The 71168-nt window shown below is 36.7% G+C and overlaps 7 protein-coding genes and 1 long non-coding RNA gene across 9 annotated transcripts in view; 3 read left to right on the top strand and 5 right to left on the bottom strand.

Moving 5' to 3' along the window:
• Nucleotides 1-4622, bottom strand: part of LOC113688935 (syntaxin-132-like) — an 11660-nt gene extending 7038 nt beyond the window's left edge. Inside the window, exons 1-7 of one of the 2 annotated variants that reach the window (XM_072050888.1) lie at nt 4305-4622; nt 3572-3682; nt 3364-3420; nt 749-797; nt 305-393; nt 141-214; nt 9-51 (exon numbers count right to left, since the gene is read on the bottom strand). In XM_072050888.1, coding sequence (XP_071906989.1) covers nt 9-51; nt 141-214; nt 305-393; nt 749-797; nt 3364-3420; nt 3572-3682; nt 4305-4322 — 441 coding nt within the window. In that variant the 5' untranslated portion in view covers nt 4323-4622. The remainder of the gene's footprint in view (nt 1-8; nt 52-140; nt 215-304; nt 394-748; nt 798-3363; nt 3421-3571; nt 3683-4304) is intronic. The other variant, XM_027206762.2, reaches the window with a different exon arrangement.
• Nucleotides 954-3356, bottom strand: LOC140007738 (uncharacterized). The gene is made up of 2 exons (XR_011815123.1): nt 2649-3356; nt 954-2547 (listed from the first exon to the last, which is right to left on the bottom strand). It is a non-coding gene; the product is annotated as an uncharacterized lncRNA (long non-coding RNA).
• A 4896-nt stretch (nt 4623-9518) lies between the features above and the next one.
• On the top strand, nt 9519-10094 carry LOC113689438 (uncharacterized). Its single transcript, XM_027207207.1, has one exon. The coding sequence runs from the start codon at nt 9519-9521 to the stop codon at nt 10092-10094; it is 576 nt and encodes a 191-aa protein (XP_027063008.1).
• A 9581-nt stretch (nt 10095-19675) lies between these two features.
• LOC113691061 (vascular-related unknown protein 1) lies at nt 19676-20835 on the bottom strand. The gene is made up of 3 exons (XM_027209247.2): nt 20377-20835; nt 20194-20259; nt 19676-20033 (listed from the first exon to the last, which is right to left on the bottom strand). The coding sequence occupies exons 1-3, from the start codon at nt 20686-20688 to the stop codon at nt 19887-19889; spliced, it is 525 nt and encodes a 174-aa protein (XP_027065048.1). The 5' UTR covers nt 20689-20835; the 3' UTR covers nt 19676-19886.
• Nucleotides 20836-33704: 12869 nt separating this feature from the next.
• LOC140007339 (uncharacterized) lies at nt 33705-34310 on the bottom strand. Its single transcript, XM_072050073.1, has one exon. The coding sequence runs from the start codon at nt 34308-34310 to the stop codon at nt 33705-33707; it is 606 nt and encodes a 201-aa protein (XP_071906174.1).
• Nucleotides 34311-36284: 1974 nt separating this feature from the next.
• Nucleotides 36285-37256, bottom strand: LOC113689435 (uncharacterized). Its single transcript, XM_027207205.2, has one exon. It carries the CDS (start codon nt 37254-37256, stop codon nt 36285-36287), a length of 972 nt encoding a protein of 323 aa, XP_027063006.2.
• A 1116-nt stretch (nt 37257-38372) lies between these two features.
• Nucleotides 38373-46035, top strand: LOC113689434 (homeobox-leucine zipper protein PROTODERMAL FACTOR 2-like). The gene is made up of 13 exons (XM_027207204.1): nt 38373-38447; nt 40631-40800; nt 40927-41044; nt 41180-41368; nt 41487-41936; nt 42054-42158; nt 42790-42964; nt 43136-43448; nt 43536-43765; nt 44097-44158; nt 44597-44686; nt 45591-45712; nt 45966-46035. The coding sequence occupies exons 1-13, from the start codon at nt 38373-38375 to the stop codon at nt 46033-46035; spliced, it is 2169 nt and encodes a 722-aa protein (XP_027063005.1).
• Nucleotides 46036-65024: 18989 nt separating this feature from the next.
• LOC113689433 (homeobox-leucine zipper protein PROTODERMAL FACTOR 2) lies at nt 65025-69063 on the top strand. The gene is made up of 10 exons (XM_072050887.1): nt 65025-65168; nt 65319-65507; nt 65605-66057; nt 66147-66251; nt 66403-66606; nt 66962-67142; nt 67294-67565; nt 67972-68061; nt 68229-68626; nt 68713-69063. Exons 1-9 carry the CDS (start codon nt 65163-65165, stop codon nt 68604-68606), a joined length of 1878 nt encoding a protein of 625 aa, XP_071906988.1. The 5' UTR covers nt 65025-65162; the 3' UTR covers nt 68607-68626; nt 68713-69063.
• Nucleotides 69064-71168: the final 2105 nt, after the last annotated feature.

Genomic DNA, 71168 nt, shown 5'->3' with positions numbered 1-71168 from the left:
AATTTTACCTGAAACTCTATCATTAAGTCCTTAAACTTCTTTGTCAGGGCACTGCATTCAGAAAAATATTTTACATTCATTCTAGCACAAAACTCAAAACCATTTGAATATGACAATTGAATTAAGCAAGCACAACAAACTTTGTCATATTTGTTCTTGATCTGTCAACACCAGTTCCCTTCCCACACCCAGGCTTCTGTCGATTTGCCAGGTTCTGGAGAGACAAAAAACGAGTTCACAGTCCTGTTACAATATGCATGCTGAAACCTGGTGGAGATCCAAAATAAGATGAATAGATGATTACGTCTCTGTTTAATGCTTCCAATTTTGCTTTTACTCCACGTGCAATCTTCCCCACTTCATCAACATCTTTCTCCATACGCTTCCTGATGGCTGGAAGAATAAACAAATTTTGAGGACAATAAAATAATTACTACCAGATGATTGATTGGATTCATTTTATATTCAACTTTTTTTCAAAAAGAGCTAAAAACTGCAAACAAATGATACAAAAGAGGCAAGCACACAGTTTCTCATTTACTTCAATCTGCACTAAGCTTTTTGACAATTTCTTTCATCATAGCTTGTATTACTAAATTGTGGTCGTATCAATATGCTGTGCTTGATTGGAATAATGAAGCCATATGCCCGTCAGATAGCTAGATGCCTCAAAGTGTCAATGTATTGTAGCACTCAGAATCTAAAAGATATGTGATCATTAGAAGGAAACGAGAAAAGACTATTCCACCTTTCATAGCCGAGGCCTTTGTAACTGACTTTGATTCCTCATTAGCCTCCTGCAAATGTAGGCACAGTTAATAAACTAAAACTTGTACTCCATGTCTTCATAGCGGAACCAGTAATGCCAGCATTGAGAGGCAAAGGTGGATCCCGTGCATATAGGCTCAAACATAATATAACTGTTGGTCACCTTCATTAACTTTTGTCATTCCTTTCCTTATAATGTGTACAATTAGAAGTTCAAAATTCATGGTTATTAATGGCTACACACTGATAAAGTACAGAATTTCTACAATGGCTGAATAAAGTACGACCAGGTAAGTTACTGCTCAACTACTAACATGCAGGATGCTGCATATAAAGCATTCAGCCCGAAAGCAAACATGAAAATTGGAGATGCGTCTCAATGAGGATGCTCCAAAATCTTGACTGGGAAATGGGTACGTGGACCCAGAGGAAGATAGTTAATGAGCAGACAACTACCAGAAGCCAAAAACCAATATTCTCCTTTTACACTGAGGCTTAAATTTGTGTTCTATGTTCTTAGACAGAGCACAAAGATGATGCAATTACAAACCCATTTTTGCATCTGTCACTTAAACCACCTCATTTTCAAGATAAAAAGCACATCAATCTATAACAAAGTCAACCATTTCCACTGAAAAAACATAAAATTACAACAATAGAACTCTAATGAACATTATTCAACAATCAGGACAATGCCAAGAAGTATAAACACACAAACATTTACTCATATCTATTGTTGTGTACACAAGGTTGGGCACATATTAAGTTTCTTGCGAACTTTACTTTCCAGGAAATATACATAAATGCAAATACAGAACGATACTCCACTCTTGTGGAAACAAGGAATCCACTATCGACCATTAAAACAAACATATTCTTGCACAGATATATTATGCATCTCTAGATGTTCATGCATTTTCATGGATATTAACTTTCCCAAGCATTCTGTGCCCCACATAAGGCAAGCATTTACTTGATGATGAAAATGATAATTACTCACATTCTTCTATAATTCTTCATTATAGTCTTCAATGTACCAGTATATATTTCCCCTTCCAATAAGATACCTTTCCTCATTCATGAGATGCCTCCTTATAGGAGAATGTTGCTCTATTAACTTTTGAGTCCCGCCACAAGGTAATACAGCAATGCGCTCAACCCATGCTTCAAATAACATAGCCAACCTTTTTATAGGAACACCGTGAAAAAAATAGCAATTCAAATGAGCATTCTTGACCCTAAATGACTCTAACCTGACTTCATATGACCGTAGAAGGTTCATCCTTCCGTAGTATTAAGCAAGAAATCTATGCCATTATATACCAAAGGCTCTTTCAAACATTTGATGTTTCTCAGTCATACCCTGTGAGTTTGACCAATTTGATCTTTAAAGTTAGTGTTCACACAGAAGACCCATTGGCAGTCAGGAGTATCAAATTGAGCATGGCAAGAAATTAATTGTTGGAAAATACACACAACATGCATTGAACCGCATCTTGTTGCTTAATTGTTCCTTTTTCTTTTTTTATACTAATCCTTTCATGCTGAATCAACTTTCTAGAACAATACCATGACTCCCAAGTCATTTATATCAAAAAGCTTTCTATTTTATCACTTCAATGTCCTTCAAATTAGCACTAATTCCAGTGAAACCCTGATATTCAAAATCATATAAAAGCTTGGAACCTTCCCTTGTCAGAGCATTCAATTCTCTTCCATCCTCTCTTACAAATGCCAGCATTGTTAGTCTTAGCATTTTCAGCTGTATTGCCTTCGTTTCTATGCAGCAAATTGCATAAATGACTATAAGTTTCACAAAATTTAATCAACTTTTATCTTCAACTTATATGTCCTACATGGAATGGTAGGCCAAAAGATACCTCTCCTGAAAGTCCTGAAAGAAGAACATATCCTTTCCCAAGCATATTCAATCTTGATACCTCAGCTCCTCACAGATAAGCAGAGGAAGAAAGGAAGGCAACAGAGGGAAGTTTTAAGGGAGGAGAAGACAACCCAAGTATCAAAGCTCATCCACATCCAAGCAAGAAATTTTAAGACGATGATAGATCAACACATATCTGGTATTATCTTAAGACAACCAATGATGGAAAGCCTGGGGGTTAAGAAGGGCAGTTGCCCCTGCAGCAAATTTTGAACTTCACTATTTTCCTCTGTAAACTAGGAATAACACAGATATCTATGCACCTTTGACTTGCAGGCTCTAATCTGACAAAACTCTTAAGGTGGAAAATCCTAATTTTTGCCAAAAATCTTTTAAAAAAAATTCTACTTTGTCAAATCAACAATTCTAAAATCGGTTTTCAAAGATTTAGATGTGCATGTCAATTTGTGAACCACACAATTCTGGAAACATAGTTATGCCACAGATTTAAAATCAGAGTCCAAAACTAAGACAGATCCTAGTAAAAGAACAGAAATTTTTAGCAACATCATTTCAGTAAATTGTCTCATGCCAAGGAATTTCGAATTCACCTCAAATACAAAAAGGATAGAACCCTTTGATTAAACAAATAAAATTACTTGTACACACTGAATGTTTAGCAGAATAGTTACTTGCTGAGAAAAGTCACATACCTTGAGTTTCTTCAGTAGCTCAGAGAGTTTGTCCACCTGTTTATCAACCTCTTGTATCTAGAACAAGAATGAAAAGGCCAATCATCAAAACTGAAAGAACACAAATGGGACAGAAAACCTCCCAGTTTTAATAGCCACTATGAACAACTACTACTACTACTACAAAAAAAAAAAAAAAAAAAAAAAAAAATAGGCCTAAATTTCATGCCTGTTTATTAAAAGCTTCCATTCCCAAGTCTGAATTATTCCTTGTAAGCCGAGTGCCCATCTCAATGTCCGGTCCTCTGGTTGGATGCTGCTCATCGCTAACAAACGAATCCTGAAACAGGCCAGAAGAAGAGGAAAATGTGATTTCTTTGCATCCTATGTGCACCACGGAATTATATACATATACATCACTTCATCTGCGAAAGCCATATAGAACTCAAGCTCAAACAGATTGACATGAGCTACCAATAAAGTTTCAGTCTTTTCACCTTCTCCCTTCACATTCATCTTTATTACACAAACAAGGAAAGTTTATTAACCACTTTTGCAGTTAACACTTATCATTCAGCACCAAAAAATGTTCTCTACATCTATCAGACTCTACTTTTGCGGGTTGGGATCCAAACAAAACACATATCTGACTTAACTTGCCAGATCAGTAACAGCACAAACAATTTACATTAAAAATTATGTCTTTTCCATCTACCCCTCAGCAATCTAATCACAAATAAACAAATTAAACCTTTTCTTCCACATGGGTTCTCCCTAATATGTTGATATCATAAATTGGAAAGATAAGAGGTTTAAAAAAAAACCATTAAATTAAGTATCCTTCCTCATGATATCAATAAATCAACAATCAAGATAATGAATGGTAACTCAAGATCAATCTTTATGATATAGGAAAAAATCAACACATTCAAATTCTAGCCAAGAAATCACAATCAACTTACACTAAGAAGGTCATTCATGACGTAGAGCCCTTGAATTCAACTGAGCAGAAGCGGAAAGAAAGAGGGCCGAGGTGAAGATTTGAAAAAGATGAATCAATAGAAGAAGAAAGATGATGTAATGAAGACAACAATGGATGTGAGCTGTGCTTAGTGAAAAGAATATGCAGTGTGATCTTAATTTTTAGTGCAGGAAATAAAACTGTTGTTATCTTATTTTGGTCCTCCATATTGATCCAAAATCTAAATTTGGTGATTTAGATTTCTATAGTAGCAAAACATTCTTAATTGGTCTTCCAAATTAGCAGAATATTTAATATGGTCCCTAACACTGAAATTCCGGTCCTTCAAACTTAAAAAAGGTTCCAATTTCGTCTACCAAATCCATTTTATTAACAGTTTTTTAAAATTTTTTTATAACATGGGAGGAGGAGAGATTTAGAAAGAGAGGGAGTGGAATTAGAAGTATTTAGAACCCAAAAACTATTACATTCTAGAATTTCAACCTTAACCACTAAATCAAGATCTCCTTAATTCCATTTTATTGTTAACAGTTAAATAACTATAACAACAAAAACTAAGTAAGGTTGTTTCATTTTTCTACTAAGTGCTCTTCCCTCAATGACTTTAGTTAAACATGTACATTTTTTTTTGTTGAATTAAATTAGTGCATACCAGTTTTTTGTTTAATGAACCTCCAAATCTCTCTATGTTAAAATCATAAGTAACCTGCAAAAAGATCCCATTCTTAAAATAAAAAATCTAATGGCAAAGAACTTATTGTAGACAAATAAAAATAGTTGTGGTTATGTTTATCCTTTTGCTAATAAACCCTTGTACAACAAGTAAATATTTAATACTTTCAATTAGTGGCAGAACTAGAATCATCTTTGAGTAGGGCAAAGAGCAAATTCTTCTTCGTTTTCTAAACATAACTTACAAATTAATAACATTCATAGAACATAATAAGTAGTTGTTACACATATATGTATAGATATATGTACATATCTATATGTATGTATAAAGTAGTATATTTGTATGTATTTCTTACAATTAATGGGAGCATATATAATAGTGTTCAAAAAATTCATAGTTCTAATACGTAGTTTCTTTTGAATTAGTTGGGGCATATTTTCTCCTATTTGGGAAGGTGTAGCTTTGCCCCTCTCTTTTGCAAAGAGGCTTAGAAGACCAATTTGGAATGGACCTCTTAGTTTGAAAGACAAATTTGAAATCTTTTCACTTTGATGAATAAAAGTGAGATTTTTTTCTTTTTTGTGGACCAAATGAAGCCTTTTCAACTTGAGTGACCATATTGAGATGTTTTGCAACTTTGGAGGATAAAAAAGAAACTCTCCCAATTTAAGGGATCAAAATAATTTTTAGGCTAGTTATGAGTACTAAAATGAAATTAACCCAAAATACTAGGTGACTAGGTGCCATTTTGGGCAGGCCGGCAAGAAAAGAAGAAATACAAGAGACAATAAATACAGAGATTATATGTGGTGTCAGTAACGATAATATTTTGTTGGCGTTACATTCTAAAGAAAGCACATATGAGGTTGACATATTGTATATTTTGCTGCCTAGTCAACAAGCCAAGCTGAGATGCAAGATGGCTTCCTTTTAGTTTTGTTCTTTCTGGTTTTTAGCGGGATCAAGCCCTAGAATTTCACGAAAACAAAGTATAATTTCAAAAACTATGTAGTTCTTTTTGGAGGGATCAAGCCCAAAAGTTTCACGAAAACAAAGTAAAATTTGAATAAGTATAGGTCAAATAATACTAACATAACTCACACATACTTTTTATTATGAACAGCATTATGTTTTCATTTTGTTGTTATAAAGTTATACAACTTGTGTATAGTGAATTATAACTTGTTATTGAAGTTTACATTGTTTAGAAAAGATTATCAGTTTTCGCCCAGAGTTTCTATCTATATTTTAGTAAGCTTATTAGATAGAGGGTGGAGGGGAGGAGTGGAGAGAAAGCCAATATATCACATTTATTAAAGCATAATTTTGTAAATTTTCTATCTATTCGAGATAAAATATTGTGATTTAGAAATTTTTTTAGAAGGTCTAGAAGAAGAGGGAAAAGAAAAGAAGCTTTCAGTAATTTCAATCGAAAAGAATATAGAAAACAATAAAAATGGTTCCATAATTAATATTTGTCAATACCAATCTTTATTGCAAAAAAAAAAAAAAAAAATTCTTGAGTAGCTATAGTTACAAAGTTAATTCAAAGAATCGTGTATCATACTTAGTGTATAGTCAAGTGCAGGACCATTACCATAACTTGCATTTCTTTAACTCGTGTTGTAGCAAAGATAAGTTTAGCATCTTCAACAGCTTATCAAACATGCATGCCATAATATGATTTGTGTAATTTTTTGGGATATATTTTACTTTAACTTTTTTAATTCTACAAAATTTGAACATAAACACAAATTTGTTTCGTGGCACCTAATAGGTTTCAAATTTCAATGACAATATTCAGAAGTCACTTTATGAAGAATTAAGAAACAAAAAATCTTCTCAACATCTCAATCTATGTAAATCACTATTCAATCTTTATTTTGATAATTCTTGCTTAGATTTGAAAACCATCTTCTTCCTTTCAAGAAAGCACAATACTTTCTGTTGAAATTGTTTTGTCATTCTTCCATCAAGTCTAATCAAACACGACAATGTTAATACTGAGTCAAATTTCAGGTTCAAGAGATCCATCATGAATCGGTCTGTAAAGATTCCAAACCTATTTCTCTTAAATACCCTTCAAAATATTGTTTGTTTTCTCTCCAACCAACAAAGATAAAGCTAATTCTAACGTTATTGTTTTCCTTATAAACATGATGAAGAATTTTAACTGCCAATATCACTCTGCGATGATAAACCTTGGGACTGTATTTTTCATTGTGATCAAATTTAAAGAGTTCGAGCAAAGCGCAATAAAAGTGCTAACATTGCATGTTAAGTTATGATTCTTCACATATTTCATATTAAATTCCTTCCAAAAAAATTTAATATTTCAGTTTTTTAGATGTGTATATTTCTCTTTCTGATAGTTGTATATTTTTTTTGGAGGATCTATTGTTATATTATTTGTTTTAAGGATTAATCTTTTCTATATTGACAGTTTATACATCGTCAACGTTGGATGAATGATAATTATATAAAATTTAAATTTAAAATTCAATATTTATACATATATTATGCAACAACGATAATAGTCTATATGGTGCGGCTCTCCTGGGCTTGATCTGGTGGTTGAGGTTGTTGAAATGGAACCTTAGGTCCTTGGTTCGAACCTTGCTGCCAGCAAGTTGTGGAGGGTGGGAAATAGTCTGCAGGGATCCATTCCCTGCGGGACACCTAAAAAAAAAATAATAGTCTATATTATTTTGAGTTTGGGATTATAGATTTTAGTTTGGGCTCAGTTAAGGTAGCCCAGCAAAGGATGCAAATGGGTTTTCTTGAGTGAATTTTGGGCTGCTATATTTCAATCCAAACAAACCCAATTGGCCAATTTGCATCTTGACATTCACGTTCAAGAAGGAGCAGTCTTAAATCCTAATGAGTTTAATTATCATCAGATTCGATGTGACGTGCAGCAAATATAATTCCTGTGTGAGGCTTCGTTCAGGATTGCAGTGCGTCTATAAAAAAAAAAAAAAAAAACTTTTAAACATTAAAAGTATTTTTAAAGCATTTGATAATTAATTTTTCATATTTTAAGTAGGTCAACTTTTGGTAACTTAAAAGCGCTCGTGTTAAAAGTGCTTTTTTACAAGTCACTGTAATTTCAAACGGGGCCTAAATTTGAAAAAACACATGATTTGTTTGCTATTAGGAATAACTGTTTTCTAGAATAATTTAACTTGGTAGTTTTAATGTTTAATATGTTCTACACGTGTAAAAATTTCTAGTAGATGAGAATTTCATATTGAATAAAAGTAACGTGTCATGCACTTAGTTCTGCTAGTATAAACAGATCTTTATAGTCAAGCAAAAGAAATTATAGAATTCTTTTCTAACGCTTTCATCTCCTTTCTCCTCAAAATAAAGATAAAAATACGTATATGGTTATTGAATATGGTTTCTTCACTTCAATTTTCCTAAGTTTCACATTACCCTTTTTGCTTCAAGTACTGTGTAAGAAGCCTGAAAAGTTGCTACCTCTAAAAACAAAGAGCCAAATCTGATCTTTTTGGCGTTTGTATCTCACCCAAAAGACACAAACTACAAAGCGTTGCAAACTTTGGAGTGATTGAGTAATGTAATAAAAGGAAGATATTTATGCTGGCTTAAAATTCTATACTAAAATCCTTCCTAGCTAGTTCCTGAAATAGACTGTTTCTACTAATCAAAAGAAACGAAAAGTGAAAAAAAAAAGAAAAGAAAGTTGCATTCCTTAGTGAATGAGACAAATGAAAAGTGGTGTCTGTTGATTTTATGAAGTCATGGCTATTGGCTAAGAAAACAAATTGCTTATGCAAAGTCTTCCCTATATATATGCTGGTATGATTTCTTTTGCTTTTAGAGTATGAATACATGAAAGTTAAAGTAAAGAATGGTTATCAAAGACAAGTAATTTGACAGAAGGCCTTGATTTTTCTGTTTATGAGAGAGGTATTCCATTTCTTTTTCTCTGTTTAAATTTTTTTGATTGCCTTCTGTTTATGTATTTATTTATTTGCTAAAAAACCAAAACCAAATTTATTAATATCTCCTAAAATCATTCCTCCTTGTATTCTGTTTAATTAGCTTTTTGGTTACTATTTTTTTTTCTATATCAGAACAAATATGCTTACAAAAAACAAAAAAAATTAGAGCAACTTTTGAAGTTTAACAATTCAAAGGAAAAGATAAATATATATTCTTGTGTTATAAAGTTGAAAGTTTATATTGAACTGACAATTGTTCATATTTTGGAGGGTTAATCATCTATGTTAACACATCGTTTTCCCGCACGTCTCGTTATGTGGACGACTGCGTAAGGCAAAGGACACCAACCTTGTCAACATAACCAAACAGTTAACTCAAGCTGAAAAATCCCTACTTTATTACAAAAAATGAGTCGTGCACTAAGAATTTCTTATTGTCCACATCAATCAATTGAACTGGTATATAAATCACGCTTGTAATATTTCAACCATTCTTCAACAACTCATCAGAAGATTAATTGTGCAGATTGCATTTTCAAGCTGAGATAACATGGCTCTACCAAGAAGATCAAAGAGAAACCTCAAAATTTGCTGTGGTGCTTCAGCAGTAGGCCTCATCATTCTTGTAGTTGTTTCTGTCACACTTGTTTTTACTGTTTTCAAGCCTAAAGATCCCTTGATCAAACCGTTACCAGCAAAGCTAGAAAATGTTCAATTTCAATTGTTTCCAACCCTAAGCCTAAATGCAACAATGGGAATAAACGCCACCATTTACAATCGAAATTATGGAGGATTTCAGTTCAAGAACTCCACAACTTTTGTTGATTACCGTGGGATGAATATCGCTGCAATCCCGCTTGAAGAAGGAAGTGTTCCAGCAAGGGGAAAGCTTAATATTAGCACCATTGCTAACATTACTGCAGAAAAGCTGGTTACAAGTCCATATTTTTGGCAAGATTTTGGTTCTGGCCGTTTGAACTTTACATCAACTGCAAATTTGCATGGTAAAGCGGTTGTGCTGAACGTTTTCAAGTTTGATGCAAAGGTCTTTAGCACTTGTGACATTTCTGTTCAAGTTCTCAGTCAAGAAGTTGATGTCGATTGCACTGCCAAACTCAAGCTATAATTAACAGCGTATCAAATCACGTACTTTTTCTGTAATTATATGTAGTTTCTTTCCTTTTTAGCACTAAAATCATATCATTTAGGATATGGGATGAGAAATGTTGAACCACCAACCTTAATGCTTATGTTTTTCAATGTGAAATGTACAGATTGTCAAAGAAGTGGTTAACTAATACGTGTGCACTTGTAGACATGGCTTATATCATAATGCACATTTAAAGTGTCCCCAAATAATATATCTGGGCTAAGAACTAAGGAAATATTATTTTTTTTTTGGTGGAATCATAATAGAATAATCACTTCTGTTTTCTTATTATGCCGGCAAAGTATTCAATTTATTGGCAATTTTTAGTGCACCGATCCTTCCTTCTAGCAATAACTAAACATGATTAGCATATACCTATAATTGTTTGTATCCAAAGATGCGAGATCTGTTTACAAGATTTTGTTCTCGTCTAAGGATTTGAATACATCAATAAGCGTCTACTTTAAGGCAGGGTTTGCTGAAGTTTGTTTCATTAAGATGCAATTATTGTCAAACCAACATGCTTAGGACTGGAAAACTATCTTGTTTTATTGACGGGACCAAAAGGGAGAAAATAAATCTAGTGCAAACTGCGAAAGCACTCATATCTTTGCAAAGAGGGTTTTTAGTTTGACCTTAAGAACGAACTCTATTAAATATAAATATAAACTCCTCAAGACTCGATCATTTCATTGTTTGGAAACAGATGCATGACAGAGATATAAAAACTTAGAGAATGGTAAGTTTGACTAGTTGTCAAAAAGGTAAATAGGAATATTATAGAAGAAATAAATCTTATATATATAATATTTTAAATGTTTTCACCTCTAATCTTTAGATATTCTTGTGAATCTTTAAAATTTCAAACGATACAAATTACCCGATTAGAATAATATTTGTAGCTTTCACGGTATGTGATGTTGGTCATGTTGGTATAATCTATATCAGAAATATGCATATGTTTAGCCATCGGTAGTGTATTCAATTCTTGATGTGCAAAAACTATGATTGTTTATTCCGAAGTTGTAGTTTTCATGCTTATTCAGCACAATTATTAACCGTACTGCTACTATAGAAGAATGGTTTGTGTATTACTGTTCTTACGAAGGCTAGACTTGACCAACCAACAACTTCGTCTAGGCTATACTGCGCATATCTGTGATCAATAAGATTTTGAAACCTTGGAAGAAAAGCATTTGATTACGGCAAGTTTCAAAGAAAATCAGTATAACAAGTCGTCAATTTGTCCTCATTGCAGATGGAAAATTTAAGTAAGACAACATGCTGCGTCTCTCCCTCTCTCTCTCTGGGCTTTTTGGAGATCATTTCTAGTAGAAAGTCGACTGAAGTCAACAAGGATTAACCACCTAGCAGCTAGAATCATTGAATCAGACATGTAAGAACAAAATGTTGGAATAATCTTTAGCTAAAATGGCGATGGTCATCTACTTTGTTGGAAGCCATTCACGAGAAATGGGGAGGTCAATATCAATAAATATCACGTAAAATCATTGAAATTTGCTTTGTAGTTTATTCCTATGATTCAACAGTCATGTCTGCTACGCAAAGGACATTCTTCTCTCAAGTGTCAAATGCACTTTTTCAACTCTTGAATATTCTTTGCTACAACTTAAAATTAGAGTTTGATTAGTAGCCGGCAATGTAATAATATGACTGATTCTTGGGAAAACTGTAAAATTGTTAATCCATATTGGATCTGTCATCTATTACATATTGTCTTCCATGAATTAATTTTGTTTATGCCTTCAAAATTGGAAACATTGTGATCAAGTTTTCCATATGTCATTTTCCCACATTTGGATCATTTAAGACTAAAAACCTTGCTGCGTCTGATTTGAGAAGAATTGGTGACTTGCAAACTTGTATACGTCTATCATTAGTCATTTCTATCTTGTATTAAGAGGTTTGGCAAATATATTTACTTGGTTTATTCATGTTGTCAATATTATTACATTTTCAAAGGGCATAACCAATATTGTGCTTAATTTATTTTCTGATAGAAGTAAGAAAATTGTGTTCCATCATGGTTTTGGAGTTGATTTGGCAAGAACCACATTGCTTTCATAGTATTCTTAATTGCGGACAGAGTAGAAAATTCCTTAAGTTAAAATTGATATATAAGAGTAAATGAGGACTTATGCAAGATATAGAAGCTTAAATGCATCAAATGTAACATAAGAATAATCATCTTTTTCATAGAACAAACCCATGAGATGCTCTCCCATTTTTTTTTTTATAAACAAACTCATGAAATGGAGTTGTAATGTTGATTTCTATGTTCCGGCCAAACCTTGGTTCATGAATATGAAGTTCAATAATGCCTATCCTCCAAGATTTTGAGTCATCTGACTCTATTGCATTTTCTTTGCATTTATACATCTTTCATCCCTCAACCTTATCCTGTTCATTTATAACAATTGACTATGATGCTGATAATACGTAAAGGACTAAACTTACCAAAATACAAAGAACTAAGTTGGCATAGATTCAGATTACAGAGGACAAAACAGATTACAAGTCAAGAATTGGTAATTGAACTAGTTGAGATCCAAAGAATCTAAGTACCAAATTAGTGGCCTTGGCATTTATTTTTGCGTTTATAGTTCCTTTATCAGTTTATGAGATATTAATGTTGGCATCCTTAAGCAAACAGGCAGATTAACAGGCAGATTAAGCAAGCAAACAGGCAGATTAAGCACCTGGCAAGTGGCAGTCTGGGATAATTTTAAAGCAGATAAGTATAGAGGCCAGCAAATGTAATTGATTAGTTGGCTGTGATGTACAAGACTCAAAGCTTAATTGAGTCCAAAAAGATAGAGTCCGCTATTGATCTTCTAATACAGATTGTTATACCATCATGGCTGTCAATCAAATAATAACCAAACATTGGGAACTCCTCTTTTTTTTTTTAATTAAAAGGTTTTGAACTCAGAATCTAGACCTTCCACTTATATTTCCTTCAATTCAACCCTCCCCTCCCCAAACTTGGGAAACTTGTGGTGGCTAGGCTATGCATTTAACTTGTAATAGCTAGCTAAGCTTGCAATTTTAAGTGTACCACAGTCAGATCAAGTAAACAAGACGGATGATAAGGAACGAAAAAATGCAGTCCATGATTAATAAAATATAATTCTTGGTGACAGCTAAAGTGTTAGAGAAAGATTAGGACGAAGTCCAATCAAAACAAAGTGTAGCATATGGAGATTTGCAATGCGTTTCATCAAGCAATATAAGGAACTTTTGGAGTTCTTAGTGCTCGTAACTTAGGGTACTTGTGTTTGTTCAAGACAGTATAACTGCTTCCCAAAGGCATACAGTACGTTCTCCAGTTCGCAAGAAAGAAATGTTTATCTCTTCAATGGTCTAAATCTATTAGGTTTTACAAAACAATGTTGTTCTAATTATATTCTTTAAAAGTTTCAAATCTATCTTTCAGTTTGTAAAGTTTGGGGTTTTTCTTGAACTAAAAATTTTTTGGCCTGTCGAATAAAAAAAAAATTCAAGTCTATCCGAGAGATAACATGATATATTCAGAAAAATGATCAGTTTCATCCCTCACATTTTATAAAAATATTCTTTGAGTCACTTATATTTAAAATGAAGAAAATTCATTTTTGGCATTTAAAAACTGAAGCAAATTCGTCCCTAAAATCAACTTTCAATCTGAATCTAAGTACCCAACAATCCAATTTTAAATTTCAAAGATATAATTAGTAGATCACTTGATTAACTTGATGTGTCACGTTTGATATATTTTTATGCTCTTCTATCACTATGATTTTATGCATGTTTTATCTTTAAAAGTGCTATTTAGTTGTGGTTTTATGGTTGGATAGTGTTAAAGGCATTTGTGGTAAAAATAAAGCAAAAAGAGATTAATTAATAGGAAAATGTGACCTCAAGTGGTCAGTAGGCCTGTCAACGGTCCGGGTCTAGACCCGGACCCGGCTCGGATCCGTGAAATTATTGCGGGTATGGGTAGGGATTTAATTCCGTTACTCGGATCCGGATCCGTTTTGTCAAACAAAAAAATAGGTTGGATACGGAATATAGTATTCCGACCCGTATTAGACCCGGATCCGGATATAAATGGATTAATAATTTAAAATATGTATATTTATCAATATAATTTGATTAGGGTGATGTATTTGAGTAAAGTCAATTTGATTTATTTTCTTATTTTGTTTTTTTTTGTATTAGTTAGAAATTAGTGTACAAATTTATTTTTTTCTCATTTTTATTAGAAATTGTAAATTTTCATAATTTTTTTCGGATAGACCCGGACCCGGATCCGAGACCCGTTGGATCCGGATCCGAAACATAGAGTAGAAGACCCGTCGGGTAAACGGGTCGAATCCGGATCTAATTTGGTATGCCGGATCTGGGTCCGGGTCCGGAATTCATTATTTCGGCCCGGACCTGACCCATTGACAGGCCTAGTGGTCAGTAGCTGATAGGTGATAGGATCGATGGGGGCCAAACAGAAGACCCATTTGAGCTTGACGTTGAATTCAATCAAATTAACAGTCTAGCTATGATGGGTGCCCGTCTTACAACCCGACGTAAGACTCGATATGCTCTGGACAAATGACTCCTAATTTAAGTGGGTTTTTTTATTCTATCCTAGAAACCAGAGAATCTGTGAATTACTACCGACGTTCGAGGTAATTTAGGTCAAATGATTTCAGGTTCGACCTGGACTCCCACTACTACATGTTTGGGTTTTTAGTAATTAATCTTTGACACTCGCGACAAGTGATCATAATTCAACTTCATATTCACGTGAAATTTAATGAACCCAAAAAGGAAAAATAAAAAATTATGACATAAAAAAGAAGAAATAATCTTTCCTACATTGTTATTATATACACTGATAGGTCTAGATACTTGACATATCATTTCAATGCAAATTTAAACACCAAACTTTGTATGTATGATATGCATCTAGACTTGCAAGTGTATATACTAACGGTGCATGAAAAGATTTATCAAAAAAAAAAACCTTACTATTCCAAAACAAAGAATGGTCTTTTATGTTATAACTTTTAATTGTTTTTCTTTTTCGGTTTAATAAATATCATGTGAATGTAATGGAGTTGATCGAGTGATCTATCAATTATATCCCCAAATTTATTATTGAGTTATTGGATGGTTTGATTCAAATTGAAAGTTGGGTTCAGAGATGTAATAGATTCAAATTTTAAATGTAAGGGACGAATTTACTTTGTTTTAAAAGTGAGTGATGAAAAGAATATTTTTGCCAAACATAAGGGATGAAACATGTAATTTTTCCCTTTCGTTCCCCTTACAAGAGATATATAGTAGGAGATTAATTGTGCTTTTCTAGTGTTTTTTAGGGCTTCTCCATCCAAGTTGGCATGTACAATCCAATAAGATACTTTAATCATTAGCTTTATTTTGTCTATATACTTCGATTATCGTAAATCATTGATTAAAGGTCTTATCATGCACATTGAATGTTTGGTATTATTGACGTGTAAGCCATAGAGTTTAGCTCTAGCCTATTGGTTTCTGTATCATTTCAACAGCCTATCGTATGAGCCAGACCATTTATCTACCACCCAAAAGTCCAGAACTCCATGTTACCTTATTAAAGCTTGTTAACCATATTACTGACCGATAAAGTTCAATTTATTATCAATTTCAATCATTTCGAACAGAAAAGAATATCTTGGGTTCAAATGTTCGTGATTATCCAACCTTAAGAGGCAAGTTTATCTTTTGGGTCCGACCCAACTATGACATTAGTGACTACTTTATGCTGCATATGTTTGCTAACCCTTTAATTTACCACCCAATTTCAATTCTCAATGATCAGATTCTGGTTAATTACTATGTCACGGACCACTAAGTTGAATTATTTTGGTCAAATTGAATGATTAAAAAACAACCTTTTTTGGCTCACATGCTGATCATTATCCAACCTAGGAGGGGTGGTTTAACTTTAATCTCTAATTGGACAAATGAAAATTCTCATGTCATGACTGTCTTTCTGACTTAAATGCACAGATGTACATGGAGTGCGGTCATTTCCTTTCGTATCAGATCATTCATCATGAAACTGACCTTGGACTTGGACTTAACGGACTCAATCCAAGGATTTATGCGCTCATATTATCAAAACCATGTTGTTAGGGTATTAATTACCCCATCCTTCATTTCCATAATCCTATAAGGGTCCTGGTTTGGAGATGAGTGCTACAATCATTCATTTCGTTGGCCTATCAAAATAAGAGCAATTTTCATGTCTTTGTTTATATGTCTAATTCATGGAAACTTTATGCAAGCGTTTAAGAACTTAAAGAAAATACGTCAAACTTTTTTGTTCAAGAAAATGTGAAGAAAAACTTGAAAATTTTATTTTTGCTCACATATATTTAGTAGGGGTGGGCACGGGTCGGGTACCTGCCCCTAACATGATTTGGCTGACCCGACCCTAATATATCGGATCAGCCATTTTGCGACCCTAACCCGCTCCTAATATTTTCGGGTATCCGAATAGCGGGTACCCGAAAAAAAGGGGCGGGTCATAGGGTACCCGCCCCTAAAAAAAACTATTTTTCAATAAAAAAAATTTATTTTTTACTTAATATCAACATGTTTTTCAATAAAAAAAAACATGTTTTTCCAATTAATATTGATAGAGATATTGTAATTAAAGTCCATACATCACCATTCTCACACATTTCATCCAATAATCAAATCGATCTCATAAATTTAGTACATATTAGAATATCTAATAGACAAAACGAAGTTTCATAATAATTTTGAGTACATCACCATTTTCACACATTTCATACTTTTACAACACAACAAACACAAGGATAATAAGTATTTGGTAACTTCCCCAAGGATAATATGGTACAAGATCGCGTCTCAAATAAGTCAATTGTGAAATCAAGTTCGGAAAAGAATTGAATAGAACTAATTATTTTTGAAAAAAATATAACCAAAATAATGTTAAAAATCTTCCCCAACTTCTTTACATCTTTGGAATAGACCTTATGGTATTAAGGTGATGAAAAAGAAAAATAAATTTCTTACTCTAAATAAAAGAGACAAATTAAAGAGATATAATTGCAAATGAATGACACAAATATTTTAATTATCTAGCTAACAGAAAATTGAAACTCCAAACAAAAATCTTTGATTGAATTGATGCAAGATTTGCAGGAAAGATCGATGGAGGTAGAATAAAAATAAAAAAGATGAAAGGGATGAACAATTTTTATAACAGAGTTTCACAAATTTTTTTTTCATTTTGTTCATGTTTCACCGAGAATATTCGTTTTCTTCAAAAAAAATGAGAAGAGTAGATCATATAGGATTAGAATATGAGGCTGCGAGCCACTTCACTTGCACTTAGAATTAAAAATTACAAAATTATAAAATGATCCCTACTTTTTTAATATTTATAAAATATACCCTGCGGGTCGGGTACCCGCGGGTTTTTATTTTTCTGATCCGTATCCGTACCCGATTTTTCGGGTACCCGACCCTCATCTGCCCCGCTAAGAAAAATCGGATCGGGTATCCTATTTTTCGGATCGGATCGGATCGGGTTCATCGGATTTTCGGATCGGCGGGTTTTTTTGCCCACCCCTAATATTTAGAGCTATGCCTTTAAAGAAATTCAAATCACACATTTATTATTTACCAAGCACCTTTCTCTCTACCTTTTCAACTATCAAGTTAAACAGAGACACAAAGACGTGTTTTCAACTATCAGGTTTCAAGATTTTATTTCTCATTGATGCATTTAAATATGCTTTCAAGAAAATTAACGATTTAAAGCGTCAAAATAATCATGAAAACTAAATGTAACTCTTCACTATTACGCATAATGTATGTTAAAATGGCTCAAACATCAATTCTTAATTAGTTCAGCTATTGGCCAATGTTCTGTCTTTCTTGCCACTTGCCTGTCGCATTTTAATTTAATCATCATTATCATCGTCATCATCTTTGTTACTTCGTTTATTTCGAAGATTTATAGATTGAGAGATTTATGAGTTTTATCTAGAAGAAATTAACGGAAAGTCAACCAAAAGAGTATATGCTAGGACAGTTGTGGACTTTACCTGCCGTAACGTTTTTGCACATGGAGGGGTCTTGAATTTGCCGTACCTTTGAATATTTTGATTAATGATTGTCAAACTAATAATTAATAGTTCCATTATTTACTATGTATTTTACTAGGAAATTGTATCCTTTTGGATTCTGTGGAAGAATATTTGGCTTCCAATCCCATTTAAAAAATTGTATGAAGTAGTTGACACATTCATCACCATATTCTTTATATTATTCTTCAGTTTCTTGTTTGGTGGGAAATGTGATATATGCATCCAAATTCTGCCAGATATAGAATCACCATACCTAAAACCAGGGAAACATTTTTATTTGTGTGTTAAACATTTTGAGCATATAACCTAAAGGTTTTTATAAAACTAGCAGTGTTTGTCAGTGGTAAAACTTCCATTTATTGGAACAAAATTGCTAATGGCTTCATGTAAAAATTCTGTTGGTGTGTCCTCGCCCATGGTTTTAGCCCACAACTTAATAGTTTTTGCTAATTTGGTTAGAGACCAGAACTGAAGCGTTGCATTTGATCAACTGTTCCTTTTCTAACAATTCTAGTTAGGTGATGTGACAATTGAATATGATGAATTAGCCAATAGAAAGTCCTTGGTACTAATGTTATTAGCACTACTTGTCAAATGATGGACCTCCCTATACCAATATTATCTCTCTCTTTAGGACCTTATACATGTTTCTAGATGGTGTCCTCCTTATTTGTTTCTTTTTGCTCTATCTTTCTCCCATTTTTAAAAATACATATTGATCCTAACATTCTTCAATTTTCTTCTAAAAGTAGTGTTAGTTTTTCAACTTCTTACCGCACAAAGACACACACATCCATTTTTCAAGGGGATAATTTTCAGAAACACGTCTAGTTTAAAATTTTCAAATATATTTTCAATCACCATTTTATCTCTCTATCACATTCACAAAGACACGTACTAAAAAAGAATTTCCCTAAAAGTATTCAAAAAACCAACCATATAAGTGGATTTCTAGTTTTCCTCTATCATCATGTCAAGTTAGACCTTTTTCTAGATAAAATGAGATTGAAATAACTATCTGGAGTGACGGTTAACATAAGCCAGTCATCAAAAGCTACTATTACATTCTAATGCCCTCAAATCATCAGTTTTGCAGTTTGCACCATTATAAGGACTTCCATCAGCGACTGTGGATGATGTAAAGGCATAATTTCTTGCAAATTAAGCTTTTTTAATGTGAAAATGATAGAAGGCTTTGAGTCATTATTGGCCACATTAAGCCTAGTGGTTCCCAAACCTCTACTCAAGGTAAAGGAAGAACAAAAGAAAGTCTGGCGGTTCATCTGTCAATTATCCACAAGAAAGCTTAATAGAGTATTTAAAATCCTAAACAATTTTCAGCTAGCTGTCACTGCTTAAGATATGTAGTGACGAATTAAACTCTTAAAACGCTTTTGTCGCTAATTCCTTTCCTTCATTCTCAATCAATAATCCATACAAAAAAAAAAAAAAAATACAACCACTAAAATTTGTGTACTCAAATTTATGCCAACATAAGATGGCAGATTGTGTGGATATATATGAACAAGATTACCAGTAATTCCACTATACATATAATAGTTTAATGATGCTTAATCACATAACGTCAGCTAATACTTGTCAGCTAGCCCAGGTAGTGGAGAACCATGGAGAATGGCATCAGGCAAAGCCCTTTCTTCTTCAACTCCACATAGCCATTATTCTTTCCATCAAAGTTTATGCTGCTTCTTTCATCTGATTGATGTAAAGCAACTGGTCTGGATTCCTTTCCCTGGAGAATTATCAACAGAAAAAAGAAAATAAAAGAAAATTTTTTTGATATGGTATGTAAGATTTTCTCGCTTTAAATAGATTTGTTGCAAAAGTTTTCAAAGAGTTGAGAAAAGGCAAAAGGAATTATTTTGATTGTAGTTTGCATCGATCATTCTTACCAGAAAATTGCCGATACTTTCATCTGTTTTTCTGTAAGTCGAATCCATCGGCTTCAAACTACTAACCTAATATTCATCATTACATATGATCTTAAAACATAAAACTTTGCTTAAATAGAATGATGAGAAGAAAAATAACTTTAAGGGAAAAAAAGAAGAAGTGCTGAATTCTTGTTGTCAGACCTTGGGGCTATTGACAGGTGAAGAAGCAGTGTCTTCCAGATCATCACAAGAATATTTCTTGGTTCTTTGTTTCTTGACATTCAATCTCCTGGGGACCTGCTGGTCAGAAAATGCAGAACATGGACCGCTTTCCTTTTTGTTGGGAGAAGCTGCATCAGAAACCAAAGAAGGGCTACCATTTGAATATGATGAGCTATCATGTTCCTTCTGATCTGATGAAAAATCGTCAAAATATTGAGTCCATCCAGATTCCTCAGCTGTAGATTGTGCTGTTCCTCGAGAACCTATAAATTTGTTGATAGAAGAACTCATGATAGGACCTTTCTTGAATCTAAGAGAAAAGATATATGAAGAAAAATATGTATGTGGATGGTATTTGTTTGGAGGTGGTTAAAGACTTTGTAGTTTGATCAGCTGTTGCAATTGCTGGCCTTTGATCAATGTGGTGTCGAATCATTATGTAAGGTTGCTACCTTTATATATAGTTTAATAAACATTAGAGTGAATAGAAAATGCCAAAAAGGTTGATGTCAGCAAGGGAGAAAAATGGAGCCCATGATGTGGAATCTTGGTTTAGGGGAAAAGAATTTATTTAGTTAAGGATCAGCAGTTTCAACAAGAAAATTTAAGGGGAAAATGAAAGAACGTGCAAAAAGGAAGAGAAAATTGAGGCTAAATGTCTATGGGGTTTGACGTTTGTAGTAAAAACAGAAGTTGCACTGAATGTAGGATCCATCTCATTATGGTTCTGTGACTCATCTTTTCTCTATTTTATGCAACCATTATTTTTTTTATTCAAGTATGCGGATTCTGTTTTAGTTATTATATAATCGATTCATTCCAGTATTGAAAGAGACTAGAAGCTTGAAACTACTAGCAAAAGTTCTTCAGAAAAATAAAAAAAACCTAGCAAAAGTAAATGATGTCAATTTTGTGGCCACAAAATTTCTTCAGTTAGGCTTGGAAGTTGAACAAGGTAACCAAATTGGTTGCCACAGCTTGTGCAACCATGTTCTTCACGATATTGAATAGTTTCCTCTTATTGTCTTGGGGCCAATGAAAGGAACAACCAACAGATTCATTTTATGGCATGCGTAAGTTTCTTCTGTTTCATTTTCATTTAATTTCCTGTTTGGGGAGCAGGTTATGGAATAAACAGTACTTGATCCAACTAGTTGGTGGTTATTGAGCTGAATATTTGGATAGCAGTTTAAAACATCCTTGTGAAACAGGACACTGATATGGAAAACATGAAAATACAATAGGCAAATTAAAATTAGTTGTTAATAGGGGTGGCAAAAGTACTAGCTAACCTGAAAAGTCGCCATATTCAATTTGAAAATTAGGATATCTGATCTGTATTATTTGATGGGGTCAAAAAAGGGTCGGGTACCTACTTGGTTGTGGGGTGGGTTAAGATCACCTAATTAAAAATCCACGGGTATCTAACATGCCTTGCATATATATTTTTTATTTTTATATGCATACTATAACATAATATTTTTAGAGTTAAATAAGTAATTTTATTGAATAAATTGCATTACAAATATGGAAGACTATAGTTTATTTACAAGATTCATATGTAGAGGTCATGATCTTATGTTTTTTTTAAAAAAAAAGTTTAATTAATTTGGAATATATAATTAAAACAAGTGCTACTTATTTCAAATTTTTATTGATTTTGAATTTTTATAATTTTTCATTTTCTTGTATTCTCTTCGCATGTTTATTTCTTGGTGGGAGACTTTGTTTGAGAAAAAATATTTATTAAATTTTAGATGAATATATAAAATACAAAATTAAATTAGTATAAATCATTTTTTAAAAAAATTAAATGATAAGTGGAGCGAGACGGGTACTCGTTGATCCAATCATATCTCAGTGGGTATCTGATAACTAGGCAGTCACCGAAATGCAGGGTGAATAGGGATCAAAAAATAGTTGACCCACAAGGTACGGGTTGAATCAGCCTAATAGTACACATGGTGGGTACCCGACCCTGCCCACCCCTAGTTGTTAATGCTAGTTTGGCCATCCAAAGTAGTTAAAAATCTCGATTTGGTCCTCCAAACCGGAAAAGATTTCCAATCTAGTGCTTCCATTCAATTCAACCAAAGTTCTAAAATTTGATTACTCAACAAGAGAGCTAGTACATGCATTCTTGGGCAGGGCTCTGCAAGTCAAGAGATGAATTAGTCTGGCTAAACTAGAATACCTTCTTCTATTGAAAAAAAAAAAGAAAAAAGCAAAAGAACTACTTAACAAGGGAGCTAGTGCATGTTGAATCATACAATGGGGTACTACTACTACTATTATTATTAGATTTTTAACGTAAAATTGGTATCTTATTGAATAAGAAAAGAACACAAAAAAGTGGGAAAAAAGAGGAAACAATTGCAAAAACTGAACTGTTACCTAGAGGGTTGATGAGGAAACAAATAAGCTAATTTTCACACCAATCGAGCTAGTAAATGCTCATCAATGGCATAAAACAGCGACTGCAAATTAGTAAAGTCACTCCTCTCAGCACATTTTAGCAACATAACTGACTCCCAAGCAAACAAACCTATCTTTCCTTCTATAATTTTTATTTCCACAAAATTTTCACTGTTTAATATTTTTTCACCTTTTCTTGTTCTTCCCTACAAAGAACAACAACAGCAGCAGCCACTTTCTTTTTACCAGTTTTGTGTTATTACAAAACGCTTAACCAATGTGTTCCGGATGCTCCATTTTGGTTTGTCGTTTTGACCTTATGTCAATGCAGTTTTTTTTTTTTTTTTTGGCTAGAATTATATTTTACTTGAAAAAAAAATCAAATTTAGGAGTTTTTTTTTTGGTTATAAATCATCACCAGTGCCACAAGGTCATTGCCAGCCTGTATACCAACAGCCGCAATGGTGGCTGTTATTCTTCTTAGGATTAAAAAAAAGTAAAAATGAAAAAGGCAAAAAAAGTGGAAATATTATGAAAAAACCAATATATTTGCTAGATTCTCTATTAGATCTTTTACTGAGTAGTCAAATGTTAGGGATATAATTGAAGTTGGATGGAAGGACCCCATATAAACACTTTGAAGGGCCAAATTGAGAATTGAACCTTCTTTGGTAGGGCCAAATTGGCATTGACCTTAAGATATAACTCTCAATTCCCAAGTTCACTAATCATAAAGTTCGAATTCTTCACCCTTTCTAGAGAAGAACATCGAATCTTAGACATCTGCACTCAAATAAGTAATAATGTTTAGAAAAAGCTTAAGGGATAAAAAAGATAACGTGGTAGACGAGCATAGAAAAAGGAAATAAATGCAGTATGCTAATGTAGACTTAGCTAATCGCAGAGGGATACATCATATTATCTGGTTGGTTCATTCAAATGCAAAATAGGTTAGGTCACTAAGCCTAATTTCCCTGCTTAGAATAACTGAATAGATAAAATCAAAGAAACAAACAAGAACTTAAGAAATTAATGGTCAAGCATTGATGTTATTTTGTTGGGCTCCATCATAAATTTGAATTCTATAAGACTCGCATGATAATTAGAAGTGCAACGTTTTGGGATTTTTGACAAACTTATTAGGTTTTTGTAATGAATCAAGGTAAGCGTTTTTTTTTATCCCTACTAAGTCTATTTGATAACAAAATTTTCTCTGTCAAAATACATTAAGCACCATTTAATGTGGACACATATTTACGTGAATTGCTAAATTTTTTATGAGTAAATTTTATATACACTGACAGTGTATATACTATTACCATTAGATTCATGATATGTGTACAAAAGTTAAATTTCAAATTCAAATTTTGCATAGTTGTCATTCATCCAATACGGATGGTGTATACACTGTAAGTGTAGGAAAAATTAATCTATTTTCTATTAGTACTCTTTTGTATTCACTCAAATCCTTATTATTTTATATATACTCTTATATTTTCTCTGTAACGGACACACTTTCACACGTATACACGTTCTCTCTCTCACACACACAGAGACACGTGCACACACTCATGATCATATAGAATCTTTTCTCTCACACACAATATAATTTTTTCTAGGGATAATTTCAGAAACCTCCCTTGAGGTTTCTGACAATTTCATTCGGCTCCTCTCAAGTTTAAAAAATTATACTTACCTTCTTTGATGTAGTAAAATACCTATAATACCCTCCATTTAGTAGACAATTTTAAATTTAAGGTAATAAATTTACAAAATCTAAAAAAAAATCTATTTTTCTATCTCTTGTATATTTTCTAGTTAATGTAACCTCTTTTTATTATCTTTAGTTTTGTGAATATTAGCAAATTGAAATTACAAAATCTACAAGAGAGTAGATCATGTGTTAAATTAGAAGGAAATGAAGAGACTCACAGTGATAGAAAAATAAATAATGAAATTGATGATTGAAATAGGAAGAAGAACCAAAGATGTGAAATTTGTCATATTTTGTTTATTGTTAAGAAAAACTTTTATAAAATATCAATAATTACATAATGATTTCTTTCATTGGATTAGAAATTTTTTATTATGATCTTATTGTGGAGATAGAATTTATTATCTACTTTTGAGATGTTAATATTTTTAAGGCCATAAGAGAGTTGTAATGGTGGTTCTAGATCAATTTAGTTTATATTGAAAAGGTATTTTAGTATTGATATTTAATTTGGGGGTATAAAATTGGTTGTCAATGGGGTTTTTGTGTGTGTGTGTGTGTATTTTTTATTGTGGCAAGTATTGATACTGTATATGTAATTTGGTATCTTTTGAATGGTTACTTGATTTATAACTTATACTTGGATGGTTGTTAGGAATTTGGCTTGTTGATTTATACAAAGTGTGAAAGAAAATGATTGACTATACTATAAATTTCTTTCTTAATTTTGTACAAAAGGGCAATTTAGGATTTTTGAAAGAAAATCTAAATTCAAAGACCTACATTGTTACTAAATAGTAAAAGTAGGGGAGGTACATATAATCTTTAAAACCTGAGGGGATCTCTTTGCAATTGTGAGAAACCTCAGGGGAGGTTTGTGAAATTATCCCTTTTTTCTATAACACATATTAAAACTAATCTCTCACTCACATCCTCTGATACAAGCACAGTTTTTATCTTCTATCAGATACACAGTCACATATAGACACATATTCTCTCTATCGCCCTCTCAAACATTCTTTTTCTACTTTAGATAAACGTATTCTTATTGATATAACAAAAGAAATATACGCAGTCTAGCATAACACTAGAAATCTAACGCCCAAACAGGGTAAAACAAACACAAAAGGAGGACCTCGAAACCAACTAGTAAAAAGGGAAAAGCCTAAAGAAATTTGCTTTGCCATGGCAAGCTAAGCTCCCAACTGTCTCAACTCATGCTCACGTGCTTCTAACTTAATTAGTATGGTTGCCTGAAAATCTGAAATGATTCTACACACAAGAACTTCAACAATCCATAGGTTCTTATTGAAAACTACTTGATTTCTCTAGTTCCACACATGATATATATTTGCTGCAAGTGTCAACTTACATACTTGAACCTTGGAAATACTATGCATAGAATATAAACAGTAACAAGACAACTCCATCGACCATGGATCTGGCTCCCTGTAACACTAAATTTGCTTCTAGACTTGATAGGTCATACCATACTGAAAGAACAAATGCTCGCAATTATGATTTAGCTTTGTAGATACAAAGCTCAAAATTTTTTTTTTAAAAAAAAATCTTCCGTAGTCATCCTCCTCTTGAATCTAACATTTGTACTAAGCCTATATCTACACAATAGCCAAAAGCCCAAAAGCAAACTGGGGAACAAAGGTTTCCTGCACACCAGCTATGCCAGCTTACCTCTACCCTCGGTTGATGCAAAGCTATAACTGTATCTTTAACTACAAACTTTCCAAGCCTACTTTGCAAGTAATCCGTCATTTTTGTCCCTAGAAAATTTCTAACTAGGTGGACCAATTGAGACATATATAAAGTGGATGACCTAGTTCAACTAACAGGGATATTAGCCAAGCAACTACTGATGCTAAAAATAAGTTGGTCCCAAAATAGTTTTGAGTTCTTATTCAAGCAGTAAATTTGTAACTGTTAAATTCTTCAATTAGATTTGAGTGGTATTATCTAGGCACTTTGAAAGTACAGAATACAAAAACAGAAATATTCAAAAGGATCCTTCTCTTATACAGTATTTTGACTAATGCACGAGTAATGTCTACCCGATTGACTAGTGGTGTCCTTGATAAGTGAAATAACTATGGTTGAAGCATTTAATTTTCTCAAATAAGTTTTTGCTTACTGTTTTTCTCATTTTGGTTAGTGGTATTCAACGTCTTATGAATCTTTTTCATTTTGCCAACACATTGTTTGCATGCATTTATCTAAAGTGATTTTCTTGTAATTTTTTCTCATCCTTATACGTAATTTTTATGTGATAGTTGGATATATATATATACCAATATGAGAGAGTTGACTGATTTTGTCGTCCTCTATGTAAACGTTTGTTTTTTTATGTTAACTCAAAGAGGAGATGTCCAACAGTAGTGAGAATTGGAAAGAAAAATTTAAGAGTGAAGTTTCTGTTCTTTGGCATGAATGCCGACTGGCAATTGTTGTTTTTCTCTTTAGCACCACTTTTTAAACCTTTTTTTTTTTTTTTTTGGTTTCCTTAGATGTTTCATTGCAGCTTTATGGCATTTTGATAGTGCACATCCAGTTTTGCTTTCTGCTAACTTTTCTTGGATGAGGGGCAGGAGCAGTCATCAGATGGACTGCTCTTGAGTTGTTCATGGTCACGATTTGGTCCAAAAAAATTATACGGTCCAAGTAATCTCTTGTACCTCGTTTTTAATAATGTTTATAGGGCCCACAAAAATTTGTTCTAAAGTTACACGTTGTGTAAACAAAGTTACGTCGTGTGTAAACAAAGTTACGTGATGTGTAAAATGCACAAAATCGCTAGGAACGGTTGCAGCAACCGGCAACCGTTCTTGCTCGTGGTCCACTTTTCTTCAAATTGGGGCAATTTCATAGGAAAAGAAAAAAGTGTCAAAAAAATTAAATAACTGTCCGAAAAAACATTTAAAATTTTCTACTCGAAATTTTAGCTTTATCATTATCAGTGACCTATTGGAATTACCAGCTTCTGCATTAAACAATCTTACAACCTTTTCTTTTTCAACTTTTAGTATTAGAGACTCGAAAATGATATGGCAACGTATAATAGAATTAGTTATAAACTGGAATGCTAATGTAAATTAGAGACTCGAAAATGATATATCAACGTATGTAAATGCCATCGTTCATTGTCTTTGCCAATCAAAAATCAATGGTAGACAAATAATAAGTGATCTTAAAAAAATCATTAAATAGAATATTAACCTCATCTTTCTTTGTGATTTCTCTTGCATAATGTGACTTGGTAACTAGGGGTCAACATAAATGTATAATTGTTCAGAGCTGAAGAAGCGCTGAGGTTCCCCGGACCGAGCTGATCGGATGAGCTCGGCGTGCTGATGGACGAGCTGGTTCCAAACCTGCGAGACAAACAAGAGTAAACTAACAAAGGGGGGTCCCGAGGTTGTCCCCGAGGGCACTCCGACGGTCAAGTTAGTTTTCCGGTGAGTCAAGTTCACGGGAGTAAACAGTTGAGAGTCGTTCTTGCCAATAGTGAGCGTACCCTTCTCCCCTTGGTGTGAGGTACCTTTCATACCTGCTGAGCGAGTCCGACCTCCGTACGTTCCGGGACCTGCCCAAAATAGTCCATATCCCGCACTCAGGGGGATTTCCCTCGACCTCTGCGGGATGGCCCCCAGGTCCTTCTGGAGCCCTAGTGGTGGCGCGGCCCTAGGCAGCTGCCAGGGGCCTGAGGTCGAGGCCCAGCTTGGTCACACCTGGGCTTCCACGTGTCCCGGCCCAGGATGGGGCCTCTGCACTAGCCCCCTAGATTAGGTAGGGCTGTCAGATAGACCTAATCTACCCCTGCCACGTGAGAGGCCAGCGCCGCGCACTGCTCTGCCCTTCCGGTACAGTGCGGTTTGCAGAAAAGCCGCGCCCACGTCCTTTCAGTTGTCGCATCTCTTCGGTCCCCGTACCATCATTAATGCGTTCACATGGGACGGTTCGATTTCAAGCAACCGTTTTCCCTCCATTTTTCCCCTATAAATAGGGGTCACCAGATTTCCATCCGCTCCATTTGCCACTTTCTCTTCCCTTTTGCATTTGCATTTTCCAGCAACTTCCGGCCTCCCGTGCCCAGATTCCGGCGATTCTTCCTTCCTCCCCTTGCCTTGATCATCAGTAAGTCCCTTTGTGATTCCTTTTCCTTTTTCCCTCCCTTCACAGTGTCTCTTCCCCCTTCTGCCACCTCCTGCTTTTTATGTCGGGTCATTCCGATGTTATTTCCACCGCGTCCCAAAGTCCGGCCCGTCGTAGAGTCACCAGAATTTTCATTTCTTTTTCATCCTCGTCCTCATCTTCGCCTTCACCTTCCCCTCCTCCTCCTTCTTCCTCCTCTGCTTCTAACCCTGACCTGCTTGACCCCATAGACATTATGAGTTCTTCTTCCGACCGTTCTCCTTCTGCCCATTCCCCTTCAGCCCGGGAGTTGGAGGAGGTGGCCGTGCTCGATGCCTACCTCGAGCGACGGGCCGGCTCCACCCCTTCCCCCAGGTCTCCCCATGACTCCCCTGGCGGGGCCCAGGGAGGAGCTGGAAAGGATAAGTACTCCTCCGAGGGGACCCCTGACCCTAAGGAGGGGGATGATCCCGAATTTAGCTACGGCTACCCCGACCACCAGGAGGTCACCATCTCGCCCAAGGCGGTGGCCGAGCTGGTCAAGTCCTACTCTATCCCCCCGACATTCGAGCCAAGGGCTGCCGGACCCGACGACCGAGCCAGCCGACCTCCCCTCGGTTTTGTAGCCGTCTACAAGGAACAGCTGATCGGGGGGCTCCGCCTACCGATCCCTTCGGCCCTGGCCGAGATCCTGAGCTATTGGGGGCTCAGGATCACCCAAATCCACCCCAACTCGATCAGGATCATCATAGGATTTCTGATCTAATGCAAACTCTGCTCCATTCCTTACTCTCTTTCCCTCTTCCGAGCTGCTTTCATCCTCAAGGCAGCCCTTATTGGGTGGTACTACTTCTCCCGCCGGACCGGGAACCCAGGTCGGGGGGACAAGGGCTGCCAGGACTTGTTCTATAAATTCCCCTCTTCCGTCAAGAACTGGAAAGGGGGCTTCTTCTTTGTCAAATCCACCGATTTTGACGCCACCGTGTGAAAGGTCGGGGAGGTCAAGACTGACCCTTACCCAGAGGACCTGGACTCTGAAACCCTCATCCAGCTGTTGAGTTCTAAGATGAAACTCTTTGCCACCAAGTTCTCCAGCAAGCAGATCTCTGCGGCCGGGCTGATGGGGACGTTGTCCGGGTCCCCTGGCGAGGTGGTGGCCTCCCCTATCGACCTCGACACCTGTAACGCTGACCCTGACCCTGTAGTTCATTGCATTTGCATACATGTATATTTTCTTACCGTCCTGTTTTGGCTGATCCAACGATGTTTTTTACAGTGAGGAGGCTTTCCAAACTGCTAGGCGCACCCACTGAGGAGGCTACCCCCACTCCTCAGCCAGAGGCTGCCAAGGAGGCCCCTGGGGCGGCCTCGACCCCGGGGGGCGGCCCAGCTCCCCAGAAGGAAGCACTGGACACCTCCTCCCCCTCCAAGAAGGCCGCCAACAACAAGAAGAAGGCGGCCGGGCAGAAGAGAGGCCGAACGGATGAGCCCTCCCAACCCGGGAAGAAGCTCGCGCTGGTCCCTGCTCAGCCCCTTCCCTCACACTGACATCAGGGGAGCCAGTCCACCTGGGCGTTGGCTCCGCTGAAAAGCATGCTCAGGAGTCGTCTCCCCCGAGTTTGTGGCACTTTCGCCATATAGCCCCCCTGAAGCCGGGCCAAACCCCCACCATGCACGACCCTCGCAGTTTCTGTCCGTCCTGGGGGCTTTCCATCAACGATCGAGCCCAGTTTTCCGAGTTGGCTCGCGAGCTGATCACGGGCGCGGTCCTCCCACGCGACAAGAGGTGGATGGAACTGGCCAACCCCCCCGATCTCCTGGACGCGTATTACACCGCTCAGGTTCAAGTAAGTTTTCTAACCTTTGGGCCAGTCGCGCCTCTGTGTTCTGCTCGGGTGGCGTGACGTGCTAACTTGCTTTCTACCCTCCTCGGGCCAACGCCGCTGGGGCTGCCCTGGCGATTCGCTTCTCCGAACTGTCTCCCGATTTGGAGAAAATGCGCAAGCAGAATCGAGAGACGGAGCAGAGGCTTGCCCAGGTCCTTAAGGAGGCGGACTCCCTTAAGGCCAAACTGGGCAAGGCCGAGAAAGAGTTGGAAACAGCTCAGGTCCAACTCGCCTCCACTAGGTCGGAGCTCGACCAGGAGAAGGCTGGCGTGGCCAAACTGAGGGAGAACCATGCCATTGAGCTCTCCGGCACCGTTAGCCGGAAGCGGAAGAAGGCTATTCAGGAGTTCATCTCCTCCGAACAGTTCGCCAAAGACATCGCCCTTCTCAACGGGCCCATCCTCCAGGTCGGCTTCACGCGAGCCCTAGATAGGGTCAAGGAGCTCGGCCTGCCTGGCTTCGATTTGGCTGCTTTCAAGGAGTACAACCCTAATGTCGAGGAGAAGGTAGACTGGCTCTTCGACGGGTACTGCAAGGGGCATGCCCTGGAGGAGCTGGCGGGCAGGAAGGATGTGGGAGCCGCTCTGGTGGAGGTCTCGCTGGAGGAAGGGGAGGCTTCCGGCAGGGCTCCCGGGAAGGAGCCGATAGCCTAGGGCGGCGACCACTCCAGAAACCCTTTCCATTTTCTTATAAGGATGTGACCATGCCCCAATTGAAAATGCTCTTGAAGGTCCATTTGAGATGGGAAGGTTCCCCTACTTCTGGGTTCAAGGCCTCCATAGCTGCTCTCCTGAACAGCCTTCACCATACGCCTCTCAGCATGCTTAAGGTGTACCTTCAGCTCCTGCTCCAAGCGGGTCACTAGCACAAGGATGTCTTTCTTTTGTAGCTCGGTAGGTTTTGTAATAGATAGGTTGGAAACTTTGTAATAGATAGGCTTTAAATGCATATACAAAATTCAAAGGAAATTTCCTTGCAACTTTTTCCTGCACCCCACTGCAACAACCAAAGCCAGGCGCCGACCTCCTGGGTCGAGCACCAAATGCATACCCCCGTTAATCTAACAACTAAATCATTAGAGACAACCAGATTGTTGAGACCCTGTGCCGATCTCCCGGGTTGAGCACCACTTCAAAGTTTTAACCCTTGCCGACCTCCTGGGGTCGGGCACTTCACGTTAGAGGTATCCACGCCGACCTATTGGGTCGAGCGTCGAACTTTCAGACTTCCAAGTTCCCGGCCATGCCGAGCTCTTGGGGTTGAGCATCCGCTTGGAAGTCTTAAGGCGTACCGACCTCTCGGGGTCGAGCATCGCCCTCCGCAAAGGCGTCCAACTCATCACTTAAAGGCGTCCGTCGACCTCCTGGGTCGAGCGTTTGAACCTTCCGACTTCCAAGTTCTCGGCCGTGCCGACCTCTTGGGGTCGAGCATCCGCTTGGAAGTCTTAAGGCGTACCGACCTCTTGGGGTCGAGCATCGCCCTCCGCAAAGGCGTCCAACTCATCACTTAAAAGCGTCCGCCGACCTCCTGGGTCGAGCGTTTGAACATTCCGACTTCCAAGTTCTCGGCCGTGCCGACCTCTTGGGGTCGAGTATCCACTTGAAAGTTTTTACCCGTGCCGACCTCTTGGGGTCGAGCATCACCTAACTTCACAAAGGCGTCCAACCCCCCAGCCCTCCACTAGGATACTTAGCGTGGGGGCGCTGAGTGTGCTAGTGTATGAGTTGAACTTAAAAGGCAAACAATCACAATGAATTTAAAGTTGACGAACATTTATTGAGTTATACAATTGAAATTCAGATTTTGAAGAACAGACAGTCAAACACCCTGATCTAACCTACCTTACGAATAGTCGCAGATTCGGGAAGTGCCAAGTGCGGGGTACCTCTGTTCCATCTAGTTTCGCAAGCTTGCAGTAACCGGCTCGGCTTGCCTCTAGGACCTTGTAAGGTTCCTCCCAATTCGGATCGAGCTTGTTGGAGCTATGAGCACGGCTGACCGAGTTCTTCCTTAGGACCAGGTCTCCCCGCCGATACTGCACGTTCCTTACTTTTGCGTTGTGATAGCGAGCGAGCTGGCTTTTATACTTTAGCCATCCGTATCGCCGCTTCCTCACGCTTAGCCTCCAGCATGTCCAAGCTATACCTCAGCTTTTCCTCGTTGGATGACGCAACGAAGTTTTGTGTCCGAGGCGAGGGGAGGCCGATCTCCGCAGGTACCACCGCCTCTACCCCGTAAGTCAGAGAGAACAGGGTCTCCTGGGTGGCCGTCCTGGGCGTAGTACGGTAAGCCCAGAGGACATTAAGGAGTTCTTCTAGCCAGTTAAACTGGGCCAATTCCAGCCTAGTCTTCAGTCCTTGGAGAATGGTTCGGTTTGCATTTCCCACCTGGCCGTTGGCCTGGGGATGGCCGACCGATGTGATGTGCTGATTGATCCCGAGCTCGGCGTACCAGCTCTTGAAGGTGTTTTCTGCGAACTGGCGCCCGTTGTCGGATATTAAAACGTGCGGAATCCCGAAGCGGCAGACTATGCTCCTCCAGAAGAATTTTTGGATTGCTCTCCCAGAGATAGTGGTCAGAGGCTCTGCTTCCATCCACTTCGTGAAATAGTCGATGGCTACCACGAGGTGCTCATACCTTCCCGGGGCTAGTGAAAGGACCCAGGAGATCTATCCCCCACTGAGCGAAGGGCCAGGGGTTGTGGATGGGGACCATTTCCCGAGCTGGCTGATGGCGTAATGGGGCGTGCACCTGGCAGGTTCGGCATCTCTGAACCAGGGCCATGGCGTCTTGGAACATCGTGGGCCAGTAGTTGCCTAGAAGGAGGCACATTTTGGCCAGTACCCGAGACCCCACGTGTGCTGCGCATAGACTCTCGTGAACTTCTCGGAGGACATAGTCGCTCTCTTCTGGAGTCACGCACTTTAGCCAGGGAGATAAGTATGACCTCCTGTAGAGTGTTCCCTCAGCGTAGGCGTACTTGGCAGCTCCGAGCTAGATCCGGCGAGTCTCGGTTTTGTTCTCAGGGAGTGCACCCGAACTGAGGAAGTTTACTAGGGGAGTCATTCAGGTGGCCGAGCTGTCTATAGCCAGGATCTGGACCTAGTCAATACTTTTCTGCTTGATCACCTCTACCAAAACTTCCTTCTTCAAGTGCGCAAACGAGGAGGATGCCAGTTTTGACAGGGCGCTGCACGCTTGTTTTGCGATCTTGGCACCCGCTCGATTTCAAAGGTATCAAACAGGGCTATTGCCTCCTGCACCTTGATCAGATATTTCTTCATGATCTCCTCCTTGGTCTCGTATTCCCCGCGAACTTGGAGGACGACGAGTTGAGAGTCGCTCCGAACTTTGATTGCGGTTATACCCATCTGGTGGGCTATCTGCAACCCCATCAATAGGGTCTCATACTCAGCCTCATTGTTAGATGCGGGGAAGTCAAACCGGAGAGCATAGGTCAGCTCTTCCCCAGTTGGCGAGATGAGCAGCAGACCTGCTCCGCTTCCTTCCTTGCTGGAGGCCCCGTCTACGAACAGTGCCCATGGCTCCTTCGGCCGTCCATCCTCGCGCAGAGGGTTTAGCTCGGTTAGGGTCAAGCTGGCCCCCTCAGCAAGGAAGTCTGCCAAGGCTTGGGCCTTGATGGCTGTGCGAGACTGATAGCCGATGTCATATTCGGCCAGTTCGACGGCCCATTTGGTCATTCTGCCCGAAACCTCGGGATTGGTGAGTATCTGCCGTAGGGGCTGGTCGGTCATGACAACGATACTGTGGGCCTGGAAATAAGGTCAGAGTTTTCGGGCAGCGTGCACCAAAGCCAGGACCAGTTTTTCAGCCGGCGTGTACCGCGTCTCCGGTCCTTGTAGAGCACGGCTGACATAATATATCGGTCTCTGAACCCCCCTGTCCTCCCGCACCAAGACCGCGCTAACGGTTTCATTGCAAGCAGACAGGTATAGGAACAGGGTCTCCCCCTGCTCCGGGACGGTTAGAGTGAGTAGGTCTGCTAAGTATGTCTTCAGGTCGGCGAAGGCTTTCTGGCACTTCTCGGTCCATTGGAAGTCTTTAGGCGCTTTTAGGATGCAGAAGAAGGGCAGCCCCAGGACCGCGGACCACGAGAGGAATCTGTTCAGGGCGGCCATCCTTCCTGTGAGCCGCTGGACCTCCTTCACGCTCCTTGGGGGAGGTATGTCCATGATAATTTGGAGCTTATCCGGGTTGGCCCGGATCCCGTCCCGAGACACCAGGAATCCCAGGAACCTTCCCGACCTGACCCCGAAAGTACATTTCTTCGGATTCAGCCGCATCCGGCTCTCCCACAGGATGCCCAAGATTTTCTTCAGGTCGGGGACGAGCTGCTGATCAGTTCGGCTCTTGACGATCATATCATCCACGTAGACCTCCATGCTTCTGCCGATCTGATTCTGGAACAGTTTGTTGACCAAGTGCTGGTAAGTAGCTCCTGCGTTCTTCAAGCCAAATGGCATAATCCGGTAGCAGTAGGTTCCTTCCTCTGTGATGAAGAAGGTCATTTCCCGGTCCTACTCAGCCATCTCTATCTGGTGGTACCCCTTAAAGGCATCCAGAAAGCACAAAATAACAAATCCCACAGTAGAATCTACTAACCTGTCGATTCTCGGTAGAGGAAAGCAGTCATTTGGGCAAACTTTGTTGAGATCCGTGAAATCCACGCATATCCTCCAGGTCTGGTCCTCCTTCTTTACCAGCACCGGATTGGCTAACCAGGTCGGGTAGTAGACCTCTAGGATGATCTGGGACTCCAGCAGTTTCCCGACCTCCTTCTTGATCACCTCATTCTTTTCTGGGGCGAAACTCCTCTTTTTCTGCTTCACTGGCTTGAAGCGGGGATCCACTTTGAGGTGGTGGACTGCAAGGTCGGTCGGGATCTCGGGCATGTCCTCAACTGACCAGGCGAAGACCTGGGAGTATTCCCTCAATAGGGCCTTCAAATCCTTCTTCTTCTCAGGGGGCAGCAGCTTGCTGATGCGGATTACCTGGTCAGGCCGATCTTCCCTCAGAGGGAACTCCTAGACCTCGTCCTGGGTGCCCAGCTGCCGAGCCTCCTCCCCTGGGATGTAGGGCTCCAAGCAGGCCGTTTGGGCGACCAGCTTCTCCTGCCCCCGAAACATGGCCAAGTAACACACTCTGGCTACCTCAGGATCACCGCGCACCTCGGCTATCCCTCCCGGGGTGGGAAATTTGACGCTAAGGTGGAGCGTGGAGGGTATAGCTCGGAGGGCGTTCAAGGCAGGCCGACCCAAGAACACATTGTACTGGGATGGCTGCTTGACTACCACGAAATTAACTGGGATGGTCCGGCATTTGGGGGCCTGCCCTACCGTGACCATCAAGGTGATCATGCCTTCCGGGTTGATAGGCGGTCCGGTAAAGCCCATCAGGGGTGTTCGAACCGGGGTCAGCTGCCTGTCCTCCAAGCCGAGCTCCTTGAACACCCGATAGAACATAATATCAACTGCATTTCCTTGGTCGACGTACACCTTTTTCACCCGATAGTTGTTAGTGATAATGTCTATCACGATGGCCTCGTGGTTCCCGGACGCTAGGGGTACAGCGTCCCTGGGTCCGAATGTGATCTCCTCATCCATGCGCAGACGCTTCAGGGAGTCATCCCCCTCGAAGGGAGGTCGACTGTTCTTCCGAGTTGTGTGGCTGTCTCCCCCGGTGGGACCCCCGACGATGGTGTTTATCACTCAAACTAGATTTTGGGTGTTCTGGTCGGGGGAGTGGCCCCCGGGCGCGTCACGCAGCTCGGGGCGGTCGCGCCGCTGGCATTCACCCCGATCTCCGCGATAGGTGCGCCCGTGCTCCTGGCCGGGGCGACCTTGCTGCACGAACCGTCCCAGGAAACTGTGTTGGATCAGATTTTCGATCTCCTTCCGCAGTGCCCAGCATCCTTCCGTGTCGTGTCCCACGTCGCGGTGAAAGGCGCAGTACCGGTCCTGGTTTCTTTTGTTCCGAGGCGTCCCCATCTTGGGTGGCCGATCTCCCATGCCTTCCGCCTCCATAACAGCCAAGATTTGGACTCTAGGCCGTGTCAGGGGGGTGTAGCCCTTCTCCGGGAGGGGTGGCGGAGCAGGGGCCTTTTCCCTCATGAGCCGGTCAAACACGTTCTTCTTTGCCGGGCCATCCTTGTTCTCGGGGGGGTTTTCTTGTCCCCTCCGATATCCGAACCCCCGATCTGATTTTTTTTTCAGGCGGGCCACCTCCTCGACATTGGCGGCCGCCTGCGCCCGGATTAAGAACTCTTCCAGATTTGCGGGAGGCTGCTCGGCCAACTTGTAGAAGAGGTCTTCCACCCTGAGCCCGTTCACAAAGGCAGCCATGACCACTTTTTCGTCCTTGTCCCTGATCTGCAAGCTTTCCGTGTTGAAACGGGTCATGAAGTTCCTTAGTGACTCATCGGACCTCTGCCTAATTGCCATCAGGTGGGTCGCGTTCTTTGCATAGGTTTTGGAAGAGATGAACTGAGCGACAAACTGCCTGGCCAGCTCGGGAAAACTCCGGATGGTCCCCGGAGCCAGGCCCTGGAACCAAATCCGAGCTTTCCCCTTCAAGAACATGGGGAAAGTTTTGCAGCGGATCTCGTCCGCCGCGGTTTGTAGGCGCATGTGCGTCAGGAAGACCGAGAGATGGTCCTCCGGGTCGGTCGAGGCATCATACATCTCAATGGTCGGGATCTTGAACCTCCGGGGTAGCGGGTAGTTCTCTATTTTTTGATAAAAGGCGAGGTCATGTAATTGTCATCGTACAGTTGCGGCCGCAGGATCTGTTCGAGTTCATCTCGGACAGGTTTCCACTGAGGGGAGTCACGCGGCCGGCTTCAAACAGATCGAGCGGGAGAACGCTCGAACCCGTTCCGCGTAGGTTTTCTTGGGGAAGGGTCTCTTGGGCTGCTCCCCGCGGTCCGGTCGCGGGAGTATCTCTCGTTGTCTCCGACCACCGGCCCATGGACGAGGGGGAGTCCGCGGCCGTTTTCTTCTGGGAGGCCGGTCCCGCGACTCATCCTCCGAGGGGTCGGGGGGTGATTTCTTCTCCTTCCTCTTCGCCTTGGAGGTCTGCGCGCCTCCAGCCCCTTCTCTCTCCTTCGCCTGCCGAATTATGTCTTCCAGCATGGGGAGGTTCTCCGTCACGAATTGGAAGATCTGCTGCCTCCGCTCCCCTGAGAGAGCTGAGCCTCCGGCGCTCCGAGCTGCCTCGGCCCCCATTCGCTGGGATCCTTCGCCGGCTCCAGGGTCGGTGTTCTCTATTGTTCGCTTGGACCGTGTTCTCGCCATCACCACAATCTAGATTACCTTCGATTCCCACAGACGGCGCCAACTGAAGAAGCGCTGAGCTTCCCCGGACCGAGCTGATCGGATGAGTTCGGCGTGCTGATGGACGAGCTGGTTCCAAACCTGCGAGACAAACAAGAGTAAACTAACAAAGGGGGGCCCCGAGATTGTCCCCGAGGGCACTCCGACGGTCAAATTAGTTTTCCGGTGAGTCAAGTTCACGGGAGTAAACAGTCGAGAGTCGTTCTTGCCAATAGTGAGCGTACCCTTCTCCCCTTGGTGTGAGTTACCTTTCATACCTGCTGAAGGAGTCCGACCTCCGTACGTTCCGGGACCTGCCCAGAATAGTCCATATCTCGCACTCAGGGGGATTTCCCCCGACCTCTGCGGGATGGCCCCCAGGTCCTTTTGGAGCTCTAGTGGTGGCGCAGCCCTGGGCGGCTGCCAGGGGCCTGACGTCGAGGCCCAACTCGGTCACACCTGCGCTTCCACGTGTCCCGATCCAGGATGGGGCCTCTGCAAGAGCTAAAATATAAAAGGAGAAAGAAATTAAGCAGGGTAAATAAGGTGAAGAAAGGAAAGGTAGTCGAGGTGAAACAAGAAAAGTTTGCAAATCTAAACAAAAGATGTTTAACTTATTCACTTATCCATTAATTACTAGATAATATCATAGAGAATTTCTATTTAAGATTAGCTTATTTACCAAATAGGACTTAATAAGCTTTATGGTCCTTGGCTTGTACAAACATTGGATGATTTGGCGTGTCCATTACATATATTTCATAGTTATCTTCTGGGCACGTAAATCCTGTATCCTTCTTGACTTTCCTCTTTCCTTTTGTTTGTTGGGATTGTTGTAATTTCAATTTATTTATTATCCATTCATCCGTTCTACACACTCACCTATTTGACTTGTCTTTTTACTTCAGTTTGTTTGGGTTATAGTAATTTCACTTTATGTACTGTCCTTGGCACCCTCTCTCTAGACGCTCACAATTTCAGCTAGCCAGCTAAGGTCTGATCCGTGCTCAACTTCCACCTTGCTTTTTTCTTCCCTTCAGGTCTGATCCGTGCTCTATACTACAATTCTTTCTTTGTTTAAATTCTTATGTATTGTAATCTCCCTCTAGCATCACTCTTTGCATAAAAGAATTGTGAAATTTTTGTCCAAAAAGCAGCTATTCTTAAGCAATTTTTTTTAGCACTGACAAAAAAGGGGATTAGAGACACTCTATCCTTCTAGATTTGATAGTTCCTTGAAAGAGACATTTTTGTGGTTGTATATCAAAATCCATTTATACCTTAATATAGTGAAGAGAAAACTACCTTACTCATAGGGATGGAGATCTTTGATATGCTTTGATATGCACTTAACCATTTTTTTTTTCTTGCCTGGTGACTTGTTTATACATTGAACTTTATTAACTCTAACTCTAGGGGAAATGGATGGATTGGATGGTAGAAAAGAAGAGAGTGTAAATGAGAGGTCTCTGATTCATGACCTCCCACTTACACTTAAAAAAAAAAAACTTTAGTAACTCTAACATTGGACTTTGGCTTATTTTTCTGGTGAGTTGGTACTAGAACTCTAAGAAAACACATCCTATTTTCCATAGAAAGCAAAAAATTGAGAATGTGCTATTTTTATCTAATAAACTCATCCAAGTAAGATTTCTCTTATCATTTGTGATTAAAAAAAACTAAAACAAAAGAAAAAAAATATATGGATAAGAGTTGCACTGTAAAAGTAAAAAAACATGATAAGAAAACTAATAATCACAATTAACCAATTCCTAACACAATTATCTATTTGTACAAGATTTTGTAGGCTTTTGTGAGTTTGAAATGACGAGAACAATTATGATTGGATGACATCCGTTAGTCATTGAAGGAAATGAGAATGTGGGACAATTAGCATCTTCTTCTGGGATTTTTGCTGGACAGGTCAACTCTAGAAAACTTTTTTCAGTTTCATTTCATCAAAAACTCCATTGAATATCATTTTTGCGTCATTTTTAGTAGTGGTTCATGTCTTTAGCCTTTTTAAAAAAAAAAGTTTTTTTCATCTTTTAAATGTTAGTAGCATAATTAATGTCTTGTCTGTTTATAGAAAGAAACATCTTATAGAGTTTTCATACGGGAAAAAGGAAGTCATTGCTTTGTCTTTCAATCTTTAGTTTTTTGGTATATGTACTAGATAAGAAGGCCAAAAAAAATTGTTAGATGTCTTAGCCTTCATTACTTCTTCAACATCATTCAAAAATTTTGATAAGTATCATATCATTTCTCTAAAGTATTCATTTGAAAACTTGGAATTTATAATTTCTTAAATTAATAAGAAACTTGGAAAAAGATATTAATATAACTGAGGAACAAAAGTGGTGCTAAATTCTTGCAATTCAGCTTGGGACTATTGCCAACGAAACATAAGATATTTTAGAATGTACAGAATTTGGTGAGTAATTCACAAACATCTATTAAGTCATTCCATATATATCAGACTTAACATCTATGTACTTTGAACAAACAAAGACATATAAATCTAATTTGTAGTCAATCAAAATAAGGTATTGGAAATTAGTTTTAGTTCTAATTTTTTAAACCATACTCTTATTTTCTTTTTCAAACACCTTTAATTATTGTAAGAATCAATCATGTGATTCATTTCTATATCAAAAGAATCAAGATTTTAATCTTAATATCTTTTGCTACTGTTTTCAGGCTATCAAGATTTTAATCTTAACATCTTTTGCTACTCTTTTCAGGCTAATCCTGGAAATAGTAATATTCCCCCAGCTGATGTGATGTCATATGCATCTGATCATGGCATTCCAGACGATGAAGATGCCCACAAATCTGGCGAAGATAACCAAGATGGCCATAATAGAAAAGGCTACCATCGCCACACCCCTCAACAAATTCATGAAATGGAACAGTAAGCTCTTGAAAATTCTTAAATTTACCAATTGCTACATAATTCTTGACCTGAAGTATAGAAACATTCAACAAAATTTAGCATTTTTTGTGTGTCTAAACCCATTCTTTTTTCTCGAATTTTTAGGTTTTTCAAACAATGTCCTAAGCCGAAGAAACCGCAAAGGGTACAACTTGCCCGCGACTTAGGATTGGATCCAAAGCAAGTGAAGTACTGGTTCCAAAATAAGCGTATGCAAAATGAAGTAATTAACTAATTATATTTTATACTTTCCATAATAAATTTCGACTGTTTTATGGAATCTCGAAAACCTTCGTCACACTATAGTCAGTGAATATTTGCTTGTTGTGAACGTTGATGACTTTAAGGTTTCTTGTAGGCACACACAAAACGTGCGAGAAATGCACATCTCAAGCTTGAGAATGAAAAGCTTGGTGACGAGAACATAAAGTTTAAAGCAGCTCTTACCAATGCTTGTTGTTTGACTTGTGCTAAGTCTCAAGCTACAAGTAATGATTCTCTTGATCGACACCAGTTGAGGGTGGAGAATATTTGGCTTAAAGAAAAGGTACTAAAATTCAACTAATTTGTCAAATTTCTTAACTTAAGCATTTATCCATCATTACATCTTTTTTTTTAGCATTTATCAATTATTACTAATACTTGAACTTTGTTTTCTTTTCCAGGTTGCCCGTTTGACAGACCTAATGGCCAAATACGCTGGCAAGAAATATGCCAATAACAATGTTGGTTCCTCTTCAGTTGGTCCAAGTAGCTCTGCTAATCTTGAGGCTATGATTGCATCCAGAGAATGGCAACAAAATTTCACTAAAGAGACAGTTGTTGGGGAAGAATTAATTAGGTCATTATCTGGACAGACCATCATTGATAAGACAACAGCTACTATGCTTGTGAATTCAGCTACGGAGAAGCTTATCAGGATGGCTGAAATTGAATATCCTCTATGGATTCCAATCATTGATGATAAGAGCTATCTGCTGAATCAAGGTGCTTACTATGATATGTTCCCCGGAGGAGTTTGGCCAAAACTAGCTGGATTTAATGTTGAAGCATCCAAGGGAAACGATATAGTCAAGATGAATCATGCAAATCTAGCGAAGATTTTCATGGATACGGTAAGTATTTTTACTACAATTAATATTTTCTTCTTTTGGTCTTAAATTGATAATGTGACAGATTTGAATTATATAAACACTATTTAAAAACTATTTGTTTTCCTTTTTGATTTATAGGATAAATGGTTAGCTGTAATCGCTAACATTGTTTCAAGAGCTTTAGTTGTAGAGGTGATAACAGAAGGGTCTGAGTTTGGAAGCTGCAATGGAACTTTGCTAATGGTATTAGAGTTCTCTATCTTGTTAGCACTTAATCAATCATTGTATCCCAAAACTATATTATTTAATAGTTCATTTCATGAACAATAAATGACTTGTATGTAATTGGAATTACAGATGACAGCTGAATATCAAGCCCTCACACCAACTATTCCAACTCGGGAGACTTATTTCTAAGATGCTGTAAACAACTAGGTGAAGGTACATGGGGGATTGTTTTGAACAATTCTTTCTCTCCAGGACCATTAGGAAAGTGCCAGTGAAGACCATCCGGTTGTATAATTCAAGGACTACCAAATAATTGCTCCAAGGTAACTGCCAATAAAATTTCTTTACTCTATATAGCAAAGTACTTTATGGTAAATTTTTAGGTAAGCCATAGTCGATCTGTGGCCTTTCTCATGGACCATGTGGCTTACCAATCACTATATATAAACTCTATGATACTCAGTGATGTCGTTTAAGTAGGCAATTTATCAACATCACTCCATATTAACAAGGTGACTTCAAAATACATGACCTTGCTATGAAAGAGTATTTCTCCTAAATATATGTTTTTGATTAAAAATACTTAGAACAAAATGATTATGCTCATATAAGTTTGTAAACTAACAAGTTTGTGTGTTTTTATTAGGTTATATGGATTGAACATGTACAAGTGCAAGCTGAAAGTGTTCAGTATTTAGGAAAGCCCTTTGTTGAGTCAGGTTTTGCATTTGGAGCTCCTCGATGGATTTCAACATTGACTAGACAATGTGAACATCTTGCAACTGCAATGCAGATGAATTTCTCCCTTTATAATGATTCTGGTAATTATAAATTGCACATGAAAGCTATTTTGTAACTAAAATCACGAACACTTGTGATTGAATTGTTTTAAATAGCAATATCACATTAGTTCAGCATAATAGTTAATTATAGTTTCTTATTTTAATGTGCAGCATAATAGTTAATTTCTTATTCTAGACTGCTGCTAGAAGGGCAGTTCAAGCAGTATGTTGGGGCTCAGTCATTCTTACAATTGTGTGACTGGTCGTCTCAGTCAGGGTGGCGGTTTGGATTCAAGCTTGTTTGTTGGAAGCCAGGAGTAATGGGGGAGCTAACCTTGAATACGGATGGCTGCTCCAAGGGTAATCCAGGGGCATGTGGTGGTGGAGGGGTGTTATGGGATCCGTCGAGGCGCCCCTTGGTGGGTTTCTCGGCTTTCTTTGGGGTGACGTCTAGTCTTCATGCTGAAACCCTTGCTCTAACCCTTGCTCTGCTTACGGGACTTTGGATATGTGCTCAAAAGGGGTTTGCAAATATTAGCATTTAGTTAGACTCTTTAATCTTGGTTGGGATCCTTCAACGACGGTTTCACTGTCCTTGGCACATCTGCAGAGAGGTCCAGCAAATATGGAAGTTGGCTGGTGATCCGGCTAGGCTTTCCCACTGTTTCAGAGAGACAAACAAGGTGGCAGATATTTTGGCTAATGTCGGGGTAGCCCACCCTCACCATGCTGTCAAACTCTATGAGCATTGGAGTGACTGGCCGAGGTTGACCCGAAGAGAAATTGGACTCGATAGTATAGGGATGCGTTCTTTTCGGAGATTTCGAACCCCTAGTGCAGGCATCTTTGCAAAATGGTCTCTTTTTTGTATGTCAGTTTCCTATGAATAAAAGCGAGGGTGGTGTCCCTCCCCGTGAACGGGGTTAGCCAAACAAAAAAAATATATATATATATGTGCAGTGGTTATAAGTCCAGAAGGAAGAAAGAATATCCTAAAGCTGTCTGAAAAGATGATGCTTGATTTTTATGGCGGTGTAACTTCCTCAACTGCATATGCGTGTTTCGAATCTAACTGAAAATGAGAATGATCAAATAAGGATTATGATAAAAAAGAGTGGAAATGATCGCGGAAAGTCTTCGAGAATTACCTTAAGTGCTACAACTTCCATAGGGCTTTGGATATCTGAAAAGTCAGCATTCGACTACCTACGTGACACGAGTACTCGAACTCAGGTATTAATTGTATTGATTTTTTTTCTTTTTAGATTTGCTTAATTTTAATTTTAATCTTTATAGTTTAATTTAATGCTTTCTATCAACTTACTAGAAAAGTTTTGGCATCCTTTCTTATTAATCAATACTGAAATTAAGTACTCCTACACATAATTTTAGGTGGGTATACTTTAGATCACTTAAACTAGTTCATTATCCCATGTATTGCTTTTATTTTTGTTCTAATCCAATTGGTTACATGTTATATAATTAATTCAATTCAATTCAATAGAAAATTTGGTGATGTGATTGTGAAGTCATAATGCTTGATCTCTCAATGAGTTTAAGAAAAAGCCACCATGTTAAAATAGGAGAATACAGCTATTTGCTTTTCACCTTTTTGTTGTTCATAAGTCTCCCCATGTACCCTTTTCCATTTTGAAATTTTCTTTATTACAGTGGGATATTCTCTTTGATGGTGGAAATATCCAAGAAATGATGCAAATAACTAGTGATAATGAATCCGGTAGCTGTGTCTACTTGTTGCAGGTGAGTATGATGCCATAGTTCTCTGTGCAATTAAATTTTAAATTTTTAGAAGTACTTTCTCCTTTTATTTTTAAAAACTAAAATGTTTAATTATTCCTAAGTGAATTTATTATACATATATATACATATATATTTGTGTGTATATACGCGTGCGTATGTGTATGTATATGTAAGTTAAAATGATGCAAGGAAAAGTAATGACATCTCTCATTCTTGTAGGGTGCAAATACCAGCCAGGATAGAGTGCTATTATCAACATAAGTAGATAACGTGCCAACACCATTCAGTTAGAATTTTCGTCGTCCTTTCACGTGTTGCGTACGTGGATCACCCCATCTTCTTCGCGCGATGCGCTTCGTGTGTCCATTTTTATTGTTCTTTTTTCTTTCTCGGCTTAGGGTTAGCTACATAAAACACAAGAATCTCTCGGCCGCTTCGTTCCTCCTACCTTCCTTTTTTCAAGAAGATTATACCGCCACTTCTTCCCTTCTGTTTTTCTGGCTTTCCCTCCTGGCTTCCATTCGTTGGCTTAGGGTTGTAAGTTTGCAGCTTCCTTGCTCTTAGTTTTAGCGCCACAAGCAAATTGAATTAAAAGAAGAAGATGAAGATTTGAGAAGCTGGTGCTGGAATCCTCGAGAACGTGTGGTCGGCATCATTTCCATCTCAGGTTTTAGGACTTTGGTTTAGGGCTTTTCTTTGTTTCCCCAGATTTATAACATGTCTTTGTTTTTTCTGATTATTCTCCTTTGCTATATTTTTTATTTTTTTCCCCAGAAAGCTCCCTCATTCTTCGTTAGTTTTTTCCCCAGAAAACTCCCTCTTGTCTGGCGCGGCAATATTGCTCTGCCGCTTAGGCAGAGGTTTTGAACCCTGGTATAGAATACTGTTGAGGTATCTGATGTAGGTTTCATATGCTTCCCATGTGCCCCTGTTTCCCTATTTTTCTGGTTCTGTTGCTTTTGCTTTCTTCCCACTAACTTCTCTTTCTTTTCCACTGGCAATGTTGCTCTGCCGCTTAGGCAGAAGGTTTTTTTTTTCTAGGTTCTCGATGATCGAAAATATGTGGTCGTCTTGGGTACATGCTGTTTACAGTGCAAGGAGCATCGACTCTCTGCTGTCTCGCTCTCTGGGTTTGAGTGGTCCGAATCCTATCCCGGCTGTTGCTGTTTTCCTTCGTTGTAAGCTTTTTCTTTCTTTTTTTTTAACGATCGCATCCGTCATCTGTTTTGCGAAACTAGCCTGCATGCTTTCCTCTTTTAAACCATTTTTTGTGTTTTAGGTCTGTTGTGAGTTTAGCTGGTTTTAACTGGAAAGGTCTGCTATGTAGCTTATGTTCGTCAATGATGTGAACCATTTTCTTGCTCTTTCAATGCTTTCCTCTTTACTGGTTTGAGAAGTGATTCTTGAGATGAATATGGGATTATGTACTAAATTTTAGTGAGTCCTAAAACTTTGGTAGTATATGCTCTTATTAGGTACAACAATGTTCACAAATGATACTGAAATGGGGATACTGCCTTATCTTTGCATTCTAGCTTCACTATAAGCTCTGACTTGAAATGGGGAAAAATGCATCCAGTTATCTCTATCTTTAATCGGACTTGAAGATTTTATTCATCAAAAAAGAACCCTGACTTGTGCTTTTTCAAACTGATGCCGTGCGTAGTGCTTGTCCCCTTTGTGGGAAGGTCATAGTGTAGTGTTTTTTTAGCCTTATTAAACGTAATTCAAAAAAAATTTATCTATTTATGTATAACTGCAAAGTAGCCTACTTATTGCAACAAAAAAAGTTCTTCCGTCCTTTGAAACTTTGCTAGCAAGAAGTCCTATATTTGTGACTTGCTAGCTTGTTTGATTTCATGTTGTGGCAGATGGCCATATACTGGTACGACAAGTGTGTTTCTTTTTTGTCTCCTAAACAGCAATATCCTTATTGTAATTATCTGACCTATTTATGTATAACTGCAAAGTAGCCTACTTATTGTAACAAAAAAAGTTCTTCTGTCATTTGAAACTTTGCTAGCAAGAAGTCCTATATTTGTGACTTGCTAGCTTGTTTCATTTCATGTTGTGGCAGATGGCCATATACTGGTACGTTAAATGTGTTTCTTTTTTGTCTCCTAAATAGCAATATCCTTATTGTAATTATCTGACCAATAATATTTCCAGTTCAATGTTCCTCTGATTCACTGCTTTTAGCGCTTCTCTTCCTCTACTATTACAAAAATGTCCTTTTATGACATTTAAAAGCGTCATTATAGCTCGATGTAATGACGTTTCATCTATAATGACGCTCTGCTAGAAACGTCGTCCATTTCAGCGTCACTATAAGTTTTATGACAGTTTTTCGAGTCATAATTTATAGTTCTATTGGCATTTGTAAACGTCATTATTTATCATTTTAATGACACTTTCAAATGACAAGAAATGCTAGAGAAAACTTAAGGTTATATGAATCTAAAGTGATACTCTTAACTGTCATGTATTGGATCTATCTTGACGCTTCTATCATGTAAGTATAATAAGATATTATGACACATTTGCAGTATAAGTAGAACGAAATATTATGACACTTTTATGGTGTAATTAGATTAGGTTGTTCTGACACTTGTTAACATGAAATTTTGTGAATATTATGGACCGCAAAAATTGAAGTGGTGACACTTTTAAGTGTCAATACATCATATTACATTAGCCCTGTATACCATCCGGATTTTTATACCCAAAAGTAGAAATCACATTTCATTCTGCCTGCACAATGTATCGCCTTATAAAAGAAAACCAAAGTGATTTACGTTTTCATAGTAGTTAATGCAATACAATCAGCCAAACTGGTGCAAAAGTACATCATCCAAGCAACTTACATGGCTGCTATGTCAACAAATTACATGCTAATTCAGAAATTTTTCAACAGTTATGAGTATTGCAGTAGCATTGCCAATACATATCAAAGAAGCAATAGTTCAACAAGAGCTCAACAAAAAATGCCTTGATAATGTCTTCAAAAAATAGCCATTTGACCCAAGGATCCTTTAGTTTTCTTCAAGAGTCACCTACAAGTGTCATAAACCAAGAAATAGGAGTTACAAATCACATCTACAACTCTTCTTTAAAGTTTTAATGTTAGAAAATAAATAAAAACTAAGTTAAACAAATGATAAAGATAAGATAAAAAGATTACCAGGTTTATTGGCCAAGCAATAGCTACTCCAATTGCATCTCCAATCTTACGAAAATTATGATAAGGCCTCATTAGCTCTTCATCATTCTCCACAGACACATTCACATGGATTTCACACCAATGTGATCCCAAAGCTGTGTCGCCAACTTCAGCTGTTGGATCCAAATTTCTAACCACTCCAACAACATAAATTTTGTTCGAATCAACCATGCTTCTTATTATAACTTTATCCCCAGCCTTGAAAACAAATTTTTAAAGCATATAACCATATATAAGAGAGCAAATCTTGAACAGATATTCAATACATAGTACCACAAGAACCAACCCAAAATGATAGCCATAACAAGTACCAAAACCAAGTGCAGTTCATTACAATCAATAATGATATCCAAAACAAGAATTTCAACAATTAAGTAACATATAGCAATTGCAAACATGTTCACGAAAAGCATTTGTGAACGCAGCATCTAAAGAAAGTCATAATTGAACTATTTATTATCTTTATCGGCCGAAGAATCGCATTTGAAGACTGTGAAGTAGATCTTTGCTGAGTTGGTGAATTTTGTCCTTGTGATCTTCCTTGTTGAATTGATTCTAGTTGCTGAATTCTTCGCTCCATTTTTGACATCGCAGCGCTTTGTTCCATAACCAAGCAAAAACCTTGTGAGGAACTTTTCTTTTTTCACCAGTAGAATCATCCTTTGTTGGCACCCACCGTAGATGTTTACAAGTGTCACATTTTATCTTTGATTCATCTTTTCCCCAATACAATGTGCAATCATTAGGACAGGCATCATATTTTTCATATCCAAGTCCTAGTTCTTTCATTATTATTATTTTTGCTTTATAATAAGAATTGGGTAGATTTACACCTTCTGGGAGTGCTTGCCTCAACAAATCAAGAAGTATATTAAATACAGAATCGGGCATTTTGCTGAGACATTTAATAGGTAACAAACGGACCAGAAAAGATAGTTTAGAGAATTGCGGGCAATCTGGATGAAGGGGCTGCTTCGAATCATTTATTAAATTGGTGAATTTTTCTGCTTCATTATTCAGCTGTTCTGTTTCTAATCTTTCTCTCATATCTAGGTCCTGGTTTAGAACTCCTAATGCATCTTGTAACAACCCCTGCATATCATCTATAGGATTGAGTGGTGGAACTTCATTTGATAAGCCATGTGAAGATGTATGGTGCAAATTCGAAGATAGCTCTCCATGAGCTAACCATTGAGTATATCCCTTAATAAACCATTTCCATATCAAGTGTGATTTGGCCTGCTCTCTGGTGACAAATACCTCATTCCCACACCTAATGCATGGGCATAAAATCATCTCCCCTATACTTCCATTCGTAAATGCAAAATCAAGAAAATCTTCTAAACCAGCTTTATACTCATCACTTGATCATGACATACTCATCCATCTTTTATCCATGTTCACATAGATTCTAATTATATATAAAAAAAAAGGAAGGTTCATTAGCATCTACAAGATAATTATACCTAAAATATTACTGATTTTTACATCAAACATTTACTTAGATAAGAAAACTAATCCAAGTAGCAAAACAGAATGTAAGAACTAATCCAAGTATTCTAGACATATCAAAATAGAATGTTCACATATCCAGGTGTTCTAGACTTTTGAGTAATAAGAACTAATCCAAAAGTATCAAAATAGAATGATATCAAAAGGAAAGACAGCAAAAGTTCAATTCCAGATTGTTAGACACAAACTATTGAACAGATGGTAGGCACAAAAGAACAACAGTCTATGGAATTCAAAATTAGTCCAATAATGTAGCCAATATCAATTTGAGATAGAGAACTTGGACAAAATATTAGCAACCCAACTAATTAGCAATAGAAGTTCTATCCAATTGAAAATAACTGCCACGAACTTTAATGTATTGGTAACCTAAGAGTAGCAGAAACTTAATGTATAATTTTGGTTACCAACAACTCCAATTTGCTCCAAGTGGAAAGGGAATCAACGATCAATGCTCGCTAAATGGAATTGAAGATGATGGCCACTACAAACTTGAAACTGCATTGATGGAATAAGCTTGACTTAGTCACCACTTGATATATGCTATGTATGTAAGATGCACTTTGCATTAGAATCCTACGGGCAGAGCATTCTATATCAAGTTCAATACCAATAATGCAAATGCTAACAAGTCAAAAACCAGGTTGACACCTCAACAATAATTCTTCAATCTAAAACAAAGATATCAATATTAGTATCGCCAATTATAACAATTTCAATGTCTACCTCTTAGATATGCTTTATAGGTTTTGCCAAATCAAAAGATGAATATCATGATCTTGCATACGACAGCAAATTGTATAATCAAAATATCCAATATCAAGGGAGAGGGAATTGTCCATGAAAGCATTTGACTGGATTTAGCAAACATATGTCTATAGCATAAATTAGTTCTCAAGAAATGAGGCTTATATTTGTGACAGGAAAAAAAAGGCCAAACTAAGACAGTAATATAGTAACACTTTTCCCGTTAGCTGACAGCAAATCTGCTTCAGCTGGAGCTACTAGCAATTAAACCCATAAAAAGGTTGCACGGACAGTTATCAGAATTGTTTGTTTTGGCAGAAGTTGTTGTGACATGTTATATATCATCTCTCAAGTAACCTATTGGATAGGCTTCAATTCAGAAGATGACAAGGCATGCATCCATGAAAAACTTAGTTAGAGATTCAGGCTGTATGATGGAAGTTTATCATAGGAAATGCACCTGAGTGGGCCTTCTGGTAAAATAAGTATCCCATGTCCCTCCAAAATCTTGCAAAGCTTGGTTTCTGTCATATTTACGCTCTTCAGGATGTTACAATATACCCGATTATTACAAAAAGAGAGGAAAAAAAGATCGCATTATGTTTTCTTCTTCTATGAAATTCTGTAGGCTAGCTTATAAATGAGGCACCAGCCTCACAACTTAAAGACTTGCATCTAATAACACAATAATTATACAACAATAACAACCTAAAAATCGAGCACCACTGGCAGGACAAAGCATCATCTTTTCCTCTTACATGATGATGCATTTTGTTTACTAATACGAATCAACCAGTACATCTACTATCAAAGCTTTTGCAAATTTTATACAAAGATACAACCAGTACACATGAAATAAGTAACTAGAGTAAGGGCCGCAGTTATATAAACAGAAAAATAAATAAATAAATAAGCTATATCCCTTTTGCTTTTATGTTACAAAGTTTCACACAACCAATTGAATTGTGTAATTTGCTAGTGAATCTTCCAGTTTATTCTTTTGACCTAAGTCACTCGAACTCCTTGGTATCTAAGAATTTCACCGATTAGTTCTCCCTTGCCAGATCCCACATATCTCCCAAAAATTTCTCCGTCTCTTATGAACAAAAAAATGGGCACTTCAACCACGTCCATGTCCTTCTAGCACTGCTTGGGAACCCCCTCCGTCACCCACCTTGCTCCTGCCTCATTTCCCATGCAGTCCCCGGAGAAGAAATAAAGTAATAAAAAAAAGCTATCAATTTTGTCTAAAATGTAGGTTACCTAGTAGTAATCTTCCTTCAGATGTTGTTGTAAGTAGGAGAACAAGTCCTTCACATGTTTGTTTTCAAATTGGGGAGAATTAAAAATCGGGTGGAAGAAAAAGAAAGAAACAAGGGATTCGGTTGTGAGAGGGGTGAAGGTGGCTTTTTACAGAGAGTTAATGTGATTGAAGGTTTAGGAGAGAGAATTAGGATGAGCAAAGAGTAAAGTTCATTCGGTAGTAAGAAATTTTCCCCAAAAAAAATGGCGCTGAAGTGTAGCGCCATTCTCTTTCCCGGTTTTGTTTTTCACTTTTAACTTCTATTCGGACAAGCTAGAGTGATACAACGTCGTACTCGTCATTTTCTTTGTCACTTTAATGACGTTCCCTATTGCATGTTACATTAACTTTCTGTTGTGACACTTCTAGAAAAATGTCATATTAAGTGTGTGACTAAAGGACATTTTTGCGGTAGTGCTCAAACTTCATCTATCTTCTCTCCCATTCCTACTTCTGTAATTCTCCTGTTTCTGCTTTCGCTCCTCCCCATCTCGTTGTATCAAAAGATTTTGGTATGTTTCTATCCATCTCATCATCTTCCCCTCTTCGATTTGAGTTCTGTTCTCTTTGATTTGAGTTCTCTTTTGCCCTTTAGATGGTTACATGAATTTTGATTATTGTTTGTATTTTTGTTATCAGATCATTCTGGAATGCTTAGCTTCCCTTTTTCTTTTCTTTTAATTTTATATTTTTTTCTTTTTAGTCCATAATTTTTCTTTTTCCTCTCAAATTTCCAGCCAAGCATATATGGCCAAAGAAAGGAAAGCTGGAGAAGAAGTTGCCCTAGAGAAGATACGCATGGACAATGAAAAAGAAGGGATATTGTTATTCTACTCATTTTCTTATTTTCTTAGCTTGTGACATTTTAATTTCCTTAGTGGATAAATGGTTATGCTTGCTCTTTTCAGAACATTCATAATTGAAGCAACCACTAAATTCAGATTTTTTTTCTTGTAGTTCCCTATAACTGCCATGCGTGAAATAAAAATTCCAAGGAAGCTGGATTTGTGCTATTTTGGGACCCACCCTTTGGTGTGTAGATTATGTTCTGAAAAAAACTATGGTGTGTGCCTCAAAAAATTTAAACTCTATTGTTCTTTGTTGCTTTTTTCCTCTTTGTGTTTTGGGCTAGAGTTGTTATGTTGCCGTTTATACCAACCACTACAGTTAGGGATCTGCTTCTTGGGAGAAGTGTGGGATTATGTATTACTTTTTGGTTTTCTATGTCTAAAGAATATGTATTGATTACCCTTTGTAGTTAGGCTAGCACATCTAATTGCCTTATCTCTTTTTATTTTTTTTTTTAGAGACCAAAGTTTTAGAATGTACTTGCTCTGCTTACCATTCCCTTCCCGCCAAACCCCCTTTGCAGGTCCCTAAATCTGGGATGAACTGAACTTGATTTAGTCGCACCTTACCTTTCATTTAGCTGTCACAAGCATATCTCAACTCCCTACTCCCGACCATTTTTAGTCAACGATAGAAATAGTGTAGCACATCGCTATTATATGCTTAAAAGTTGATTAGTGATGTGATTGCTTGCACATGTGAATCAGTGTTTTCATTCTGCTACTTCAATATCACTTGAAACATCACCTTTTACTTGCCTACAAAACTAAAGATACTTTCATATTGCAGCTACAAATATTGTTGCTCGATCCATTAGAGTAATGATGGATTCAGGGTGTGAAGAGGTATGTCACTGGTCCTGCTGCATTTGGAATTTGTTTTTTTTTTTTCATTTTTTGCCTTTGCTAATGCATTATGGCTTTCTACTCTTCTTTGTAGTGCAAGGGAAATTGTATTGTTGGAAACTAAAAACAAAAGGGAAATGTAGGGAATATTACTGGGAGATGACTTTAGTAGTGGAAAACTATCAGCTTCATTTTAAGGATTCTCAGTAAATTCTATCCGAGCAAGCACAAAGCTCGTAGTGTTAGGAATGTATTAATCCCGTGATCCACCTTTTGGCTTCTTAGGAGTGGAAGGGGGTGATTTTTAGCTACATGGTGCTTGTCAATCATCCCACTTGTCAAACCTCTATTATTTGACCGAGGCTCGAATAGTTGGGGCTCGTGGTAACCTTTTATACTGCAATTAAAGAATCGTAACCATACTCCACCCTCTCTTTGATTAATATACCCTTCTTTTGTTACTACATGCTTTCCCTCACGTTTGCACAAATATACATAGACACACATTACACCAGTAGTGCTAATAGCTTTTTTGGCAACTACTAGCTTTGGATGGCATGAGGAAGTTGTCTTATTTATTCAATTGTTGAGCTTATCCCAAATATATATATATAGAGAGAGAGAGAGAGAGAACTGTCATTGGTTCCCTGATATAATTTTCCTTTTTCTGTTTTTAAATGGACTAATTGGTCATCTAGACATGGTTGTCAACACTATTGCAGATGCAAGCATCTTTGACAGGTACCTTTTCTTTGTTGACTTGGAGGTTTCTTTACTTTGTTGACTTGGTTTAGGACAAGTCGAGCATTAGGTATCTCTTGAATAGATGTCATGCCCTGGTTTGCATTAGCATTTGATCTGATATCAATGAAAAAATATGTTTGCATTTTGGTTGTTGATTTTGGCAGAAAATGACCATTAGCATTTTGGGTGAAAAGAGAAGGAGAGGTTTTTTTTTTTTTGGGCTAGAAATTTTTGAGAGTACCGGACAATGTAACGCAATCACTTTGTAGTTTTAAGTGGAAATAGCAAATCCATTTTGGATGAGTTTATATAGATGTAAACAATAATAGTTTTATTTAAACCCAAAGTAGTTACTAAAAAGTCTTTTAGACCCCTTGTTGAAACAAAATTTCTGCTATTCGCTTATATTGTGTTCTTTCTTTTTTATTTTTTTTTTTGTTTTGTTTTCCATTGTGTTTGTTTATAAGCACTTGTTCTTGGTGTTTTCAAGATAAAGTTCTTGATGTGGTTGCCAAATTTATAGCTACTCATCTTTCTCAACAACCACTTGATTTCCCTCATCTTGCATTGCCTTTGCCAGAGTAGATGCAAGCAAAGGGTGATGACAAGATGAAAATTGGAATATGAGAGAGAAGACACTCAATTTATGTTGAGATGTAACAGAGTAAGAATTGTTCTCCATCTAGAAAAAATCCAAGGAGAAAAAGAGTACTTGCTCCATATATTCTTGACTGGTTCTTTTTGCCTGCATGTCTTATATTCATTCCCTTCTTTTGAACTGTCCATCTGCCTAATGTACCACTTTATCCTCAATTGTAAGTCGTCCATTAGTTATTAAAAAATATATAATTGATATTTTTTCTCTTTCCATATATTCAGATGAGAGAAGCTATAAGTGATGCTGCTCTAACATTGCCCTGCTGGAATAATTACAACAAGATGCAGAATACAGATCTGAGGTATATCCTCCTGAATTCTTAAAATGCCCATCTCAATTTTAAGGTTTATGCCCAAGTCTAAGTAAAGTCTATTTGGATGATTTTTTGAATATTAATGTTTGGGCTTCTGGTTTGTTGGGAGTCAGACTTGGAGTAGGTTTCATGAGAACGAACTTGTTGGATTTAGTCATTGCTTTATGAAGGCTAAAGAAGTGGTGAAAAAAGGGTAAAGAAGTTTTTTCTAAATGACAAACTTCTACCTGTTGACTAGCTATATACTCTTGCATTGGTCTCTCTTTAATTCGAGGTTGTTTACTCTACCTCTTTACCTGCTTAACCCCTAAAGAAAATGGTCGGTATTATTCTTGTTGTCCTTAGTGAATGAGTCCAGTGTTGCGTTTTATAATAAATGTTGGTTATTTACTACTTTCTATTTTATAGGTGGACAACAATTACCTAATGAGTCCACCATGGTATGGTCTATGCTCCAATAGGATACACATTTGGAGCAGGAATGTTTTAAGATAGACGGCCTGAGAGGAGGTTCCCCTTATGGAGCAGGAGTTTTCTTAGGAGACCACACAAGGGAACCCAGTGAAACAAAGCTCACACTGGTGGAGCACCTGGGAAAGTATATGGCATTGATGGCGAAGAGGTTTGCCTTGCCTCATTCCTTCACAAATGATCACAAAGACAGTAGCTAGCCCCTGCAAAAGCCATTTTGGTTGTTATGCTATTGTATATTGTAATTCCATTTTTTGCCTTGTATCTATACCAATGGCACTTTACCTTTGTGATTTTGGAGGATGTGAGAGCATACTCCTTGTGTGTAAATAGTTGACAAAATTGGTACTCATTCCAAAGCTGATCGGTATTTGTGCATTCTTTGTTCACAAGAAGTTCCCAAGTATGCAATGTATAAGACTCCATGAAACAAGGACTCATTGATTTATTCCCCATTTTAGAATTTCTTTTGCTGTTATTTTCTTTAAGAGGAAAGGCATATAAAATTTTACTCCCGTTGTTTTAGCTTCAGAATTTATCTTTAGTCGGATTATGTAATCTAAGAAAGTGCACCACAGCATGGTGATTACTGATTTTTATATTATTAGATGAAATTTGTATCCGTCCCTTCATGATTTTCCTGCTCTCGGTATATTTCCTGCTCTCGTATATTTTATCTCATATGAATCAAGAAGATTTGGGATAGGGTCTACTTTCTGCACTTATAGTTCAAAAATTATATTAATATAAATGTTTTCACTATTTTGAGAGCATGAAAAGATAACAAAATCTAACTCTGGATGATGTTTATAAGTTTAAGTAGTTGCATCATTGGAAAATTGATGGATCTTATAACTAAATCATAATGCAATCTATTCTTGAGATAGCAAACGTGGATGGCAATTTGGACAAAATTTCTACTATTCTGATATTTTGTTGAGAATAACACTTGCTATTTTTTACATGATTACATTCTTAGGAGGCTTGGGCTTTTATTGATCAAGGATGCAGCCATCCTCAATAGTTAACCTCCGCTGGTTTAGGGGTGCCCTCGTTATATTAAAGTTTGCTTTAATTTTAGTTTATCTGTACCATTAATGGATCTATTTTGGATTAAGTACAAATCATTTTACTGGACTGGGCATCTCCATCTATTTTTCCCACCGTGCATAGCACGGTTTATACCTCCTAGTTACAAGAATGTAGTACTCACCCATGACCCAACCGGCTTTTATATAATTTACGCTTCTGTTGACCACCATTTGATAGATTTGCTATTGGCTGGTGGAAACCCTGATGATGTAGCACTCATTCCTTTTGGATTTACCATATATCCTGATTGGTCTACGCCTGCATTACTTCATGGTGGAGCTGCTGGAAATGTTGGATGTATTCTAACCATTTCTTTCCAAACCTTTGTTAATTGTGTTCCATCAATATCCGTCTTTAACAATCTCATGGAGTACACATCTCAGAAGATTAGAACTGCTTTGACTCCTCCTAGTACCTGATGTTTACATGTAAGTTTTAACTTTAGACCAAAATCTTAGATGCAGATCATCTTAGTATTACGTTGATTACTTCTTTTTGTCATTTGTCTGTGCAAAATTTGACATTCACTATATTTATTCATGCAGGTTATAATTGGACAAATAAAGGAAAAGTCAAGAGTGCACCATATTGTTAAGTTTGTGCCCTAAAAGTTTACTAGGTTCAAAGTTTCGGGCATTGCCTCTCCTAGAAAATTGTTCAAAAGAAAAGTGAAACTTATAAGTTGGAATTACCCCTATAGTTTTTGTTTCAAACTTGAATTTTTTAGCGTAAGATGCTTCTAAGGAAGTTTGCATATTCAGTTCTAAGAGTTACATCTGTCTTAAATTTGACTAACATGTTACTCCATTATGGCTCGATCTTACTATGTAGAACTTTTCTTGACCTTAACTATGTCCAAGATGTTTCTTTTGTTTGATTAACTATAAATCGACTTCAATACCTTATCCATTTTGCTACTAATTGTGTTTATTCTCCATATTCTTGAGATTACATGAATCATAGATTGCAATTTGATGATTTATATTTTGGCTGTAGTTTGGAACAATGCATCATTTGTACTTGAAGGTAGGAAATATCTTGACAGGCATCAACATGTATTAACATCAAGGACAAAGAGCTGTAAGAGCGTATTACTAATAAAGAATTGTTACACTACTGCATTGTGATAATGAGAATCTTAACAAAAGTTTTTAATGTTGAAATGAAAATTTTTCCTTTAAATATTGATTTAATCCTCTAAAAGTTAGTTTCATTTATTGATAACTAGAATGTCAATTTCTAATCACTAAATAGTTTAAACTGAATGTGCAAAAAAATATTAAGATGTCTTAATTTAGAACTGGTTTCCTATCTAGTAAATGATTCATTAAAGGCATGAGGTGCTTAGCGGATTACAAAAAATCATACTTACATTTAGGTTGTAAAACTGGATCGATCTATTTTATGTACACGAAGTCAAATATTATAGGGGTGAGCGTGCATGGATTTTTTTTTTTTTGAAAAAAAATTTCTAGCAAAGAAGGAATGAAATTTAAGAAACGAGAAAGAGAGAGGGGAATTTACACAAGAAATGTCTAAATCTTGAGGTTTTAATCTTAACCACCAAATTAAGACATCCTCAATGGGTGAGCATGCATGTATAATAGGTTTATTGGCTCCTCCGTGTTCACCCACAAAAAGTACATTTTTTTTATAGGTTTATTTGGTGAATTTGGTGAGATTAATTATTAATTAGAAATTTTGCTTTTGAAGTAGACAAAACTTGACTACGATTTCCAAAAAGGAATACACATACATTTGGATAACAACATATTGAACACATAACCAACTTTTCCCTTTCCTTCTTTCATTGATACTAATTCACTTTCTCGTGTAATCTTCAAATTTTAGAAATTAATAAACTCATTCCAAGAACAGCAACTATTTCATTCTCAACAATCATAAATTTTATTTTTATTTTTTTGGTAAGAAAGAGATCGAGGTTATTTCTTGTACAAACTGATCAGTTTTTAAATCTTTATCATCACCCAAATATATTTCATAAGGTAAACTATTTATGTCTCAATTGTTGCTCACATAAATATGGTTAATAGGTGAACTAAGTTAGTCAATACTTCAATCAAGCTAGGCTCACTTAGAGTTCATTTCAACTTGGTTCACTGAATAATTAAATCAAATTTATTGGACTGATATAATTTGCTTGATATTGGACTGCACATTGGATGGCTTTGGACGAGTAAAATGGGCCTCATTCTATTGTTAATCCATTTGGACCATTCCTAATTTTGTTTTGGGCTTGTTATGGGTGACAGGTTTGGGGAGAGATTTTGGCTATCAAGCAGTCCAATAATTCACTTGCTTTACTAGCGCATAAAAATGTTACTAATATATATAAGTGAACTCAATTGATTAGAATGAATCACTTCCTCTAATGAGTCGTAGTTCTGAATTTATGCAAGGATTGCAATGGTAATATCTGCAGTTAAAGCCATTCAAACATTTTCTTAACCCAAAAAAAGGGAAGAAAAATAAGAAATGGTTTGCCTCCTCTTACTAATAGTAAAATTTATGCAGCACAAAGGAAAATATATTCTACTAAAATATTGATTTAGACAATGAAAATTAGTAGTTAAAGAACAAATTCCAATTGACACAGATAAGGCATGGTGATCAATAAATTAAACATATATATGAAGGTGAGAAAAAAATTTTCAAAGAGGAAGGAGAAACCCTGAATTGATACAATTGATGATCCATTAAATACACATTTTCGTTTAGTAAGCACATAAAACGAACATTCTTTATAAACATTATATGGTTCATAAGTAGTCCTAAGAGGGAAATATTTGGTAACTGAACTTGTTAAGTGAAATGATTCAAAAAAAAAATGAAATGATTTAAAAATATATTATATTCTCAAAATAATAAGGAAAGATAAAATTTAGCTCCAATGTTTTTGATTATTCGACAAAGACAGTAAAGATAAAATTTGCATCTTTCAACCCTAGTTATTAGAAGTAATATAATTTAGACAAAAATTTTTTTATACAAATAGGAGTAATATCAACAAAAGCATCATCAGGAACTAAAAAATATGTGACTTATCGAATTCAACACATTTTTTTTTTAAGTGTAAGCAGGAGGACTCGAATCCGGAACCTCTCACTTACACTCCCTCCCCCCTAACCACCCAACCCAACCCTTCCCCAAACACATTAAGATACTCAATTATTGTAAAAGAGTAATGTAGCCTTGAATAACCCTATAATTCCACATATTATTTAGCATAATTGAAATTAACTGATACAAAAATATGAGCAAAATAAATATGAAAAGTACACTTTCACTTTGAAGAAAGAAAAAGTGAATTATACTTAGGCAAATGTTATTGAGAGTTTGAGACTTACCAACACGGATGGAAAAAATCTAGTTTAATCGATCGATATGTGCCAACCCAAAAACCAAAGTTGCTCTTGTAAGTTGCTTGCATTACATTTAAGCAGTAATATATGAAATGATGAACTTTGGGGATATATGCATCAAGAAAAAAATCTCTGGGGATATAAAAATAATTCGTATTAGAATTGTGCTATATTTGAAGAACATTTTTATAGTTATATTTGAAGAACTTAGTTGACCAATTAATCATTGGATGACTTATCGTTAGACAAGTCATAGGATTAAGCATCCTTGGAAGCAACCTTCTAAAGATTGTTATCGTTTGTTGGGTTTTTCTCAGAATATACAATTTATACGTTATCTTGAAAATAAACTCCTAAAATGAAAATATCATGGCAAAAATGAACCATTAGTATAGGGAGGTAACTAAATAATATAAATCCTATCTATGTTGTAGTTTTTCTTTTGATTACTAATCCTAATCACATATCTCAACTATAGTCCGTAGAATGACATTATTTTTTGAGTAAATCTTATATACATTAATAGTGTTTATACTATTATTGTTGGATCCATGATGCATATATAAAAGTTAAATTTTAAATTCAAATTTTGCATAATTGTCATTCATCTAACGCTGATAGTATAAACACTATTAGTGTAAGAAACATTAATTCTTTTTGTTTTTCAAAGATATAGGACGAGTAGTTCTTTCTTGATTCTTGAACCACAAATGGTCTATTAGCAGATCATAGTTGTACAATATATTAGTGTTCACATTAATTAGTTGTTTGACAAAATCACCAATCTAGCCTCCTCCCAAGATTTGAATGAATAACATTGTCTATTAGCATACCTTATTTGTAGAATATATTGACTAATAGACAAGTAGAGTATACCTTATAGACTACATCTTTAGGATTACATGATCTAGTAACCTTTTCAATTAGCGGATTTTAGTTGTATTATAATTACATCGATTAATACACATGTACAGTATAATATACCACATTGACTACCATTGACCTGCATAAGTCAAATAATTATAGTTCCAAAAAGTCAAATCTCCTTATAATTTTTAACTTACCATTTTTTCTTGTAAATCTTTCTCAACCTTATTGTCCAACATTAATTATGATGTGAATTTTGGAAATCTATTTAAGACAGTTGACGGATTTTTTGTGATGTAAACATTAATGTCTCTATACCATCAGCATCCAACTCATTGTTGCAATTGCACCCTTATCTCCAACTACTTAAATAACGCTTACCCACTCTGAGAATTAGGAAAGATAAAATTGCTAATAATCCAGTCTCCATTTTCCGGCATTAATGCCTAGTGGCAGTATTTATTTATTTTTTTTTTGCTTTTTTTTTTCCATGGATACCTACCTTCATAAAAACCAATTTATTGATTTCCTTAAATTTTGTTTGTAACCTTATAGGCTTTTGACATTCCTCAACCATATTTGTTGTTTTCTATCTTGACTTCAAGGCAGGAAATATCGTAGAAAGTCCTATTTATTGCCCCCTAATATAGGTTAAAAAGGAGAAAAAAATAGTAGAAGTAAATAGAAAATAATATGAGCCACATCATCTTTTCCATATATGATAACTACTACATTATTAGTGATTAATGTGAACACAAGTACTAAACTAGACTTTAAATTTATCTTTTTTTTTTGTTGATTTCCCCAGCATAGTTTTATTTTGTGATTAAAGATCAAATAAATTAGATTTTTTTTATGATTCATTGATATACCTGTGGTGGAAACTTTAAAAAAATAAAAGTATAATTATGTTGACAAAAGATCGACAACTCAAGTTAGTATCATAGACAAAAATATGTATATGTAACTATCCTGTCTAATTTGCAGAAAAATATGCTGCTGAAGATTTAATATCATTTTGCAATTTCATATCACTAAATTTGATAACTAAAGTTGTTACAGACAAAAATATGTTTGTTTTACACTCATGTCTAATTTTCAAAAAAAAAACTGTTAAATAATTAAATCATTTTGTATTTTGACAACACCAAGCCTAATAATTTTTTGGGATGCTAGCGCAAGATATCTTACACACAAGTTGATATGCATCTTTCCTTACATTCATAATATAATAAATTCAAAAATAACTTTTTATCATATGCTAAATAAACAATAAACAACAAAATGATTATATCTTTTGATTTAGTAATTTAATCAATGGCTCCTATTAAATATTTCTAAATTATTATAATTTAAATTCTCTACAGATTTGGCATTTGTGATGCACAAAGAATTACAAAGTTTATATCATTTAGTGAATATTTTTTTCCTTTTATGATACTCACATTCCAAATAAGGTTTTTACCTGAACTGCACCAATGATAGAGTATAATTTATATTATAATTGTTTGACTACTAAGACGAAATAACTAAAACTTCCTTCGTGATATTTCTTTTTCGTCTCCTATTAGTAAAGTCCAAAGCAGTAAGAACTACAGTAGTCATTTCTTTTTCTTTTTCTTTTTTTTGTTAAATAAGTCTAAAAATTATTCTCACTCACCTCATGTTGCTCCTATGATTTTTATCATAGCAAATCTATCTCCTATATAATGTCCTTCTCTAGACGCTCATATGAACTCATCTCTAGTTCAGTTTCTCTATCACCTTCCATCCCTTATTTCTTTTCTTCCATTTCTTATCTTTATTGTCATTTACATCTTTCTATCTGATACATTTTTATCTTCAGTTCAATTCTTATATCCCTCCAACTTCATTCATTCTGCCTGAGAGATAGATTTGATCCTTTTCAACCAAATTTTTATTACCTACAGTTTAAACCTAAGGGATTTGAAAAGACCATCTTCTTAAGGTACTCGCATTTTGTTGAATGAGGCATCTTTGTGATAGGATGGCGAGATTTTGAGTTAGATATAATTTAATGTTGTTACTCTATCCATTCATTTAAATTTTCTGTATACTTCAATATATGCATCTTATCATGTCTGTTTCGATAATTTTAGCAACCCTCAATTTCTACAAAATAAATTTGTATGGCAAAATTATGATTGCATTCTTTCTGTGCAATAGTAAATTTTTTTTGTGAAAAACTACAATCCAAACAAAGGTGTTTTTGTTTGGATTGCTATTTTCAATTAATTTTGTTTGGATTGCTATGTTTAAGAGTTTCTGTAGAAAAAAGTAATATAACGATTTGATGTATGTAAAATAATAAGTTAATTGAAAAATGTATTTATAAAAAAATATAAAAATTTTTCCGTGAAAAACTACAATCAAAGTCAAATCAAGTTGGAAGCCCGTGTTCCTTAAGGCATTCAGAAGCAAAGAAATAGCAGCATTTATTGAGATAGATTGTCTTTTTACCCCTTGCCTGTTGACTAGCTGGCACATCTTGTTTTATCCTTTACCAATGTCAAAATCAAACTTCACCAACGCTGCCGTTGACTTCTGTGAATCAATCAAAAACTTTGAGAAGAACTTATATAGTTCATCTTCTTGAGTTTTCCTCTCCTAACTCATCCAAGTAATTTTTTTGTTCATCATTTACAATCACAAGACCAAAAAAAAAAAAATGGAAAAAAGCATATAGAAAGGATTTCCATGATAAAGCGCAAGCGAAATAAGCAAATTGGAAATCACATTTGTGCATTAAGTGTACTAACACACTCGTTTATTTTTGCTCCATTTTTTAGGATTTGTGAGTTTGAAATGCCTTCAACAATTGGAAAACGTCCGTTGACAATTGAAGAGTCCAAGAACGTGGAACCATTTGCATCTTCTCCTGCGATTTTGCTTGGACAGGTCAACCTAGAAAACTCATTTGAACTTCACTCTTTGCAAACTTCTTCATAACCATCATTTTGTTATTGTTTTTATAGCAAATGTGGTTCTTTTAGATCCTTTCTTAGGAAGTTAATAGCAGAAAAATCTTTCCTACATGCTCGGTAATTATTTGAGTTGCCATATTTAAAAAAAAAAAATCAATTTTGAGCCTTTCAATTGTTTTTTAAATTTCGACAAAAAAAATTGTTTTTTAAATTGCAAACAACGACTAAAAACTTTTTGTTAAAATTTTCGCCTCCATTATTACTTCTGTCGGAATATTCGGTCAAAATGTTCATTTTTTGTATAAAAAATATTCTGTTGTAGACTAGAAAATTTATTGTTCTTTCTCAAAAAAAATGAAAAAACATAAACTACAAATATAAGGAAAGGATAATTTTAATGTTTGTACAATTTTACAATGAGAAAAGTACATACAGTCAATCCTGCATACATTCATGACATGTGTATCCAAAGCTAGGTCCTCTTTGGGGAAGAAAATGACAAGTTGTAGGTCCAAATTTCTAATTAATACAATCTCTTAAAGTTGTGATCTACTTTGACCATAGTTTGTATGAAAGATTTTCTTTCTCCATTCCTCTTTTACTAAAGGTGAGATAGAGACATATGATGCTAACTTTTGGTCAATCTTAATTATTTTACTTTTCTCTTACATTGTAAATGAATGCGAATCTATTTATAACAAAATATAAATAAACCATTTTGTGTCATTTTATACATGTCGAACTTGAACAGTATAAACTTTCAACTTATTGGCATCAACCCATGATGGATCAACATAATATTTGGGCAAGTAGCTTTACAATTATGATTTTTAATTATTAATTCAATAATTATAGAAGTCGAATATTTCCTACATTAAAAATATTACAATTTTAATGAATAATTTTGATGTTTTGGGTACTTTTTTCAGGCTAGTCCCAAGGAGGTTGAGGCTCCTTCAATATACATGGTTTCAAATGCTTCCGAGGATCACAGTCCAAACGAGGAACTTGAACACAAATCCGACAGTGAGACACAAGATGACAACCCTGTGGAGGGTCCAAGCTGCAGTACTCGTAAGAGAAGACGTTACCATCGCCATTCCCACCATCAAATTCATAAATTGGAATCGTAAGCTTTTGAAACCCCTTTAACATATCAAATGTGCTAGGATTCTTAGCTCAAAGTAAATATAGAACAAAGGGTCGTGTTTACGTCACAGCTTGAATTTTATTTCCGCAGCTATTATTGAATGAAATACCAAAATTGCGCCTCAAGTTTAAATACAATTTGGATTTGGAAAAGGGTAGATTGGTCAATTTTAAAAAGAATTGCTATGGAAATAAAAATTCATTTGCCGTGCAAAAAAGTAACAAAATCAAAAACTTTTAGTGTATTAAAAATTTTAATGTTTTAGGTTCTTCAAGGTGCGTCCTCACCCCGATGACAAACAAAGGAAACAGCTTGGTCTTGATTTAGGATTGCAGCCATTGCAGGTGAAGTTTTGGTTCCAGAACAAGCGTACTCAAATGAAGGTAATTAACTTGACTAGATTTTGTAAACGTACTATTGAAAATCTTGATTACATTTATAAAATTTCCAAAAAAAAAATATAGATACATTATAGGAAGTGATTTTTTGTCATTTACTTGCTATGACTATCAATTTAACTTAATTTTCTACAGACACATCTTGAGCGTGCCGAAAATGCACGTCTTAAAGTGGAAAATGATAAGCTTCGTGCTGAAAACGTTAAGTGCAAAGAAGTTCTTTCCAGGGCTTGCTGCCTGACGTGTGATGTTGCTCAAGCAACAGCTGATGTTTCCCTTGATGACAATCAATTGAGAGTAGAGAATTCTAAACTCAAAGAAAAGGTATAATATATAATTTCACATATTTCTTGAAACCATTTTTGTTGAAAAGAAGTTATCATGATCGTGTTAACACTTTTTTTTTTGGGCATCTTTTTAGATTGCGAACCTAACAGGTCTAATTGCAAGATATGTTGGCAATAAGCACTATGCCGACAATACTTCTGCTTTGTCATCAGCTATTCCTAGCAGCTCCACTGAGCCTCAATGGGTAGCATCACTCAGAGGAGGGCAACAAGATATTACTCAGGAATTCGTTCTTGATGAAGCGTTATTCAAGTCATTGGCTAGACCAATTGGTATTGATAAACCTAAAGCAATTGAAGTTGTGATTTCTGCCATGGAGGAGCTCATAAGAATGGCCGAAATCGAATTTCCTTTGTGGGTTTCGACCGCGGATAATAGGAGCTATTCCCTGAATGAAGATGCGTACTACAACTTGTTCCCTACAGCAATCGGTCTGAAACCAGTTGGATTCAAAGTTGAAGTATCAAAAGGGAGCGATGTGGTTTTGATGAATCATATGAATCTTGTTGAAGTTTTCATGGATATGGTAGATATCATTAGTGCTTTTGATAATTTGAGTTCAACTGCATAAACAATGCCATTAAAACTCATTAATTTTTTTGGTTTGATTGACAGAATAAATGGCTAGCTGTATTTGCAAGCATAATTTCAAGGGCTTTAGTCATAGAGGTTTTATCAGCAGGGTCTGAGCCTGGAAATTTCGATGGAACCCTGCAAATGGTATGACAGAATTCTCTCTTGTTTTCCTTTGTTTCTAATTTAGTCAATCATTCTACCAAATATGAAAATTTATCGGTAAGATTAATGCATAATAGTTCTCTTATTGTCCTTCAAATTACTTAATATATCTTTTTAACAATTGAATATACAGATGACTGCAGAGTATCAAATCCTCACACCAACGGTTCCAACGAGGGAGAGCATTTTCTTGAGATACTGTAAACAATTAGGTGAAGGTACATGGGGGATCGTTGATGTTTCGTTTGACAATTTACTTTGTTTAGATCCATTAGTCAAATGCAGAAGAAGGCCATCAGGATGTATAATCCAAGAAATGCCAAATAGCTGCTCAAAGGTGATGACCAAAAAACTTTATCTACTTGAGATGCTCTAATTAGTATTTTAGAGTTTACAATTACGGTAAATTTTTATGTAAATTTTGGTCCACAGGCCAACTAAAGGATTATCTGATTTTCCAATTACACTATGCATGTCACCTTGTGATACTTGGTGATTTCAGTGAAATAGGAATTTCATTGACATTTCCTAGTATCACAAAGGTGAAATAGGGCAATTGGTGAACATGCAATCCATAGCTTCACTTTAAAATATGCTCTACCTAAATTCTTGCTATTAATTAAGCACCTTAGAAACAAAATGCAATACTCATATAAGTTTGTAAGCTAATAGTTTTCATGTTTTTTTGATAGATCACATGGGTTGAACATGTACATGTGCAAGATGAAGGTGTTCATTATTTAGGAAAGCCCTTTGTCGAATCAGGTCTTGCATTTGGAGCTCAACGATGGGTTTCAGTCTTAGCTAGACAATGTGAACGTCTTGCAAGTGCACTGGTGACAAATTTCTCTCCTAATGACATCAATGATACTGGTAATTATGATCTCTATTCTCTACTTGAAAACCATTTTCACAAATTAAAGCCATGAATAATTCTGCTTAACTGGATCAAGCATTTTTTTTTTTTTTTTTACAATTACTCAACATAGCAATTTAACCTTAAATTACTACTTTTATTGCATAGTGCTAATAAGTCCAGAGGGAAGAAAGAACATCCTGAGACTATCTGAAAGAATGGTGCTCAGATTTTGTGCTGGAGTAACTTCTTCTACTGCACATGCATGGCTGAATTTATCTGAAAGTGGAAATGACCAAATAAGAATTATGACAAAGAGGAGAGAAAATGATCTGGGGGAGCCTTCTGGTATTGTGTTAAGTGCTACAACTTCTTTCTGGCTTCCAGTTTCTCACAAATTCGTGTTCGATTTCTTACGTGACGAGAGTACTCGAACTCAGGTATTAAAAGAAATTCTAATTCTTTATATCAACTGGATTGAAATAAGTTGTGGCATTTGTTCATTGGTGGATGCCTTTAATGTTTTTGAACATTCTTTTTTGACATTGAAGAACACACTCAATTTTGAGCACACATAAGTTTTGACTTACATATTTCATCTTCTTTGGATTCTTTTTCAAAAAACTTGTACAATTTCTTACTATTTCTTAACAGCCAAAAACCCACTTGATGGCAAGTTATGTATGCCTTGAATAGAATTTCAAGAAAAGAACAACTAATTGAGTTTATGGAAAACAATTTTCTTTATTACATGTTGGTTTACCGTAAAAATTCTTTTTTACTTTTTGCATTTTTCATTTTTGTTGTTAATAAATCATTCTTATCTCTATAATTTGTTAATTACAGTGGGATATCCTCTTTAATTGCGAAGATATTATAGAAATCGTGCACATCTCTAATGGTAACGAAGTTGGCAATTGTATCTCCTTGCTGCGGGTGAGTGTGATTACTTAAAATTATCTATCTAACTCTTATTCAAACTAGTTGTACTGCTTTTGCCTTTTATTTATTCAAACTAAGACTGTCTTATTAAACTCAATTGAACATACATGACCAAAAAAAAAAATTGAAAACATGTTAAAATAAACTTTCCAATTTTACAGGGTACAAATTCAAACCTTGGCAGCTTGCTGATGTTGCAAGAATGTGGTACTCATCAAACAGGATCTTATATTGTCTATGCCCCTATTGACAATGGCACAGTGGATCTGTTATTAGATGGTGCAAGCTCTGATCATGTAACACTTCTTCCTTCTGGATTCACCATATATCCCAGTGGACCTACACCTAAATCAATTCATGTTGATGCCATTTCTGGTGCTGCTCGAGATGCTGGATCTCTCCTCACTATTGCTTTTCAGATTTTGGTTAATCCCGTCCCAAATGCAAACATTCCTGCAACATCAATTTCCAGCATCAGCAATCTCATTGAGTACACATCTCACAAGATAAGAGCTGCTTTGGCTCTCCGTGGTGCCTAAGTTTACAGTGTAATAGCAAGGTAGAACACATTAACTTATGCATGCTTTTGCTTCTTATGAGAATAATTTTTGTATAAATTGTGACATTTATTGTTTGTTCTTGTAGGTCAATAGTAGGACAAGGCCAGGAAAAGTCAAGAGCGCACTCTAATATTAATTTTGTGTTCACAAAATTTGGCAAAGGCGTGAAGGTGGAGAGGTTCGGGCATTGACTTCTCCAACAACTGTTCTGTAACTTATGACTTTGTATTACCATTGTTGCTTGTGTCTGAAACTTGTGCTTGTAAGTAGAGATGAGTAATGGAGTCATCCATGCTGATCTCTGCAACTTTTATCTTATTTCATGTTTGCTTTTGATTAAGACTTGGATAGGGTAACTTGATGATCTTAAATCTAATACCATAATGCTCCTTTATGGCTCTATGTTGACATATAAAACTTTTGGTTTGACTTGAAAGTGTTTGAGATCTTTGGTTTGGTTTGATTAAGCTTACATCTGGCTTCTTCTCCTAATTTACATGTTGACTGGTTTAGTCCTTAGCTAAACTAGTGAAGTTTGGCAGCTTAGAATGGCAAGAAAGACTAGAACTAAAGCTGGAAGGCTTGCAAGGTCAGAAGTAAGGTCCTGAGTGGTAGAAATGGAGAGAAGTCAGTCATGCAACTTCCAATTTCAAGCTCTAAGGGCCTGAGGGAGAGTTTGATTCAAGGGTTTTCCTCGGACCCATGGGGCTTCAAGGCTTTGAATTTTTCACTCATTAAGATAGCCAAACAGGATATAAAATGGTTCAAGAATCATAATCATAATCGTAGACCCTATCGTGGGTGCTTTCCTTCTAACTTGTTTGGCTTGCAATTGAATGAATTTCGTTCTATAGAGTTAAACATAAAGTCATCAAAGTTCATTATTGGGACCCCGCCACCATTCCAATTCCCAAATTCTAAGTACTGAAGAAATAATTTCTTTATATCATGAAAAACAAAGTTAAAAAATAAGAACCAATTTATTTCTTGCAAGGGACAAAGAATTCCCCAACGATGGGCAAAAAATCTAAGGCTGTGGAAGTTTCATTGCTAAAAAAACTTGTGGCAGAACGTTTACTTGACTGCCAAAATCAAAACAGATCTTCAAAGAAAATAAATAGAGACAAAATCAAATCAATAGTTACATCAAATATCTTAGAGAACAATTAAGCGGAATTTGTCAAGATCGCTATTAAAGACAAATTTTGTGCAAATAAATTAGAATTTCTACTCGATTCATGCATGTCACCTTCAGTCATGTTAAATTCATTCCTCCTTATGTTTTCTGCTACACAATCGTCCATTCCATAAATCTTATGCTGAAATTTTCTTTCTTCTATTCTGTTTAGTTAAGGAAATTGATGAGGATTGCTTTTTGATATATGTTTCTTTTTTTTCAGTTTTTAACTTTTTTGGAGTAATTAAAACATGGTTATTAGAAAAATGTTGTTTAACGTCAAAAGTTAATCTCATGAAAGCTTTTAATTTGCTAGTCTTTTGAAAAGAAAATGCTTAAATAAAAATGCAGATTAGGTTTTTGTTTAAAAAGAAAATGAAGCCCATTTATTTCAAGTAAACAAGTGCAGGCTGATCGCTTTCACAAACTTGCAGCATCATGTGAAACTATATGCCGCTTGAGGCTCCAAATCGTCATATAAGGAAAAAGAAACAGGAATTTTCTACCTTAGGATAACAACTTTTTTTTTTTTGGGCTGTGAAAGCAATCTTTGGCGCTTTTTTTTTTTAGTGAGAAAGGGATAGGATTTAAGAAACAATGAGAGTACAATGGAATTAAACCTAATACCTCTAGTTCCTAGGATTTCAATTTAGCACTTTCTCCATATGCTATACATTCCTTTAGTTTTGGGAGGAGGGGCGGAGGGGGAGTGTAAATAAAAGATTCTGGATTGAAGACCTCTTACGTACAAAAAAAAAAAAAAAAATTCCTTTAGTACTAATCGATAATGACTTTCATGTATGATGTAATAATTAGCTCCTAAAATTTCATTTTCCTACCATGTTACTCCTACTTATGTACTACACGGCTAAAAATCTTAGTGTTTGTAATTCTCAACATATACTGTAAAGCTTTCCTAACCAAGTAATGGAACTTAAAGGAAAGGCAAAAAAAAAAAAAAATGTCGAATAGTTTTTGGGCCAGAAAAAATAAAATCAACTTAAATTAAGCACAAAAAAAAGTAGGTCATATCACTTTCACAAATTGGCAAGATTGGTATTATGGCAAGTATTTTTTCACTTGAAACTATCATCCACTTGATGGCAAACTCTTTGATATATGGGCGGTCTCTATTATAAGCTCGAATTTCATGATACACCATAAGCAGGATTTGATTCGATGTGAAGGAACATTTGGCAGTTTCTCCATTTCCTAGGATTATTACTTTTCATTTGGTAAATTGAAAAAAAAAAAAAAAAGTAGGTCATATCACTTTGACAAATTGGCAAGATTGGTATTATGGCAACTATTTTTTTCGCTTGAATCTATCATCCACTTGATGGCAAACTTTTTGATATTTGAGG

The sequence above is a fragment of the Coffea arabica genome, chromosome 5c (genome assembly GCF_036785885.1).
Source record: "Coffea arabica cultivar ET-39 chromosome 5c, Coffea Arabica ET-39 HiFi, whole genome shotgun sequence".
Classification (NCBI taxonomy): Eukaryota; Viridiplantae; Streptophyta; class Magnoliopsida; order Gentianales; family Rubiaceae; genus Coffea; species Coffea arabica.
This window is presented reverse-complemented; position numbering and strand designations above follow the sequence as displayed.

Bases quoted from the DNA above. Each gene is read 5' to 3' on its own strand.
- LOC113689438 (XM_027207207.1), top strand. From the start codon at position 9,519: ATGGCTCTACCAAGAAGATCAAAGAGAAACCTCAAAATTTGCTGTGGT.
- LOC113691061 (XM_027209247.2), bottom strand. From the start codon at position 20,688: ATGAGTTCTTCTATCAACAAATTTATAGGTTCTCGAGGAACAGCACAA. The intron at 20,260-20,376 runs GTCTGACAACAA...GATGAATATTAG, and splicing joins CACCTGTCAATAGCCCCAAG to GTTAGTAGTTTGAAGCCGAT. The intron at 20,034-20,193 runs GTAAGAATGATC...ATAATTCTCCAG, and splicing joins AAAGTATCGGCAATTTTCTG to GGAAAGGAATCCAGACCAGT.
- LOC140007339 (XM_072050073.1), bottom strand. From the start codon at position 34,310: ATGACCGACCAGCCCCTACGGCAGATACTCACCAATCCCGAGGTTTCG.
- LOC113689435 (XM_027207205.2), bottom strand. From the start codon at position 37,256: ATGTATGATGCCTCGACCGACCCGGAGGACCATCTCTCGGTCTTCCTG.
- LOC113689434 (XM_027207204.1), top strand. From the start codon at position 38,373: ATGGGGCCTCTGCAAGAGCTAAAATATAAAAGGAGAAAGAAATTAAGC. The intron at 42,159-42,789 runs GTATTAGAGTTC...TGTTTTTATTAG, and splicing joins GCAATGGAACTTTGCTAATG to GTTATATGGATTGAACATGT. The intron at 42,965-43,135 runs GTAATTATAAAT...TGCTGCTAGAAG, and splicing joins CTCCCTTTATAATGATTCTG to GGCAGTTCAAGCAGTATGTT.
- LOC113689433 (XM_072050887.1), top strand. The intron at 66,607-66,961 runs GTGATGACCAAA...TTTTTTTGATAG, and splicing joins TGCCAAATAGCTGCTCAAAG to ATCACATGGGTTGAACATGT. The intron at 67,143-67,293 runs GTAATTATGATC...TTTATTGCATAG, and splicing joins TAATGACATCAATGATACTG to TGCTAATAAGTCCAGAGGGA.